The sequence below is a fragment of the Erpetoichthys calabaricus genome, chromosome 2, assembly GCF_900747795.2.
Source record: "Erpetoichthys calabaricus chromosome 2, fErpCal1.3, whole genome shotgun sequence".
NCBI classification, from domain to species: Eukaryota; Metazoa; Chordata; class Cladistia; order Polypteriformes; family Polypteridae; genus Erpetoichthys; species Erpetoichthys calabaricus.
The window spans coordinates 234,939,694-235,003,151 of NC_041395.2; the positions used below are offsets into that span (position 1 = coordinate 234,939,694).

Here is a 63,458-nt window from a genome sequence, read left to right on the forward strand (position 1 = left end):
AAGGTACATAGTACAACAGGGCTGGTGGGATCAGGTTACTGAGAGGTTAGTGACTTTATGCCCTGGTGGAAGGAGCAAGTGGAGCAAGTGGTGAGGCTCCAGGAGTGCATCCCAGAAGGCAGAAGTGAAAACAGGGCATGAGCTGGATAGCTTTTATCGGAGATGATGAATTCAGCTCTCTTCAGACATGCTGTTGAGTAGATAGCTTGAAGCCTGCATAAACCTTAGCCTTTGTGAGCATGTAGGTGGTACTGACAGACCACAGATGTCAGATCTGGACACCCAGGAATCTGAAGCCTCTAACTGTCTGGATAGGGCAGCCATTGATGTGGAGTGGAGTGGAGTGGAGTGGAGTGTTACTGCCATTGTTTTCTTCTGAAGTCACCAATGACTTCCTTGGTTTTGTAGACATACAGGGTAAAGTTATTGTCATGTCACTATAATGTCAGGTCTTTTACTTCTTTCCTGTAGGCACATTTATCATTGTCGCTGATGGGGCTAATCACAGTGGTGCCATACGCAGACATGATGATGTTGTTGCCCTCATGCTTTGCTACACAGTCATAGGTGAATAGACTATATAGCAGTGAACTGATGTTGGTGAAGAGCATGAAGGAGTTATTTTTGCCAAACCTCTCTGATACAGGCCTATTTGTCAGGAAGTCATAGATGGAGCAGCTCGGACTATGGGCTCTGAGTTTTAGCACCAGACTGGAGGACATAGTGGTGTTGAAGACAGAGCTATAATCAACAAACAGCCAATGGAATGGGTGCTTTTCCTTTCCAGATGTCTCAGTGCAGTGTGCAGGGTGAGGAAGTTGACATAATCCACAGATCAGTTGCAAACTGTAGCGCATACATAACATCAGCTTCCAGTTCAGTTCCCTGCATTAATATTAAAGGACTTAAAGAACATCTACCATCAATATAATTTATTTCTGAAAGAGGACAGCCTATTTTTTTTCTGATTCCCAAACAGTCATTATGTACATGGAGTTTGTACGTTCTTTTCACTTTCACATGCATTTTCAAAGGGTACTTAAATTTCCAACTACATCCTAAAAATATTTGTTATGTGGAAAAAAAATGAGCCATGTTAATCAGTTATCAAATAAGAGCACTTTATTATAGTACATCAGTGGATTCAAATCCTATCAAATATAAAATATGAATTCTGTGCTTTGATTTATCATAGCTAAAGGTTCTACATCCATCCTACCCCCTTACATCATACATGATTGGAGAGCTTTCAGCTGTGAAATATGTGAAATAAAAATTAGGATACAGATGTTGTTATTCTATTAACTCCATAAGTATTAATAATTAGAGAAATAAGTGATTAATGCTTCTGAGATATTTGCAGAGATCCTGTCTCAACTATGTAATACAGTGCCTTGCTTTGAACCAATATATGCTTAAAACAATCGGTAAAAATAACAAATCACAAAATAAACCCATAGTTAACAGCTTCACATCCCATAGTTAAAAACAGGAATGTGTCCGCCTACTAAGGAAATACATCTATCTTATGTGTGATATTTCTTCAATGCAAAATAGGTAAAAATCAGCTTAGAAGAGCATACAGATAGAAAACACAGTGTGAAACAAAAAATCATATAGATAGAATTAAATGACAATAAAGAAAAAATAATAAAAGATAAATATTCATATTGATAAGCATAATAAATTCTACTGTTAAATTGATAGCCAATTCTAAATTGTTCAAGTGTGGATGTCACTGTGTGATTGTGCCCTGCAATGGACTTGAATCTTGGTTTATGCTTTACACCAGCTCCCGGTGACCCCGTAATGTAAAACATATGTTCGGAAAATGGATAGGCAAGTAGAATATCATCAATTCTCTTAATTTATGTATACTTAAATCTCAAAAGATAAATTTCTCTCATTCTTTCCTTAACCCCTTTGTCCTGCAACATGTATAGAGGGCTCTCTCTACACCTTTTGTAACGCCATTATGTCCTACTTATAAAACTGGGAACAACCTATATAGAATTCTTAAAATCACACTTTCATTATAGAGTTTATGAGTAAACATTTTCACATATACAGTACCTGTATACATCCATCCATCCATCCATCCATCCATTATCCATCCCGCTAGATCCCAACTACAGGGTCACGGAGGTCTGCTGGAGCCAATCCCAGCCAACACAGAGCGCAAGGCAGGGAACAAACCCGGGGCAGGGCGCCAGCCCACCGCAGGGCGTACACACACACACACACACACACGGGACAATTTAGAATCGCCAATGCACCTAACCTGCATGGAGCACCCAGAGGAAACCCACACAGACACGGGGAGAACATGCAAACTCCACGCAGGGAGGACCCGGGAAGCGAACCCGGGTCTCCTAACTGCGAGGCAGCAGAGCTACCCACTGTGCCACCGTGCCACCTACCTGTATAGAGATATAAATTCCTCTTTATATAATTAATTTTACAGTTATTTACTTACATTACATCTCTCAGTTGATGTAGATCTTGTTTAAATACAGTCCAAGTCACTCTCTTTATGGAATTGATTTTTTTTAAGTGGGTACTCTGTTTGCCCTCTTCACCTCAAAGACCTACATGTTAGAATAACTGTGGATTGTAAATTTCTAATATATGAACTAGCTTCTCATTAAGAATTGAAGGATTGGTTCAGTCTAGGATTGACTTCAATAAAAGGTTGGACATTTTTATTTGGGAGTTATTTGTCTCAAATTATTTGGTCTAAAAATATATTCTATCTGCCAAACATTTGAAGAGAAAGTGCAAGAGTTGCAGTTTTTGAAAGATACATACACCCTGATTGAATAAACATACTGTATATGTTTGTAGCCTAACACAGATATCTTTGGGATGTGGAAGGGAAAATTAACACAGACTTAGCGATAACGTGAAATATCCACACAGACCAGAGCCGGCCTTAGGGCAAAGCGAACGAAGCGACCGCTTCGGGTCCACTGCTGGAGGGGGCCCACTGTGCCCAAGGTTTTTTTTTTCCTGTGATGTGACGCTGCTGTGGAGGGCCCAATGGAGCAACAGACTCCTTCACTCCAACCTCTATTACTAATTTTTTTATATATATAATTCACGGCAACATATTCCATCACTTAATTACTCCATGTGGACATCTCCACTCGGCACTCTAATCTTCATTACGCTTCACTCAGGCCCGCGCACCTGTTGCCGCCTCCACGGCTCATCTCTGCCTCTGTCCTCAGTAGGCGGCCACTTACGCTTCAGTCAGGGTTGCTCCGCCTCACTGCATTCTCGACAGAGCATAAAAGGGGCCCTTCTCTTCGTAAAGCCATCACTTTCCTTCATATCAATATATTTCCATTTTGTTAGAAAGAACGTCTTGTAGATAGTAGTTAGGCCTTGCCAAATTTCCACAGTTTGAAATTATTGTATTCCAAATGTCTTCAGTTCAGTAAGTTATTTTATATGGAAATCTGAATATCTCGAAAGTATGAAAACAAGCTTTAAAACCGAATAAAAATGTAAAAACAAAATAATGTTTATCTTCATAAAATAAAAAAAATATATAAAAAATATAAAAAGCAAAAAAAAAAAGTGCTTGGCCTAGTTATTTACCTCCACGTGCTGCCTGGTGGAAACAGCAAAAGCTGGCTAAAATGTAGCTTTATCTGTTAATGTATCGTCACTAAAGACATTTATGCGGGCCCACTCCGACCTCCATCACTCATACCCTTCACTCAGGGCCTTGTACGACAGTCTGCGCTGACAGCCTGCAAATTTGGCTCCTGTCAGTGTGTTAAGGTTATGGTTGTCAGTGTCAAACGGAAATCGTCAAAAAGTGATGGTTGTAGATGCCGGGAAAACGCATTTCTGCAGCTCAGAATGCAGGAAATTGCTTGGCAGCCGGAGCTCTGCCCCGGACCCCCTAGCTGCAGGGGAAGGGGCCCTCGGTATCAGTTTGCTTCTGGCCCGAAATTGTCTAGGGCCGGCTCTGCACAGACAGTGACTGTAAGCAATTCAAACCCAATTTGTCTTCAGATTAATGAGCATTTCAATTTGTATTTTTGAGATTATGGTCTGATTTGCATACTTATTATAACAAAGTCGGACAAAAACCCTATGAAGAAACCTGAAGGATCCATTACAATATACAGTATGGACACTTTTGAGCAGACTGGCGTGTAAACACAAATTGATGACTTCTGACAGATTGACTCTGCTGGTATTCTCTTTATTCTGCTACAAATATAAACTCTGGAAGCTACATGAAAGGTTTCCGGCCATATCCTAGTTTGTATATCAACACCGACATACTCCTCAAGCTCTCGAGATCAAGGTTCTGTTCGCAAAGAAATCCGACGAAAAAAATACATTTCCCGTCATGCCATAGCACCAGTCCCGGATGTTTTGATCTGCATGTCCGACTTTTCAGTGCCCCGTTTGAAATGAATTGTGGGAAAGGTGGGGGATGTTTCCATCATGGCGGCTTCCATTTCAGGCTACACTTTCAGTTCTGTGTGTTACCACAGCGCTAACAGCAGTTCCGACCACGTATGTATCCACCTGGTTTAGTATGTTTGCGAGAGTTTGTAACCTGTGGTAGATAGCAACTAGCTGTTGGTAGATATATTGTGATGAGGATAAGGTTATGTCTGCTTAAGTTTTCCCAGGACAGTTGCATCTTTCCCCGGCTATAGCCGGTGGTGTCACGCTTGTTGATTCTTGGAGATGTCTTGGTCGTTGAATGTCTGGTGTTCCTTTCTTTGCCTGTTTGAATGTGTTTGTGTGTGACGCTGAGAGTTGTCAGTTGGTGTATTATGATGACGCCTGCTTGCGTTTGATAAAGCATCATTTTGACATGTCCATCCGCCCCACCCCAGCAGCTTTCTAAAGTTGCCCTTAGGATGGGTCAGCAAGGTGGGCATCTTCCGTTGGTATAGTATGTAATGTAATGGAAAGTGCCTTGCCATTCAGTCACCGAAAAGGAGATATAGCCTTGTTTCAGTGGATAAGTGTGTTAACAAAGATCATGATGATTTTATGAAGTGTTTTCTGTGATATCTACAGATTTTGTGGCAAACCGCATTACGAGCTGTATGTACCACTATAACGAGTTTAACTGCCCTGCCACCCTTCAAATTTACGTTGTAATAAGACAGATTCTAGTTATGCTGTCAATAGTGCTGGTGAGATTGAGCCATTTAATGTTTACGTAGATTCAGGCCGTTATGTAAAATAATTAGCCATTGCTCTTAATCCCTAAAATATTTTAAATATAAAAGTGTCTTCTGTGCTTTACTTTAGATTATTTCCTCTTTCATCCCACTTCCCAAAAAACGTACAAATCAGGTGGAATGGCATGTCTTAATTTAGTGAATATAAGAGAGTGTGCCCAATGACAGAGTAGAGGTGCCTTGTGCAGGGTTTCACAAAAAGTGCTGCTTAAATAGTCTGTGGCTTTTTTTGCCACAAGGACTTGAATAACCTGGCTCAGGAAATGGACGATAGAACAGCTGCAAACCTGCCATAAAGTTTACTAATGGCTGTACCATTTAGAAAGGCACAAACCTTTATTTTCCATATCTATTTAGTTTAATGTTAATTTGTTCCTCGTATTGTAGCCAATATTATCATATTTGCATGCAAAATTGAAGCTCTTGATTAAATTAAACTGTTTGTTTAGATTTACGTAGGTTTAGTCATTATTGTCATATGTACAGAGTACAGTAAAATGCTTACTTCCATGTGTGAATACAAATTGCATGCACCATTTTACTAGTCTCCAGCACCACAATTTCTGATTTTTTTACTGCTTTCCCTTAAAACATGTTTTCCTTTTTTGAAATAACTACTTTTACATACAATGCCTGAACCAGTCTTAAGAATGCTAGATTAATTTTTCAGAATCTGGATTTTTCAAAATCTGGATTTAATGTCTTATAGTGTATGCTTGGCATCAAGATCATAAGGTGGATGTGACTGTTACAATGAAACTGTGAACCTTACGTACTTACAAATTACACTATCCCAGGCTATTTCATTCTGAGACACTGAACCAGACAAGGATACCTCCTTTATGTAGTTTTCGCTATTTCCATTGAACTGCCCTCATTCATTTTGCACAGGATATTTGGGTGGCAAAATAGGAACAAATGCTTTCTCTGTGCACAAATTGTATAACATTCTCCAATCTGCTTATACAGTATAATATTGTATATTTCAAATTCCAATTGTTCTTTTCTCTGTTTGCAACAGACAATTAATCAATACTAGAAAATTTCAAGGTTCAAGATTCATGGGAACAATTGGTCTTTTTGAAAGTTTTTTTTTTTTTAAGTCACATAAATTCACTTACTTAGAAATTATTGTTATACTTTTAAAACATTATGAAAAACTGATACAACACTCACTTAAATATTTTTTATTAATAATTGGAATAATATTTAATTGGAATTATTTTATTAATAATTGGAACTGGAATTTTTTTCAGTGCCTAAAAAATTAAATTATTTAATTTTACTACCTTGTGGCATTTTAAAACATAATTTATTTCGACCCAAGGAACTACTTTGTTCTAGGTAAAAATGTGATCCAATTCAAGGTGCTTGAAGGTATGATGTAAATAGAGTACTTAGTCACATTGACTTTATGGACTGGTTTATTATAGTCTTCTTGACTTCAGCATCATGGTTATTTTGGGCTGTACCCTTAGTTACTCTTTTAATGTAGATGTAGTTCTTTGTGGCTCCAATAATATATAAACAAGTATTACTTGCGCATTGTTAACACACTGTATATTCACCAGGGGTTGCACAGGGCATTCATCAGTTTCTTCATAATTGATCAGATGATTATGGTAGAGTTCATAAACATTGCAGAGATAAAAATAGTGCAATTTGAAAACTATAACCAAATACCAATATAGTGTGGATCTGAGGATTGCTGCACTTTTGAGACACTGCATTTCATGAAACTTAAACTGTTTTGCAGTGGAGTAACTGGATTTGTATTCACATCAGGCAGAAACACTTAAGGAGGTGGTGGTGGCCATCATCATTTCACTGAAGCCTTTCCTTTCCACTGTAACTCTGATGTAGCCCTGCATCACTTATTTCTACTGAAAACTCTTGCTGTCATAGGAAATATTTTATGAAAACAGTTAATTTCTTGTAACCTGTTTGGTAAAATTTTTTTTTTTGGTAGATGCATTCCCACCTAGGAATTTTGAATACTGTATAGAGTACTGTGTGGTTCTGGTGAAATAGATTTTTGAAATTACTAGGGGGCTTTGCCCCCTGCTCACTTCGCCTGCCAACCCCCATGCCTGCGCTATGCGATAACCTCTTTGCGCCTCTGTCGCTCGCGTATGGGGATGCGGTTGTACAATTTAAACAGATTTTTATTTTCATTGGAATTGTTACATATGCATAATAGAATTATGTTACATTACATCGAGTAATTAACCATATTAAAAAACAGTAAAATGTAATAATTTGAAAGTAAATTATGTTTCATGTTGCGTTAGTTATTTGTTGCGTAATATGATTTTGTTCTGTTTGCCTTTGAAATTAACATGCAAATACTTTTTAAACTTTTACTGTAAAACTACAGTAAAAACAATTTTTTTGAATTAAATTTTCATTAATATTGCATTGAATTTAGATTCTATGTTTGAACTTTAATTGTGACAATACAATGTATAACTGTCCATGATTGAATTTCATTTCTTTCTCTCTATTAAATAAAACTTCTTTTTCCAATGTTTGTCACTGTGATTTGTTAAATGTCTTTGCAAAAGCTATTCTAACGGGAAACTGTTACATTTTAATATGAATGGCATATCAAGATCTCCTTTGTTGTCTAATGTTATTTGTGGAAGATGTACTACATTACTTTTCTTGGATACCTCCTTCTTTCCACAGTAAATCGTGCTGTGGAAGACCGGATGGTGTTAATGGTTGTAGATATTCTACGGGATATTGTAAGTTGATGTTTTCATCTTAAGCACCATCACCACCAATTGTTTCTGCATAGTCTATTGATTCGCATTTAACCAATTTGCTTTGTAACCGATTGTCATTTTTGGCGTTAATTCTTTTGACTTAATTGTTTCTCGGTGCTAGGATTACCCATGTACTCATTTTTTCTGTTGATGACCCTTCCTGATGAAATTCTTCAATAACATTTGGACATAATATGTCATCTTTAATTGGGAACTTAAAGTGATGAAAACATTAAAATTTATAAGAGCTGAGAGAGCAGAAACTATGTCTGTCAAAAACATTCACACGAATGACAGGTGAGATTACTGTATGCAAGGTTGAAAATGGTTAAGAGGAGGGCGTGACTTGAGAAAATCTTATGGCCAAGGTCTCAACCTGTGGGACTTGAAAAAATCTTCCAAAAAATCTTGTCTCGTCACAGGATTTTTTTATATAATAGAGAGATATTTTTTAAAACATGTTTTTGACAGCATGAATGGCAGAAGTAGATTATTTGAATATAGGAATAAACTGCCTGTTGAAATGATGTGATGTAAGTTCTTAAGACGTGGCTTTTGACACTCCAGGTTTTACAATTACAATTAGATCATATTTTAGGTTGGGTGATCAAGTTGAAAAGGAGACCCAAATTCAACACATGATCATTTCAAAAAATGTGAGCATTCTTTAATAAGAATTTTTTAACTGTAATTGTGAATAGGCTCATGTTCAAACTAACAGATGGAAACCGCTAAATGTGTGATCAAAGTCAATTACCTTGTATTTTACAGCTAATCACGTATTTGTTTTTCCTCTCATGTTTTATTTTAAGTGTTTCTAATATTCACTTTTTTACACAGAACTTAATCACAATGAAGTGTTACATAACATAAGAAAATGAAACATAGCAGCATAATATTGAATGAGTAAATATAACTGAAATATTAGATAAATATAGAGCATTTATACTGATACTGATCTATGAACGTGTTATCTTTGAATATGAAAAAAATTAAATTGTTGTGGGAGCATATTGACAATTAAAAGTTAAAGTTGATTATCGGCTTCATAGATTCAAATAATGAATTACGTAAGAAAATAAGAATGGAATGGTGTATGTGAGGTGTTTGTTGTGTTAGGTGGAAATTATTACTTTTATAGCTGAATGTTAAACATGTTTTGTTCTTGGATACCACTGTATTCTAGCCAGGTGGTAATGCAGCTGAGATACACAGATAAGGACTGTACTGTGAAAGTGTTGGATACATGTCTACAGCAGTCAGTGTTGTTGCTGTGTATGGTCCAGTTCAGTTTACAGTTGTGTTGCCTTTGTGTTTTTATTTTCTTTGCTTTGGCCTGAATGTCACTTTGAACTCTTTGTTATACTTAGGATATTTGTTATGCCACTATGTCTTTTGTGGATTTAAGAGTTTTATGTGTTATAACTGCAATTAATGCAAATGATCTGCATTTGTTAAACAAGTGCTATAAATTAAACAAATATCCCCTTTTTTCAATTTAGTAAGTACATGAAAATAAATTATGGCCACTTTTATGAGGTTTTTCTAACAGAAAATGTTGCAGAAATGCTTCAGGGAGAAAGTATATGGCGTAAAGATAAATTTGAAGAAAACCATACTTAAAATTTTGTGTAGGTAAGTCAGCAAAAGGAAATGAGGACTAGATCTAAACATCACAATAGGTGGAGAGTAAACAGTAAGCAAGCAAAGTTTCAGTATAAAGTATGATGAGCCATAGGATTAATGATGGTAATTGCATGAGCAAAATAATTCAAGAAAAGTCATCATGTAGTTATGATTTAGTGTCATTTGTAAACTGTTAACCATAGCCATTCTTTTACAAAGCCTTGCAGGAGTACTAAGATTTTTGTTTGAATTTTTCTTTATTATAGAATTGATCATCTTTTTCCAAGCCTTGATTGTTAATGCAGATACAGGTACACATATTTATAAAAAGAGAAATTAATTATTCTTCAGTATATATCTTTAATTAAAAACATCTACAATGTTTAGACCTCTTTGCTTTGGTAGCTTCGAGTTTTCATATCAGTAAGAATTTGCCCTCACAAGTAACTGTGTACAGTAATCCCTTGCTACTTCATGGTTCACTTTTCACGGATTCACGACTTCGCGGGTTTTTAAATACAAGTGATTGCCCGCCTATCGCGGAAGTTATGTTCCAGACTCATCAGCAACAGGAGAAAATCCACGATATAGAAAGACCATATAAATAAACATTTTTATAGTTTAAGCCTTAAAATACCCATCCCACATGCTTTAAACACATGTAAACTTATAAAACACACTTTGTTAACACATATGATATGTGGATGTCGGGCTAAGGATATGAGTAACATCTCACTATTATAAAACATTTTAACTTCACGCAAGACAAGACAGTGAGACAGGAAAATTGGTGATGTACAGGCTTTTAAATTATTGACACGCAGAGCGACAAGCAGCACAAAGCCAGCACAAAGTCCACTTCTCCTTAGCGTTCATTCAGCTCCCCACCCCCTTGACAATGCGAAGTGGCAGGAGCTACTGCGCCTGGGGGGGGGGGTTTGAGCGAACGTGCGTTCAGCCCTCACACCCCCCCACACACACACTCCTCCTCCTCCTTCCGAACGCGCAGAGCGACAAGCAGGCATTTTGGCAGAAGCAGCACACAGTCCATTTCTGCTCTGCTCAGAGTTCAGCTGCCCCCATTCACAAAGCGAGTGCAGACACATTGACGTCTGATCGCTGCGTGCAGTGTGCAGTGTTGGTCTGCGGTGTTTAAGAATGCAGAAAGTGTTTAAGAGCATAGGAAGTGTTTATAAGAGCGTGGGAAAGGTTAACAAGAGAGTGAGAAAGGTTTATAAGAGTGTGGGAAGGGTTTATAAAGCCTTAAAATATGTATAAATAATAAAATAAATATAGGTCGCTACTTCGCGGATTTTCACCTATCGCGGGGGGCTCTGGAAGGTAACCCCCGCGATAGGTGAGGGATTACTGTATAACTGCTTTAAGCATTTTCCCCTTTTCCATGAATCATTGAAACTTCTGTCAAAAAGTCTGTTTAGGAATTGTTGGTCACATGGTGATTCTGAGGGAAACTTGTAAAAATTAAGACTAAAATGATCTTCAAAAGTTTAAACTTTTTTATATATCTATAGTTATATAAATTAATCTATTAGGGACAGATACAGATTTGTATCAAAGAGTTAGGGTCTGTTTATGTGCACTGTGGCTTAATAATTAAGGAAAGGAAGCTACATTCACACTGCATATGCTGTTTAGAAATGGAAGTTGGTTAAATTGGACCTCCACTGGGAGGCCAAACACATACAGAGTTCAGTGTCTGGAAGAGGAATAAATGCATGTAATGTGTGAACAAGTACATCACACACAGTTCCTGGAATAGTTAACATGTGATTTTCCTTTATTGAATGTATCATTGTTTCATTTTCTTTTATTTCTCCAGGAAGGATTTCTCTTGGGAGACGTTAGACAAGAAGAGACATTCAGCATCAGTGATTCACAAATTAGCAACACAGAATTTCTGCAAGTTGTAGGTGAGCCATTTCATATTATGCCTTTCAAAATAAATGATAGTAATAGTAATAAGCTTTTCTAAGCTGTCTTGTCAATGTATTTGGTATCTTGCCGACTTGCCGAATTCTCATGTATAACCTAAATACTTTCCCTTTTTTGCCTTTCATCTCCCCCTCCCTTTTTGTTTGATAAAGACCCTGACCTGTGTTTCACTTTCCAGTAAATCTTTTCCATAGTGCTAATAACAATATACCTTGACCCAATCAAAAAGTATAAAATTACTATTGTTTTAAATCAATGGTACCAAAAGTAGGGAATTTATTTGAAAAGATACTTTAAAGGTTAAGATATGTATTTGAAAAAGACTCTTATTGAAAACACTTATGTGGAAAATTAAGATGATGAAAGATAACTCTTTTAAAGTATGGACTTAGATTTGCTTCAGATTATTGCTCAGTCCGCAGAGGTCGATGCCAATTTCTTTAGTCTCTTCTTCTCCACTCTCCTTGTTTTATGTCTTATTTTATATATACAGTATATATGTGTATATATGTGTGTGTGTATATATATATATATATATATATATATATATATATGTGTGTGTGTGTGTGAAAAAAGCTGTAAACAAAGAATGCTTTCAAAAGTGGAAGTGTTAATCATTTATTTTCATCAATCAACAAAATGCAGTGAATGAACAAAAGAGAAATCTAAATCAATTCAATATTTGGTGTGACCACCCTTTGCCTTCAAAACAGCATCAATTCTTCTAGGTACACTTGCACACAGTTTTTGAAGGAACTCGGCTGGTAGGTTGTTCCAAACATCTTGGAGAACTAACCACAGATCTTCTGTGGATGTAGGCTTCCTCACGTCCTTCTGTCTCTTCAGGTAATCCCAGACACACTCGATGATGTTGAGATCAGGGCTCTGTGGGGGCCATACCATCACTTCCAGGACTTCTTGTTCTTCTTTACGCTGAAGATAGTTCTTAATGACTTTGGCTGTATGTTAGGGGTCATTGTCCTGCTGCAGAATAAATTTGGGGCCAATCATACACCTCCCTGATGGTACTACATGATGGATAAGTATCTGCCTGTATTTCTCAGCATTGAGAACACCATTAATTCTGACCAAATCTCCAACTCCATTTGCAGAAATGCAGCCCCAAACATTCAAGGAACCTCCACCATGCTTCACTGTTGCCTGCAGACACTCATTATTGTACCGCTCTCCAGCCCTTCGACGAACAAACTGCCTTCTGCTACAGCCAAATATTTCAAATTTTGACTCATCAGTCCAGAGCAGAAGCTGCCATTTTTCTGCACCCCAGTTCCTATGTTTTCGTAAATACTTGAGTCGCTTGGCCTTGTTTCCACGTCGGAGGTATGAACTCTTCCATGAAGACCACTTCTGGCCAGACTTCTCCGGACAGTAGATGGGTGTACCTGGGTCTCACTGGTTTCTGCCAGTTCTGAGCTGATGGCACTGCTGGACATCTTCCGATTTCAAAGGGTAATAAGCTTGATGTGTCTTTCATCTGCTGCACTAAGTTTCCTTGGCCGACCACTGCGTCTACGATCCTCAACGTTGCCCGTTTCTTTGTGCTTCTTCAAAAGAGCTTGAACAGCACATCTTGAAACCCCAATCTGCTTTGAAATCTTTGTCTGGGAGAGACCTTGCTGATGCAGTATAACTACCTTGTGTCTTGTTGCTGTGCTCAATCTTGCCATGACATGAAACTGTCTTCCACAACCTCACCTTGGTAGCAGAGTTTGGCTGTTCCTCACCCAGTTTTAAGCCTCCTACACAGCTGTTTCTGTTTCAGTTAATGACTGTGTTTCAACCTATGTGTGACATTGATGATCATTAGCACCTGTTTGGTATAATTGGTTGATCATACACCTGACTATAATTCTACAAAATCCCTGACTTTGTGCAAGTGTACCTATAAGAATTGATGCTGGTTTGAAGGCAAAAGGTAGTAACACCAAATATTGATTTGATTTAGATTTTTCTTTTGTTTTCGCTCACTTTGCATTTTGTAAATTGATAACAATAAACAATCATTATTTATATTTCTGAAAGAATTCTTTGTTTACAGCATTTTTTCACACCTGCCTAAAACTTTTGCACAGTACTGTATATATATGTGTATGTGTGTGTGTATATATATATATATATATATATATATATATATATAATGTGTACTAGCCATGTGCGCCCAACTACGTTCCGTGTGTTAAAGTTGTCTGTGAAGGGCTCCTTGTTTAAGTGCGGCTGCCGGTCGTGAACTGGGCCCTTCGTCGCACAGCATTATGATTTTTTATAAGGGAAACAAAATTACAAAACAAAACCCTTGGACATTGATTCGATAGGAACGGCCTACTCGGAATCACTGTCCGAATAGTAATTATGTGGTGGTGTAGGAGCATTTCTGCTTCTCTCCGTTCACAGTCCGTCTCGTTTTCACGACGCTGTCGTTTCCTCTCACGATCTCTTCTCAACCTTTCTCCAATCTTGCAGGTTGCTTTGTGGCAATCCAAAGAGTTTGGAGCAATGGTTATAAAAGGGGGTCACATAGGTATCCCGGCTCTTTAAAGCATAAATAGGGATCACTTCACTAACATGTGAGCAAACCAGGGTACAACTGTGAGACACGCAGCACTCGCCGGCTACAACGCAACAATAATAATTTCCGGAACGTGCTGTTACGTTGTCATTCATTTTACCCACTGTCTTTCTTTCATTCATATGTTACGTAGGCACGTACCTTTTTTCTTCGGCAATCTCATTCTCTAACCAGGCTTCAGGAGCTAACCAGCGTAACACTGTCCACCACCCCTTTCGTTATTCCGGCACATAGTTGACATCCGTGAGTAACAACAACGTACTAAACTGGAAGGTGGTCTACGCATGCGTGGAATTCACAGACAAACAAAGATCAAGATCCAAATGAAGATTATATATAAAGATTAGTTAATTTAAAGCACAACAATTTGTTTAGTTTGAATGTCTGTGTTTTGAGGTGTGACTGGAGTACTACAGTCTTCAGTAGTATAAGCCTGGAGGAGATTCTTAATGCAATGCCTATGTTTTAGCTGTCTCTCTACTGCCATCTAGTGCTTCTTCTTCTAATTCATTCGCGGACAAACAAAGATCAAGATGCAAATGAAGATTACAGTGATCCCTCGCTATATCGCGCTTCGCCTTTCGCGGCTTCACTCTATCGCAGATTTTATATGTAAGCATATTTAAATATATATCGCGGATTTTTTGCTGGTTCGCGGATTTCTGCGGACAATGGGTCTTTTAATTTCTGGTACATGCTTCCTCAGTTGGTTTGCCCAGTTGATTTCATACAAGGGACGCTATTGGCAGATGGCTGAGAAGCTACCCAACTTACTTTTCTCTGTGTCTCTTGCGCTGACTTTCTCTGATCCTGACGTAGGGGGTGTGAGCAGGGGGGCTGTTCGCACACCTAGACGATACGGACGCTCGTCTAAAAATGCTGAAAGATTATCTTCACGTTGGCTACCTTCTGTGCAGCTGCTTTGTGAAGCGACATGCTGCACGGTGCTTCGCATACTTAAAAGCTCGAAGGGCACGTATTGATTTTTTTTATCTGTCTCTCTCTCTCTCTCTCTCTCTCTGCTCCTGACGGAGGGGGTGTGAGCTGCCACCTTCAACAGCTTTGTGCCGCGGTGCTTCGCATAAGCCAAACAGCCCTATTGATTTGTTTGCTCCTTTGAAGAGGAAGATATGTTTGCATTCTTTTAATTGTGCGACTGTACTGTCATCTCTGTCTTGTCATGAAGCACAGTTTAAACTTTTGAAAAAGAGACAAATGTTTGTTTGCAGTGTTTGAATAATGTTCCTGTCTCTCTACAACCTCCTGTGTTTCTGCGCAAATCTGTGACCCAAGCATGACAATATAAAAATAACCATATAAACATATGGTTTCTACTTCGCGGATTTTCTTATTTCGCGGGTGGCTCTGGAACGCAACTCCCGCGATGGAGGAGGGATTACTGTATATATAGAGATGTGTGTGTGTATATATATATATATATGTACTAGCAAAATACCCGCGCTTCACAGCGGAGAAGTAGTGTGTTAAAGAGGTTATGTAAACATATATATACATATATATACATATCTACATATACACATATCTACATATACATATATATACATATATATATATATATACATATACACATCTATATATATATATATATATATATATATATATATATATATATATATATACACACACATACATAAACATACACATATACATATATACATACATAGTGCGTTGTAACACGGGCTGTGATTGTTACATGAGAGGGAGACGACAAATCACAGCTTCCCACTTTCTAATCGGGCCTGTGATTGGTGCTTTGACTGAAGCCTAGATCCCACAGTATGTCCCCTTAGGAGAGGCGTTAGGCAAGTGTAATTGAATAGCCGTGCTGCAAGTTTAGCTTTACACCTGTTTTTAAGGCTTATTGACTGAAAGGGGCTTTCATTAAAAAACTTAGGGCTTTGCTACAGGATACACCCTCCACAAGTTAAGGAAGTAAAAATAAAGGTATATATTTCTGTTTTATTTAAACCTTTTAAGTTTGTATGCGGGCGGCATGGTGGCGCAGTGAAAGGTGCCAGGTAGGAGACCCGGGTTCGCTTCCCTGCGTGGAGTTTGAATGTTCTCCCCGTGTCTGTCTGGGTTTCCTCTGGGTACTCCGGTTTCCTCCCACAGTCCAAAGAAATGCAGGTTAGGTGCATTGGCGATTCTAAATTGTCCCGTGTGTGTGGGTGTGTGCGCCCTGAGGTGGGCTGGCACCTTGCCCGGGGTTTGTTTCCTGCCTTGTGCCCTGTGTTGGCAGGGATTGGCTCCTGTATTTAGGATATAGCGGGTTGCATAATGGATGGATGGACATTTATATGCATAGCCCCATTTGCCCGTTTTCGTTTTTTTCTTTCTTCAGTAATATTTCAGCAAACCCGGAGCTTGTCAGTTCAAATCCTGGTACTGACACCACTGTGTGACCCTGAGGAAGTCACTTCACCTGCCTGTGCTGCAAAAAACAAATGTAATGTAACAAATCGTACCTCAGATGTTGCAAGTTGCTGGGATAAAGGCATAAGTAAAATAGATAAATATGTATTATACACATAGGAAGTATTCATTTATTTTCAGTTAAGTCATCTGCAGCAAACCTTTATAAATGATGGTTTCTCCTTTTTAGATAGTGCAAACTGTTTCTTCTTCATTGAGGTTTTCTCTTGGAGAGCTTTTTTCATTTCATTGAAAATTTAAGCAGCAGCTGCCAAAATATGTAGCTTTCTTATTAATTTTTCAACATTGTGTAAAATAACTTTATAAAGTAACATAAAAGGTTTAAATACTGGTTATCCTTTTACACTAAAATATTACTAAAGAGATACAAAAAAAGTAAAATGCATATGTTCTTTTTCTTTAAGGAGATTAAATATTACTGAAGAAAGAAAAAAAAAACTAAAATAGCCAAATGGGGCTATGCATACAAACTTAAAAGGTTTAAATAAAACAGAAATATATACTTTTATTTTTACTTCCTTAACTTGTGGAGGGTGTATCCTGTAGCAAAGCCCTAACTTTTTTCGTGAAAGCCCGTTTCAGTCAATAAGTCTTAAAAACAGGTGTAAAGATATTGACAATAAGCTACGCAAACCCACCAAGACATGGAATCGTTTAAATCAAGTATCATTACATCTTCCTTTCTTAAAGAGAAGTAAGGCAGTACTTATAAGCTTACATATATATATATATATATATATATATATATATATAGACATACATACATATATATATCTATCTATATCTATATCTCTATATACATCTATCTATCTATCTATCTATCTATCTATCTATCTATCTATCTATCTATATATCTATATATCTATATATCTATCTATATATATATATATATATATATATATATATATATCTAAATCCCCGCGAAGTACTGCTTTTAAATTTTTATTAAGAAGAAAACCTTTTTAAATTGAGGGAAAATATACGAATAACAATTTGTTAAGGATCTGTTTTTTTGTGAAGCAGCCTTAACACAGCTTTTCCGCTGTTGTATGGTCTTCCTTTTTCTTTGCTTCGCCAAGGAAGGAGCCTTTTTATTAAATCCAAGGGTTCTTCGCTTTTTTTTTTTTCCTTTTTTTTACTATTGTTATAGTTCTGTTTGTATACCACGTTGTCAGTTCAGCACTCCGGTTGTAATATGACCAAGCCGTGCAAGCACACTCTTGAGAATGCAACGTATAGTTGTACAGGAGAAAAGCAATCTTGCCTCAAATCAATGGCAACCTTTTGTAGGTCTATGAACTTAATTTAAACTTTAGCTTTACACGGTGCTTTGTTTCCGAAGTACTTGCAATCATGAATATGTCTGTATGCGTCAGTCGCTCAAATCCACGCGCTTCGCACCGGCGAAGTACTGCTTTTAAATTTTTATTAAGAAGAAAAGAAAACCTTTTTAAATTGAGGGAAAATATACCAATAACAATTTGTTAAGGATCTGTTTTTTTGTGAAGCTGCCTTCACTCGAGTGATCACTTCGAGCTGACTTGCTGGCTAACCATAAGCGTTACCTGGTAGGTAACCACCCATACAATCAGATTGTGAATCAGACTACGAATGCCGTGAATGTAATTACCCCGATCTACATGCTGTCAAATAAACGAACCACACGCCGTGGCGCAATTTTAGGGGCTTCGCCTCTAGCGCTGACGTCTTAGGTTCGATTCCCATAAGGGAGTGAAGTGAGCGCTTCGCACCGGCGAAGTACTGCTTTTAAATTTTTATTAAGAAGAAAAGAAAACCTTTTTAAATTGAGGGAAAATATACCAATAACAATTTGTTAAGGATCTGTTTTTTTGTGAAGCTGCCTTCACTCGAGTGATCACTTCGAGCTGACTTGCTGGCTAACCATAAGCGTTACCTGGTAGGTAACCACCCATACAATCAGATTGTGAATCAGACTACGAATGCCGTGAATGTAATTACCCCGATCTACATGCTGTCAAATAAACGAACCACACGCCGTGGCGCAATTTTAGGGGCTTCGCCTCTAGCGCTGACGTCCGAGGTTCGATTCCCGTAAGGGAGTGAAGTGAATGGGTGGTTACCTACCAGGTAACGCTTATGGTTGGCCAGCAAGTCAGCTAACATCAGCCACGGTGCCTTCATTTGTGAGAAGCAGATCATAGAATGGTTGAAAATAGTTTACTGTCAAATAATGCAAAGAGTACGCGACACGTGTTTCCCCCTTATTCTTGGCTCATCAGGCGTACACACTCACTGCACTCGCTTACGGTAATTGAACCTCGGACGTCTGCGCTAGAGGGGCTTCGCAGCGGTGAAGTATTGCTTTTAAATTTTAATTAAGAAGAAAAGAAAACCTTTTTAAATTTAAGTCTTAAAAAGAGGTGTAAAGATATTGACAATAAGCTACGCAAACCCACCAAGACATGCAATCGTTTAAATCAAGGTGCGAGTCGAAAAACACCATGCCATAATATTAGTTAACGATTAACACATTTCTATATGTATTGTTAGCATACAATACAACTGATAATATGTTGCGCTTATTTATCTGGTGTACCGACATTTTTGTATTTTTAACGGCTGAAATCTAACGTGGTTTGTGCCCTTCAGAATGAAAACAGTTTGCATTTACCTTTTTAATAAAAGGCGAGCTTTTAAGCCTGAGAAATCACCCCGTAAATGCACACGTTTAATTGCACATGTGTTAATATGTATGCTTACACAGTATTAAAAGACACTCAACAATTAACGTCATTTACCTTCATTCCCGTGTTTGACTCGTGCTGTAAATCTCTTCCTTGTTTTCAGTTCACGTGATTACGTAGGAGGCGTGATGACGCGATACGTGACTCCGCCTCCTCCATTAGAGTATATGGACAAAAAAGAGGTTCTAGTTATGACCATTACGCGTAGAATTTCGAAATGAAACCTGCCTAACTTTTGTAAGTAAGCTGTAAGGAATGAGCCTGCCAAATTTCAGCCTTCCACCTACACGGGAAGTTGGAGAACTAGTGATGAGTCAGTCAGTCAGTGAGGGCTTTGCCTTTTATTAGTATAGATATATGTGTATGTATAAAGGTCAGATATTTTCCAAAACAAAATCATCAGACACATGAAGTTACGGCTACAGTGCTACATTTTTTCTGAGGAAATAAAAAGAAAGAGGTTAGTACCCCACCGTTGACCCCTGGCACGACTTGTCGCTGTGCGCATCGGGTCCTTTAGCTGCTCCCCATGCGCTCGTATGTGATATGACCCCTGCTTCAGCCCAGACCCATTGGGTCGGGGGGCCCGAACCGAGAGATCATAAACCCATGAGAGAGCGTCAGCATTGGCTTGGAGGTTACCTCGGCAATAAGTGTTGTTGAACTTGTACGACTGCAAGTCCAAAAACCACCTGGTGACCCGAGGATTTGAGTCCCTGTGAAGGGCCATCCATTGAAGGGCGGCGTGGTCCGTCACCAGGGTGAACTCCCGGCCCAGCAGGTAGTACCGCAGGTGAGTTACCACCCACTTGATGGCCAAGGCTTCCCGTTCCACCGCAGCATACCTTGTCTCCTAGTCCAACAGTTTCCGGCTTAGGTAAATCACGGGGTGCTCGACACCATCAATGCTTTGGCTCAGCACGGCACGGTCCGAAGCATCGGTCTGGAGGATAAAAGGAAGAGAATAATCGGGAGTTCTCAAAACAGATGCCGTTGTGAGGGCTGTTTTTAAGTCGGTGAATGCCTGTTCCATCAAATGGTTCCACACCGCATGCAAAGGGGCCCTTTTCTTTGTCAAATCTGTCAAGGGAGCGGCCCTCTCTGGAAACCGAGGTAAAAACCGTCAGTAGTAATTCGCTAGTCCTAAGAAGGCTTGCACTTGCTTCTTGACTATCGGACGGGGCCATTCAAAGATGTCTTTTACTTTTTGAACTCTGTGGTTTCACCAGTCCCCCTCCTACCAGGTAGCCCAAATATTTGACTTTGTTCAGTCTGAAGTAACACTTCCGGGGATTGATACGTAGCCCAGCCTTTGCTAGCATCAGGAGGACGGTGTAAACCTGCAGTACATGCTCCTCCCAGGTGCCGGAAAAGATGACATCGATGTAGGCGGCACAGTAGGACTGGTGGGGCCTTAGCACTCTGTCTACCAGATGCTGGAAGGTTGCTGGTGCCCCGTGCAGCCCGAATGAAAGGACCTTGTATTGCCAGTGTCCACTAGGGGTACTAAATGCCGTTTTTTCTCTTGCGGATGCCGTTAAGGGAATTTGCCAGTATCCCTTCGTCATGTCAAGAGTAGTCAAGTAACGGGCCGTCCCCAGCCTCTCGAGGAGCTTGTCCACTCGGTGCATGGGGTGGGTAGGCATCAAATTTGGAGACTTGGTTAAGACATCTAAAGTCGTTACAGAATCTCCACAACCCATGTGGTTTAGATACGAGGACGATGCGACTGGACCAGAGACTGTCTTTCTTCGATAATGTCCATGTCCAACATCCATTGAACCTCTAGCACCACCTCAGCATGTTTCGCCTCCAGAATATGATAGGGACATTCCCTGACTACCACCCCTGGGTCCGTCACTATGTCATGCTGAATCAGAGAAGTCCGGCCCGGTGCTTCACTGACCACTTCCGGGACAGACAGGATCGCACTCTCGAGTTCCTGTCGCTGGTGGGGAATCAAATTGTGGCCGAGGTTAAGTTTGGCATTTTCTGAGAAAAGGGAGAGGGTAGGGCCGGGAAAATAGATAGATAGATACTTTATAAATCCCAAGGGAAAATTCAGATACTCCAGCAGCAGCATACTGATACAAAAAAACAATATTAAATTAAATAGTACAGTAATCCCTCCTCCATCGCGGGGGTTGCGTTCCAGAGCCACCCGCGAAATAAGAAAATCCGCGAAGTAGAAACCATATGTTTATATGGTTATTTTTATATTGTCATGCTTGGGTCACAGATTTGCGCAGAAACACAGGAGGTTGTAGAGAGACAGGAACGTTATTCAAACACTGCAAACAAACATATGTCTCTTTTTCAAAAGTTTAAACTGTGCTCCATGACAAGACAGAGATGACAGTTCCGTCTCACAATTAAAAGAATGCAAACATATCTTCCTCTTCAAAGGAGTGCGCGTCAGGAGCACAGACTGTCAGAGAGATAGAGAAAAGCAAACAAATCAATACGGCTGTTTGGCTTTTAAGTATGCGAAGCACCGCCGGTACAAAGCTGTTGAAGGCGGCAGCTCACACCCCCTCTGTCAGGAACAGAGAGAGAGACAGACAGACAGACAGACAGACAGAGATAAACAAACAGTCAAAAATCAATACGTGCCCTTCAAGATTTTAAGTATACGAAGCACCGTGCAGCATGTCGCTTCAGGAAGCAGCTGCACAGAAGATAGCAACGTGAAGATAATCTTTCAGCATTTTTAGACAAGCGTCCGTATCGTCTAGGTGTGCGAACAGCCCCCCCTGCTCACACCCCCTACGTCAGGATCAGAGAAAGTCAGCGCAAGAGAGAGAGAGAAAGAAAAGTAAGTTGGGTAGCTTCTCAGCCATCTGCCAATAGCGTCCCTTGTATGAAATCAACTGGGCAAACCAACTGAGGAAGCATGTACCAGAAATTAAAAGACCCATTGTCCGCAGAAATCCGCGAAGCAGCGAAAAATCTGCGATATATATTTTAATATGCTTACATATAAAATCCGCGATGGAGTGAAGCCGCGAAAGGCGAAGCGCGATATAGCGAGGGATCACTGTAATACAAATGCAGGTAAAAACAGACAATAACTTTGAATAATGTTAACGTTTACCCCGCACGGGTGGAATAGAAGAGTCGCATAGATAGGGGGAGGAACGATCTTCTCAGTCTGTCAGTGGAGCAGGACAGTGACAGCAGTCTGTCGCTGAAGCTGCTTTTCTGTCTGGAGATGACACTATTTAGTGGATGCAGTGGATTCTCCATAATTGATAGGAGCTTGCTGAGCGCCCGTCGCTCTGCCACAGATGTCAAGCTGTCCAGCTCCATGCCAACAATAGAGCCTGCCTTCCTCACCAGTTTGTCCAGGCGTGAGGCGTCCTTCTTAATGCTGCCTCTCCAGCATACCACCGCGTAGAAGAGGGTGCTCGCCACAACCATCTGATAGAACATCTGCAGCATCTTATTGCAGATGTTGAAGGATGCCAGCCTTCTAAGGAAGTATAGTCGGCACTGTCCTTTCTTACACAGAGCGTCAGTATTGGCAGTCCACTCTAATTTATCGTTCAGCTGCACTCCCAGGTATTTATAGGTCTGCACAATCTGCACACAGTCACCTCTGATGATCACGGGGTCCATGAGGGGTCTGGGCCTCCTAAAATCCACCACCAGCTCCTTGGTTTTTACTGGTATTCAGGTGTAGGTGGTTTGAGTCTCACCATTTAACAAAGTCCTTGATTAGGTCCCTATACTCCTCCTCCTGCCCACTCCTGGTGCAGCCCATGATAGCAGTGTCGTCAGCGAACTTTTGCACGTGGCAGGACTCCGAGTTGTATTGGAAGTCCGATGTATATAGGCTGAACAGGACCGTAGAAAGTACGATCCCCCGTGGCGCTCCTGTGTTGCTGACCACAATGTCAGACGTGCAGTACCCGAGACGCACATACTGAGGTCTGTCTTTAAGATAGTCCACGATCCATGCCACCAGGTATGAATCTACTCCCATCGCTGTCAGCTTGTCCCTAAGGAGCAGAGGGTGGATTGTGTTGAAGGCGCTAGAGAAGTCTAGAAACATAATTCTTACAGCACCACTGCCTCTGTCCAAGTGGGAGAGGGATCGGTGTAGCATATAGATGATGGCATCCTCCGCTCCCACCTTCTCCTGATATGCAAACTGCAGAGGGTCTAGGGCGTGTTGAACCTGTGTCCTCAGGAGGTAAAGCAGCAGCCGCTTCATGGTTTTCATCACATGTGACGTCAGAGCGACAGTCCAGAAGTCATTCAGCTCACTAGGACGTGATACCTTTGGGACTGGGGTGATGCAAGTTGTCTTCCAAACCCTCAGGACTCTCCCCTGTTCCAGGCTCAGGTTGAAGATGCGCTGTAGAGGACACCCCAGCTCCGATGCACAGACCTTCAGCAGTCGTGGCGATACTCCATCTGGACCCACTGCTTTGCTGGCACGAAGTCTCATCAGCTCTCTGCTCACCTGCGCTGTTGTAATTGTGGGTGGGGAGGTCTCTCCTATGCTGGTATCAGCAGAAGGATGGGTGGAGGGTGCAGTACTCCGAGGTGGGAGTGAGAGTTGGTTAGGGTGGTCAAACCTATTAAAGAAGTTGTTCATTTGGTTTGCTCTCTTCACGTCTCTCTCGATGGTGGCACCCCGCTTCGAGCTGCAGCCAGTGATGATCTTCATCCCATCCCACACTTCCTTCATGCTGTTATTCTGCAACTTCTGCTCCAGCTTCCCTGTCCCCTCCACGGCTTCAGTATTTAATATGATATACCCGCTTGCTCGGCCAACGATTTGGTTGACTCACCAAATAGTCAACGAGCCCTTTTCTCTTTTTAACCTTGTACGGACCTTGCCAATTGGCCAGCAATTTCAAGTGGGAAGTGGACACAAGCACCATTACACAGTCTCCCGGCTGAAATTCGCGCAGTGAGGTGTTTCTGTTGTAGTTCCGGGCCTGCACTGCTTGAGCCCTGGACATGTGTTCTTTAAGTAGGGGTTGAATTTTTTCTAATCTATTGTGTAACTGCGCAATATACTCTAGGATGTTGGTGGAGGGAAGTGCCTCCCCTTCCCAACCTTCTTTTAGCACGTCGAAAATGCCCTGGAGTTGGTGTCCGTACAGAAGTTCAAAAGGGGAAACCTTGTGGAGGCTTGTGGCATCTCCCGGTAAGCAAAAAGTACCAGGGGTAAAAGTAGATCCCAGTTCCTACCGTCCACGTTGACTACCTTGCGGAGCATCTGTTTGAGGGTCTGGTTGAATCTTTCCACCAACCCATCCATCTGAGGATGATAGACCGACATTTTGAGATGCTTAATGCGGAGGGCTGGAAAGCCCTACTAATTCCGGTGCAATATTTTTTGCATTAGCAGCTCACAGGGGATCCGCTTCTGGATATTGAGTTGCGTTATCGGCCATAACTAATATGTACTTATGGCCTCGCACCGAAGGTTCCAGGAGTCCTACTAGATCGATACCAATCCTCTCAAAGGGAATGTCTATAAGAGGAATCGGGACCAGAGGAGTACGATCCCTCCTGGGTATCTGACGTAGCTGGCAAACTGGGCAAGACTGACAGAAACGTCGGACCTCCTCATTGATCCCGGGCCAATAGAACCGGAGCCTCACTCGCTCCAAAGTTTTCTTGGCCCCAAGGTGGGCGCCTAATAGGTGGGCGTGAGCTAGTTTGCAGACCTAACAACGACTTCCGTACCTCACCTTCGTGTTCCGCAACTCGATATAGCAGATCATTTTCCAAGACAAAGTAGGGTCCTGGTGGTGGGGAATCTACCGACGATATGTCGTCTACGGACACGATGGCATTCCGAGCAAACTTCAGGGAATCATCATTCCACTGTTGTCTATTAAAGGATGCCGGCGTAGACCGACACTGATATCTGGTCCGGGGAAGCACCCATCCGACCCTGAACTTCATCCAGTTGTACTTCAGGGTCGAGGTCCGTCGCTAAAGAGGGCTCCCCCTGACCATCCGCGTCATCTATAGTTGCCAAAGAGCATGGCATGGGAGCAGCTGGGAGGGACCCTTGACCATCCATAATCAGACCCAGCCTAGGCTTAGGAGTGGTCCCTGCTCTACCACATTTACTTTCTGAACATGGAACATGTTTGCCAAAGTGGTTAGAACTGCATTCAGGTCTTGCCCTTCCAACATTTTCTTGGGCTTCTATTCTGCCGACTATGCCACTGTAAGAAATCAAAGAAACAGTCATAAAGATTTGGGGTTTTTAGCCCTGTATACTGTAAATAAAGGTCTGATATTTTCCAAAACAAAATCATCAGACACAAGAAGGTTGGCAGACGGACAACTTATAGGGTCGGACCGGAAATGAAAACGTAATGTTGGGAAAAATCATGCTGGTGGATGGGTAATTGACGTCATCTAGCAGGGACCAGAGTGTAGAAAGGGACCCGAAAGTGGTGCGTTTCTTTAGGTGTCTGGCTGAAGTTACGGTGGTGACGCTTCGTTTTTTTCTGAGGAAATAAAAAGAGAGAGGTTAGTACCCCGCCGTTGTCCCCTGGCACGAGGGATTACTGTATATATATATATATATATATATACAGGTGCTGGTCATAAAATTGGAATATCATGACAAAGTTGATTTATTTCAGTAATTCCATTCAAAAAGTGAAACTTCTATATTAGATTCATTCATTACACACAGACTGATGTATTTCAAATGTTTATTTCTTTTAATGTTGATGATTATAACTGACAACTAATGAAAGTCCCAAATTCAGTATCTCGGAAAATTAGAATATTGTGAAAAGGTTCAATATTGAAGACACCTGGTGCCACACTCTAATCAGCTAATTAACTCAAAACACCTGCAAAAGCCTTTAAATGGTCTCTCAGTCTAGTTCTGTAAGCTACACAAACATGGGGAAGACTGCTGACTTGACAGTTGTCCAAAAGACGACCACTGACACCTTGCACAAGGAGGGCAAGACACAAAAGGTCATTGCTAAAGAGGCTGGCTGTTCACAGAGCTCTGTGTCCAAGCACGTTAATAGAGAGGCGAAGGGAAGGACAAGATGTGGTAGAAAAAAGTGTACAAGCAATAGAGATAACCGCACCCCGGAGAGGATTGTGAAACAAAACCCATTCAAAAATGTGGGGGAGATTCACAAAGAGTGGACTGCAGCTGGAGTCAGTGCTTCAAGAACCACCACGCACAGACGTATGCAAGACATGGGTTTCAGCTGTCGCATTCCTTATGTCAAGCCACTCTTGAACAAGAGACCGCGTCAGAAGCGTCTCGCCTGGAATAAAGACAAAAAGGATTGGACTGCTGCTGAGTGGTCCAAAGTTATGTTCTCTGATTAAAGTAAATTTTGCATTTCCTTTGGAAATCAAGGTCCCAGAGTCTGGAGGAAGAGAGGAGAGGCACAGAATCCACGTTGCGTGAGGTCCAGTGTAAAGTTTCCACAGTCAGTGATGGTTTGGGGTGCCATGTCATCTGCTGGTGTTGGTCCATTGTGTTTTCTCTGAGGTCCAAGGTCAACACAGCCGTCTACTAGGAAGTTTTAGAGCACTTCATGCTTCCTGCTGCTGACGAACTTTATGGAGATGCAGATTTCATTTTCCAACAGGACCTGGCACCTGCACACAGTGCCAAAGCTACCAGTACCTGGTTTAAGGACCATGGTATCCCTGTTCTTGATTGGCCAGCAAACTCGCCTGACCTTAACCCCATAGAAAATCTATGGGGTATTGTGAAGAGGAAGATGCAATACGCCAGACCCAACAATTCAGAAGAGCTGAAGGCCACTATCAGAGCAACATGGGCTCTCATAACACCTGAGCAGTGCCACAGACTGATCGACTCCATGCCACGCCGCATTGCTGCAGTAATCCAGGCCAAAGGAGCCCCAACTAAATATTGAGTACTGTACATGCTCATACTTTTCATGTTCATACCTTTCAGTTGGCCAACATTTCTAAAAATCCTTTTTTTGCATTGGTCTTAATTGATATTCTAATTTTCCGAGATACTGAATTTGGGACTTTCATTAGTTGTCAATTATAATCATCAACATTAAAAGCAATAAACATTTGAAATACATCAGTCTGTGTGTAATGAATGAATCTAATATACAAGTTTCACTTTTTGAATGGAATTACTGAAATAAATCAACTTTGTCATGATATTCTAATTTTATGACCAGCACCTGTATATATACACACACACAGGTAAAATTCCGTTACAATGAAAATGTTTACAACGAAATTTTCATTACAACAAAGTATTTTTATGGTCCCGACAGTTTCCCCACATGACACGAGTCTATAGAAATCATGTTACTATGAAATACATTCAGCAGATACTTTCATTACAAAAGACCTTGAAATGCCTGAATCATCCACAGAGCAGTTTGTGGTCACAGCTCAGTTGTGCACAATGATCCCCAAACAGAAACATAATTTTTTTTTTTTTCTTTCTTCGAACTTTTGTTTTTTTTGTTTTTTTTTTGCTGTTTTTGTTTTTAGTGGTTTTCAGTGATACCTTTTGCTTATTGCTCGTCAACATTTGAAAAATATCCATTGGAAATTAACTTATTGTCATCCTCCTATAGAAATGGCAGACATGAAAAAACGATAACAGTTCATATTAGAAGAAAAAAAAACTTTCAGAAATTTGGAATTTTGCCATCAACACTGTCAACTTTCTTGAAAGGCCGAGCAAAAAAAGAAGAAAAATCTCGGGTTGCAAACATATGCAAACTGCTGCATTTGAAGACGTTGAAAAAGCAGTTTTTATGTGGTTCAGTGATGCTCGTTCAAGAAACATTTCTATTAATACGGCACTAATTCAAGAAAATGTGAGGTTTCTAAACTGTCTTGGGACCTCCCCCAACAGGACAACACGCCGAAGATAGTCCCTGTGGAAAACTGTTTATCCATTGCCAGGGCAACAGCAGGCTCACAGCTCTGGGGCGGCTTACTGCCAAACCAAACAGAAAAGATCTCAGTGGGTGATGCAAGGAACATTGTAAATGCAGGGTACAGTATAACCTGGCCACGACCCTGCCTGACTGCTGTGTCTGTGTATAGGAGAGTGGCAGATCACGCTACAATAAATAATGTGCTGTTCCTGTTTCAAGCTGAATAAAGCTGGTTTTGCTAAAGTACTGAGACTCACCCTCGTGTTTTGGGGTGCAAGACAGGCACTTATAGCGCGACCACGATCTTTTAGGATTTGCTTCTGTGACGCTTCACTGCATCACTGTGAGCCAGCAGTTGCCGTGCCCTGGAGACGGACAAACAATCTTCCACAGACGCGGCAATCACGCTTCTGGACCCACTTCAGCGTGTCGTTCCCATTGGGTGGGGGGATCCCAAAAGAGTTCAGAAACCTCACAATATGAAGAAGAAGAAAAAGATGATTTGGGTTCTCATTCATAACTGTGCTGCACACAACATGCTTCCACATTTAGATAATGTTCGTGTTGAATTCCTCCCTCCCAATTACACGGTAGCACTTAAGCCATTGGATTTGGCATCATTCGCACCCTGAAAGTGTATTATCGCAAAGGAAATGCTGAGAAAAATTCTCTTCAGCATAACTTGTAGACGGGAGGAGATTAAAATTAACGCGAAAGAAGCTATTGAAATGATTGCAAACGCCAGGACGCAAGTTAAAGAAAGCACTAGTGACAAATACAGAATCTCATTACTATGAAATTTTCATTACAACGAAATATTTTTTAGGTCCCTGGCAGTTTGTTTTAACAGAATTTTACCTGTATATATACAGTGCATCCAGAAAGTATTCACAGCGCATCACTTTTTCCACATTTTGTTATGTTACAGCCTTATTCCAAAATGGATTAAATTCATTTTTTTCCTCAGAATTCTACACACAACACCCCATAATGACAACGTGAAACAAGTTTACTTGAGGTTTTTGCAAATTTATTAAAAATAAAAAAATTGAGAATGCACATGTACATAAGTATTCACAGCCTTTGCCATGAAGCTCAAATTTGAGCTCAGGTGCATCCTGTTTACCCTGATCATCCTTGAGATGTTTCTGCAGCTTAATTGGAGTCCATCTGTGGTAAATTCAGTTGATTGGACATGATTTGTAAAGGCACACACCTGTCTATATAAGGTCCCACAGTTGACAGTTCATGTCAGAGCACAAACCAAGCATGAAGTCAGAGGAATTGTCTGTAGACATCCGAGACAGGGTAGTCTTGAGGCACAAGTCTGGGGAAGGTTACAGAAAAATTTCTGCTGCTTTGAAGGTCCCAGTGAGCACAGTGGCCTCCATCATCCGTAAGTGGAAGAAGTTCGAAACCACCAGGACTCTTCCTAGAGCTGGCCGGCCATCTAAACTGAGTGATTGGGGGAGAAGGGCCTTAGTCAGGGAGGTGACCAAGAACCCGATGGTCACTCTGTCAGAGATCCAGAGATCCTCTGTGGAGAGAGGAGAACCTTCCAGAAGGACAACCATCTCTGCAGCAATCCACCAATCAGGCCTGTATGGTAGAGTGGCCAGACAGAAGCCACTCCTTAGTAAAAGGCACATGGCAGCCCGCCTGGAGTTTGCCAAAAGGCACCTGAAGGACTCTCAGACCATGGGAAAGAAAATTCTCTGGTCTGATGAGACAAAGATTGAACTCTTTGGTGTGAATGCCAGGCGTCACGTTTGGAGGAAACCAGGCACCGCTCATCACCAGGCCAGTACCATCCCTAAAGTGAAGCATGGTGGCGGCAGCATCATGCTGTGGGGATGTTTTTCAGAGGCAGGGACTGGGAGGCAGTCAGGATAAAGGGAAAGATGACTGCAGCAATGTACAGAGACATCCTGGATGAAAACTGGCTCCAGAGCACTCTTGACCTCAGACTGGGGCGACGGTTCATCTTTCAGCAGGACAATGACCCTAAGCACACAGCCAAGATATCAAAGGAGTGGCTTCAGGACAACTCTGTGAATGTCCTTGAGTGGCCCAGCCGGAGCCCAGACTTGAATCCGATTGAACATCTCTGGAGAAATCTTAAAATGGCTGTGCACCGACGCTTCCCATCCAACCTGATGGAGCTTGAGAGGTGCTGCAAAGAGGAATGGGCGAAACTGGCCAAGGATAGGTGTGCCAAGCTTGTGGCATCATATTCAAAAAGACTTGAGGCTGTAATTGCTGCGAAAGGTGCATCGACAAAGTATTGAGCAAAGGCTGCGAATACTTATGTACATGTGATTTCTCAGTTTTTTTATTTTTAATAAATTTGCAAAAACCTCAAGTAAACTTTTTTCACGTTGTCATTATGGGGTGTTGTGTGTAGAATTCTGAGGAAAAAAATGAATTTAATCCATTTTGGAATAAGTCTGTAACATAACAAAATGTGGAAAAAGTGATGCGCTGTGAATACTTTCCCGACGCACTGTAATGTTGTCACAAACTCGACAAAAGCCACAGAAAGGTTTGGGGCAGCCACCCATATATTATTTCCTGGCTGCAATATAGGATGAATTATTGTACTAATGTGTACAGATTGGAGTCCGGAACAGAACTGTTTAGACATGGTCAAAATGGCGGTTTTAAAGGCAAACAGAGGAAATGACGTCATCAATGTGACTTTATTAATGGGCCTGAAACTGGAAGTAGTGTCATCAGAGGCGTGACCGGAAAGTGATGTTATCAATGGCCCTGGAAATGGAGGTGACATCATTAGGGCAGGAACTGGAAGTGATGTCATCAGGGCCAGGCAGAATTATGTGTATATACTATATATATATATATATATATATATATATATATATATATATATATATATATATATATATATATATATATATATATATATATATATATATGTAACAGAGCTCTGAATTTTATACAACCTAAGAAAGCTTGAATATATGTCCATCTGTTATCTAACTTCTTTATCCAGTTTAGGGTTGAAGGAAACTGGAAGCTATATTGGTCAAAGTGGAAACTGGGTAGACTATTTTAGAGCACACTCATGCATACTTCAATATTCTCTTATACTGAGCCAGTGGAGAGTCACCAGTTAACCTAACATGAATATCTTTGGAGTCTAGGAGGAAACCCCTAAACCCTAGTTTTATTAATTATTCAGTTAGATTAAGCTTAAAATACATTTTTATTTGATGGGGTCTTATTTAGTACATAGTCTTGGTTACTTTTATCTTTGCTATGTCTCTGGACAAGCAGTATCAAAGTTTTGATATTCTTTTGTCTTGTATCACTTCCTGTAATGAATCTTGATTTAAATCATGTTTGTATTAATTTGCTAAAGGTAAACTAAACCATATTAAATATTTATGGTGTTTGTTCAGTTTTCAACTTTGTGCATTGTAAGTACAGGGTTAGTAATTTGGATTAATGCAAACACCTGTTAAAAATAATCAAATGAAAACAAAATGTTTGCTTTTCTCTCTACAGAAGTCCAAAATCATGAACCATGTTCACAGCTTTTTAGGTAAGACAACAATCTCTCTTTTTATATCTTTTTGTAGCTCTTTATTTTAAAAATGTCACTATTGATTCATGAGTAAATGTACTTAAGGTGTTACACAGTATCTAATTGCTTTTGTATTTTACTTTATGTGGATGGTTATTGATTGTGCATTAAAAAAACCTCTGCATCACTTTGACAGTTACTGGAGTTACGTTTAATTAGCATGATTACGTATAATTATTAATTATATGACCTCATGCCATTTAGTTTTGTACTTTAAAGTCAGTATATTTGCAAATGAGAATCGTAAAATAGATACAAAACTTTTACATTATATATCATCTGGGTTTGTAATATTTCTTTAAACATAAAATTTTCTTTTCTTCAAAATAGAACATTTTCTGTAGATATTTAACTGAAGAAGAAAACCTCAAGGTAGTGTTTGCGTAAGCATTTAAACCACTGTGCTTTGGAAGCTCCAGGGTTACACAAATAATAAATGAATCACAAATGACACAAAGGTGACAGTTATTTGACCATAATTAAATATAATTAAGTACTACTTGTTGAGTCCTTTGTATCTCTCTGGATTTAAAAAGCACCCTTTGTAAGGCCCATAGTCTTTGCTGGACAGCCACTGCAAAAATGAAGACAAAGGAGTATTCTGCTGATGTGATAAACAGTCATTGAAATGCACAAGGCAAGAAGTGGCAACAAAAATATCAAAGAGTTTGAATGTCCCATTAAGCACTGTTAGAGCCATCATCAGATAAGTGGAAGGTTCAGCACAACACCCAGACTATTACTGGAACAGGCTGTCTCTCAAAACTAAACACAAGTCATCAACTGGTGAGAGAGACTACTAAATATCCAACAGTCAGTCTCAGAAGTCTGCAGTTTTCTTTGGCCAAAACTGGAGTGAAGGTACATGGTTCCACAATTTCAAGAGCTCCTTGTAAAACAGCCCTCTACAGGAAGGTACCAAGAAACAAGCCATACCTTAAGAAGGTCCACATAAAAGCATCTATGGCATTTGCTAATAAGCATAAGAAAGACCCAGTCAAGTTGTGGGAGGAGGTTGAATGTTCAGATGAGACCAAAACAGAAGTTTCTGGGCAGACCTCAAACAGGTATGTGTGGCCTAAAAGTAACTTTGTCCATGCCTCAAGAAACGCCATACCTACAGTGAAATATACTATGGGAATGTTTTCCATGTGCCGGACTGGGAATCTTGTCAGAATTGAAAGGACAATGGATGGACAAAAATACTGTCCAATATTGCAGGAGTTGTTCCAGTCAGCTATGAACCTACAACTCGGGGAAAATATTAATCTTTCAACATGACAGTGACCCTAAGCATAAGGCCAAAGCAACACTGGAGTGGATCAAAAACAGAAAAGTGAATGTTTTGGAATAGCCAAGTCAAAACCCTAATCTTGGCCCTTTTGAAAATCTGTGGCACTATTTGAATATTGTTGTCCGGTGGTGCCATCCCACCAACCTAGAAAATCTCAATAAATTCTGCCAAGAAGAATGGGGAAGAATCACTCCTGAACAATGTGCCAAACTGGTATGTACTTATGCCAAAACAGTTAAGGCTGTTATTGCAGAAAAACAGCTCACTACAAAGTATTAATGTGTTGGGCTTGAACACTAACTTTTTGAGTTTTTCTTCTTCAGTGAATTATCTGCAGGAAATGGTTTATTTTAACTTTGGAAATGTGTTGTTACAGCATAAGAGTTCACATTAAAATACTGAATGGATTAAATATCTTTTGCCATGCGGAAAATTATGTCTTTCAAAGAGATTGAATACTTTTGCACACTGTTGTAATTAGCCCTGCCTATAAACTGTGAATTTATCACTTTTTTCTTGCTGAAAATGTTACATTTCACATCCTAAATACTGTATGTAGGCAAAATATAGTTATTTCAAAACTATATTGCCAGATGTGATATTAATGCTAATGAACAAAGTGTGACATTTTTTCTTTAATATTCTGTGTTTGCAAGTTTACCTTTTAATTTATATGTACATCTTTATTTTCCCTTTTAAGTTTTTATGACTACGCAGGAAAAATCAATGAGGAGAACCTCAAAAGAATTCTCAAGGAAAGGAGACAAGTAAGTTATTTGTCAAAAAGCAAATGGCTTGTCTACATTTTAGTATTCAGTCATATTCACATAATCTATTCCTAAATGGCACCAGTTACATGTAATATTACAGAAATATTGAACAATATGGGAATTTTAGAGAACAAAGAGCAACTAAGACTAAAAGTGTCTAATCAGGGTAACATTTACTAACATGTTCTTAGAGAACCTAATGATTAGGTTCACAAGCTCTTTATACATATTTTTCAGAAATAAGTACACAGTGAGAAAATTCCTTAAGACTACAGGCTATCAATAATGGTACCCTTATATAAGGGTGGTGGTTAGACATAATCTTACAACTATAGGCAAATCTGTTAGCAGACAGTCATGGGTTGACTGAGCATGGGAGTTGTGTGCTTCAAACGATGCATTAGATTGTATCATATTATATATCTTGACTTTCAAAAAAACTTAAACTGAAAGAAACATTCTAATGATCTCTGCAACTAAAGATGCCATGCCTTGGCCTACTATATAATTACTAGTCATTTAGCCCGTTATAATAACAGGCGCTAGAACAGTAGTGCATAAACATTAGTAGGAACAGTCTATATTAAATGGCAAGGGACTTTGACCTCATTCTTTTTGTTGGTCGTATTTTTCTTTCTTTCAGCCTTTCTTTTGTTGATGTTTATTTGCTGAGCTGACCGTTCTTCGTGGGCTGCCGCCGTGTATTGTGTGTCTTTAATTTTCTGTGACAGTGATACTGTCTTGCACGGCTGTATTCAATAAGGGCGCGCACAAAAAGGCAAGCTTCAAAAAGGTGACCTCAATTGAGCGCGCCTTTATTCGCTGCGCCCAATTGAGGTCGCCCTTTTGAGGCTCGTCTTTTTGTGCGCACCCTTATTGAAGGATACCGTCTTGTACGTCCGCTGGCTTGTACGTCCGTAATATACCTTTAATTTTCTCTGGCGATAATACAGGCGTGCGCGTCGGTAATATGCCTGTAATCTCCTCTGACAGTAATACTGGCTTGTATGTGGCTGTAATATGCGTCACTGTATTGTGTACCTTTAATTTCCTCTCGCAGTGATACTGTTTGTATTTCCGTAAAACGCCTCTAACTTTCTCTGACAGTAATATCGCACCGTGCCCCGCGCATGCGCACTTCATCAGAAGACACCCACACACGGACACCTGGACGCACATAGGGATTTTATATATATAGATTATTTATGGAACACCATTGGCATGATTAGATTCAAGGATGTCACATTAACAATCTGTCAGCTAGGATCTTAAAATTACCATGTATTGTATGTAATCCATGGAATGCTTTAAGTCACCTTGTTTTCTTGGCTTTCCATTCTGGTTTTAAATTCTTCATACAGTACATTGACTGATTATAATTTATAAAGACAAATTATAAAGACAGTCCTACTCAGGTTAGCTTGAACCAGGACAAAAGAGTTTATCTACCAGTTAAACTGATATCAACCAACCCCCTCCACTATAATCCTTTTATTTGCCTTTCCAAACTTCCAAACAAAGAGTTAGGTCTTGCTATTCTCCTGACAAGGGGTATGAGTGTAAGCTTCAAGGTGATATGGTATGAGTAGTCCATGGATTGTATATTAGTTGTCTGCTGCATGTAAAAATTCTTCAGAAAGTGATTTTCATTCAGTAAATCATGAACCAAGGTAAATGCTTGGTTCAGCATTTTCTACATAAAAGCATGGAAATTTTACTTTTATTAATGAACCTAATAGTCAATGTTTGTGCCATGGTATTTAATGAAACAACTAGGATATTCTCTGGCATCCTGCATACCTTGAATTGGATTAAAGAGATTTAGGAAAGTTGTATTACTAATCTTAGTCTTGTAATATGAATCATGTTACAAGTTTGTTTGCATACAGTAAAATTACTCTCCTTTCTGTTTCTGCAGAATGTTATTGGATGGTATAAGTTCAGAAGAAACACACAGCAGCAGATGTCCTTTCGAGAGCAGATCATCCATAAGCAGCTGACACAAATTCTTGGAGTGCCTGACTTAGTCTTCCTTCTCTTTAGCTTCATCTCCACTGCAAACAATTCCACACATGCCCTAGAATATGTACTATTTAGGCCAAACAGAAGGTGAGTAATGTGTTTTTGGCAACATCTCATGCCCATTTAGGTATCACATATGGTGTATGTATGACCAATTATTTTTATCTTAAATTAAAAATATGCTAAATGCATATGGATTTTGAGCTGTAGTCCTTTATCAGTGAAATTGTGCCTACACAGTATAATATTTTACAATGTTACTTTTTGGCTGTAATGTATGGATTTGTAGAACAGTTTTCATTAGTGTCATTAAAGATGTTCTCTATTCATGCCAGATTTCAGTTGTTTAGACCATTTTGACAATGAATGCACAGACATTATTATTTGGTAACTCTTTAAATCTGTGCATTTTCAATATTATTCAATTTTGCTGTCCTGTATCTTTATTCCCCAGCCTGTAAAATCAGGTCATTATCACGTTTCAGATAGAAGCAACAAAAACAAATATATCTTTGGAAAAAAGTAAATCAGAACAACTCTAAAAAATTTTATTTCTTTTTCTTCTCGGGTTCTGTACCTGCAGAGGGAAGAATATAATTCTGTCTGATGTATTGTTTTCATCACATTTCATCATCTGAAACCACTTTTCCTGGTGAGAGCCATGGTGGCAGCAGGCCAAGCAAGTCAGCTATAATCCTTCCATCATGTCTTCTCTGCCATAGGGTGTTCAACTAGTAGGACATGCCTGGAAGCAGCTCCAGGGCAAACTACATCAGTTCAATTGTCTCCTCTTGGTCTGGAGTAACAATGTCTTTACTTGGAGGCTCTCCTAAATTGCTGACTGACAAATAGTCCAGCGGTCTGTGTTTCACCACCACAGACCATTATGGAGCTCGAAGAACAACTGCTGCCGCTCTAGTACATTTGTTGTATCAGTTATTTCTCCCTTACCTGGAGAGAGCAATCCTCTCTTTTCCAGGAAAGAACTGTGACCTCTGACTTGGAGGTTCTGATCCTCATCCGTGCTGCTTCACTTTGTCAGCGAATTGCTCGGGTGCATGCGGAAGGTCTAAATCAGATGAGGGAAAGAGTAAAATATAACCTGGATAAAGCAGTGATGCTACATCTACCCTCCCTAATGGGACACCCTCGCATCCTTGGCTGCGCCTTGATAATACTGTCCATGAAAACCACAAACAGCAGCACTGGCAAGTCACAGCCTTGATGGTGTCCCAACATCCCCAGTGAAAGAATTTAGCTTAAAAGCAGATATTTGGACACACTTCTCACTGCATTCATGTTAGGAACAAATGCCACAAAAGACTGGTCCTATTACCCCTTATTCCTGCAGCACCTTCCACAATACGTGCCAAGGGACACAGCCGTGTGTTTTTTCTAAATGTGAAAACACATGTAGACTGGGTTATCATACTCCCATGGACACTCCAGCAGCTGTGTCGAGGAGAAGAGCTGGCCTACTGTTCCATGGCCAGGACAGAATCCACATTGTTCCACTTGTATCTTGGGCACAACCATTGAATGGCGTTTCCCCTCCAGTACACTGACATAGGCCTTACCTGGAAGGCTCAGGAGTCTGATCCCTCAGGGTGATGTGCTGAATATTTTGTTGTAGCGAACTATCATCTTAGCATTGCTACTATGCAACACTTTTTGACATTTAATAAATTACTAAGTTTATCACAATAAAAGGCTTGCTTTTAGATTGAGTTGCAACTTTAAATTAGCCCTTCATGTGTGGGTAAGTTAGAATATGTGACTTTGCTGTGTGATAACAGTCTGTCTTGGATTGGCAGCTGCTGCTCTCTTATTATTACCTGTGTAGGCTTCTGTTTGTTGTAAACCTGTAATGGAAAAGCAAGTTTAGCAAACTGATGACAGGATAAAGTAAAACCTGTTTTATTGAATATACTGTTTTTTTGAGTGGTGGTAAATGTTACTATTATGTTAAAGTAAATCAATAAATTATTAATTTTTAAGACATTTTATAATGAAGAACATTAACACATTCCCTTTACTCATCAAGCTCTTTGCTTTTCAGTGAAATACACTAACACCTTTTAATTTACCAAAATCATTTTTCTATCCATTGGTTGTCTTTTATTAACTAAACCTTTTCTAATCTACCAATGTAATAAAATATATTCTCTAACCACATGAAATCATTGATTCCTAAAATCCGAGCTTGATTGCTTGAAGGCTATTCCTAATACAGTATTGCTGTAATCATATGTAATTTTGTAAAGTTCCATGAAATTACTCTTTCTATGAATAAAAATATAAGGGATTGAACAAAGTGAGTCAACTAGGCCCTCATTCTGAACCACTGTTGAACAAGCAGATGTATTTCACTAAATTTCAGATATAGAGAGTCAGTTCCAAGACCAGCAGTCCTTTGGACAAACAATGACAAATTTCTATCAGTTTGTGACCAGTTCCACTCAAGGAAATAACAAGATGTTAAAGATTCCTTTAACACTAGAATCCCTGAAGCCTATGAAAATATTTGTAATGCTGGGCCACCTTAAATTCCCTTGCACCTCCTCATCAGTGTCTTTATTTTGTAGATGGGTCAGTCAGCACAAGCAAGCAGCCTGCTATCCCATCACCCACCGAGGCAGCTGAATTCAAGTCAGACACAAAATTCTCAGAGCTGAAGTCTCTTTAACTGGGAGTTAGGTGTCTGGAATTGTATAGTGTAAACAATATATCGTTATTTGGAATACTTACATTTCATGTGTGATCTGTGTAAATGTAGGATGGCAAGAAATGTTGAACACATAACTAAACAAACGTTTTTCATGTTATAGTAATAATGACAAAATGCTGATGTGAAGTGTATAATGTGTGAAGACTGAAGCCCAAATATCAAATAAACACTTTCACAAAAGGTAAAACAAAACAAGTACGATTTTATTCACGAATATAACCAAAGAAAAAGAAATTATTCAGTTTAAGTGTTGCTGTCAAAGTGTAAAAAGCAAAGCCCAAATATCAGTTGATATGAAGTAGACATGTTGTCTTGCTGTCTCATAATCAAAAGGTTGCAGGTTCGATCCTGGGTCCTCCCTGCATTCATCTGTAAATAATTCAGGTTCCTCCACAGTCTAAGGAGTTTGGAGAGGTGTGCGTCGTTTGGTTGAAAAGCAGCATCGTACAAGTCATATAGTATTTGCTTTATCCCTAAGCATTTAATTACCAGTATTACATTTTATGTTTGTAAACCTACTGGTGGTGGTTGTTCTGTTAATGATTACTTGTGTATTGTTCATGGTAGTGTCTCATATTTAACTGTGGCTGCCATGAATAGTAGTAATTAGAAATTCTTGTTAATTTATTAAAAAATTTCATATGTAGTTTTAAATAACAGTATGTTCTCATTTGTTTGCTTAAAGATCTAGTACATAACAGAATATGTGAAAGTTTAATTTGTTAGATGGAGTGCAAAGTGTTTTTTGTATACATGCTAATCCAGGGAACCTTTTTTCTTAATCATACTCTTTTCTTAAAAGAGGGAAGAGTTCAAAAATAAGTGAATAAGCCTATAGCATGGCATTATCTAAATGTATTACAGTTAATTGGTGTGCATTATTTTTAGTACATTTTCTTACAGAAACTGGTTTATCACTCTGTTTCTCTGTGTACATTAAATTTATGTAATCAATTTTGTTTTTTATTTATAATACTGTAATGTTTTTAGTTTTGTTTGCTCATTGTTTAACAAAATAAATCACTTTTTCAGACCTGTGTAATATAGACTCACTGGAACAAAAGATATTACAAAGTTAATTTGCACAGTTAACTTTGCAGACACTGTTGAGCAATTTGCTAACAAAAAAATAAACATACAACACCTATTCTGGCCAATCCACCCATTGATTATACAGTAGGTGAGCTGCTTTAGCAGGCTGCATGCACTTAACTTAACTCAGGGCCACATTCCATTTTTGTTTTGTACATAAAAGGAAAAGGTAAGGCCTAAAATAGCATAACTGGTCTTTCAAGACAATACTATATAAATAACAAAAGCTAGAAAGCCACAGTCTATTTAGCATACTGAAAAAAACAAGCCCTTTATTTTGTTAGTGCTCTTATCATTTAATATTATTAAGACAAGAGTTTTTTTAATATATTTTTTGCACATTTATTTACTGCCAAACAGTTAAGTGAACCTCTTTGCATAGTTTCACTCTACATTAAATCTATGCAAATCTGAGGGGAAAAAACTTAAGCTCTGTAATTTTTACTTTTGTTGCATTTTAAGGTACTTTAAGAATTACAAAGTTATACTATATAACAATTACATTATGAAAGTAAGCTCTTTAATGTATTGATAAAAATCTAACTTGTTTGGTATTGTTTCAACAGGTATAATCAGCGAATATCTCTTACAATTCCCAATTTAGGGAATACTAGTCAGCAGGAATACAAGATTTCATCTGTACCAAACACATCTCAGAACTATGCCAAGGTGATACAGGAGCATGGGTGAGTAAAATGTTAAAGAAGAGTAAAATGTAGTGTGCCCCTTCTCACTTGTATTGCATTGAGAATTCTGGTGTTGCAGTGAATTCCTGCAGCGTCAGACATCATGCTGTAACCTTGGCTAGGATATGCTTGTTAAAATTGTGGACATAGAATCTATGCTTAAGATTTTCTTTTTGTTATCCTTTAACATATACTAACTTATTAAAATACACCAGCATGCCAAAACAAGGGTTCAAACATGGTAATAATGTTACAGCTAGCTAGATAATATCTGAAATAGGATCTTTGATGTTTTATGTGTAAAGAGTTTTTACTTGATTTTAAGTCTTGCATGGTACTTTACATTTTACTTAAATTACCAGATCATTTACCTGTAATGGATGGGTAACATTGAGTCTAGGAATACTGGAAATGTACAGAATGTTGTTTTTTGAAAACAATGCATTATGTGACAAAAACAAATCCACAAAATTATTTTTATGTAAGGTTTTCATTATTAAACATAAAATATTTGTGAACACCCAATAAAAAGCATGTATTTAATTTTGCTTACGTTTTGGTAAATGCCAAAGATTTAATTAATATTTTTGAACATTTCTGACAGCCACCATTTTTAAAGAAGCTCTGTATTTTGCTTCTGGTTATTAGTAGTTAGATTTATTCAGCTTTGACTCTGTTTGGTAATCTTTAAGGATTTTGTATCTCCTTTCAATTGGCACAGCACTATCAAAAATTGTAAGATCTTTGGGGTGATCCTTTGTCCTCCACCCAACACCCAAAGCCAAATGTCTGGGCGAAATGAGAGGTGGATTACTTGGATGCCTGATTTTTTTTTTTTTTAAATTTTTTTTTTTTTTATTGGTTTCTGTTATAATTTTCAATAAAAAGAAGCTGTTGTATTTGTATAGCATGGCTTTGTGCTAAATACAAAATTATTCATTACTGGGAAATAAATTACTTTTTCAAAAATAAAAATCTTAATTGGTATGGCAAAAAATGCAAATTTGAGGAAACAAGCGTTTTTATTATTTGTGTTTCTGTGCAACTCTCTAGGTTTCTCTATTATTACCATCACACAGTGTCCATTATTGCATTGTTGAAAAGTTTATTTTTAGCTGCTCTTATATTTGTTGTATAGTATGCAAGTAGGTTTGGGTGTATAGATAGCACTGTGTCCATAAATAACAGCATTGTTATTTGACCTGACTGAAAATGTTTATCTGTAGCACTGAATTTTAGGCGTTTTACATTTTTATGTTTTACATTATGCAACAGGGTTTTGAGTAAGGGGTTGTTAAGTGACAAGTATAATATATAGTTTTCTGGACTCTGATTTTTATGCTTAGCATTATATCCAAGGCTCTAACAAACATGTATTTTTCCAAAAAATAACAAACACTTCTACTAAATGTTACATTTGTGCATTCTGTTGTTTGCAGGGCTGAATTCTTTGATAAAGATGGTGTAATGAAGGACATAAGGACAATCTTTCAGGTGTACAGTGCTCTGCAAGACAAAGTACAGGTGAGATATCATTGTAGTCAAGTAGTAAAAACAATGTTTTCAAATAAACATCATTTTTAAAAAATATTTGTTTATGCAAAATCCATATGTATCTGGAAATGCCGCTTTGTTGCATTAGAAATGATAGATAGATAGATAGATAGATAGATAGATAGATAGATAGATACTTTATTAATCCCCAAGGGGAAATTCACATACTCCAGCAGCAGCATACTGATAAAAAACAATTTTAACTTAAAGAGTGATAAAAATGCAGGTATAACAGACAGTAACTTTGTATAATGTTAACGTTTACCCCCTCGGGTGGAATTGAAGAGTCGCATAGTGTGGGGGAGGAACGATCTCCTCAGTCTGTCAGTGGAGCAGGAAAGTGACAGCAGTCTGTCGCTGAAGCTGCTCCTCTGTCTGGAGATAACACTGTGTAGTGGATGCAGTGGATTCTCCATGATTGACAGGAGTCTGCTCAGCGCCCGTCGCTCGGCCACAGATGTCAAACTGTCCAGCTCCGTGCCTACAATAGAGCCTGCCTTCCTCACCAGTTTGTCCAGGCGTGAGGCGTCCCTGTTCTTAATGCTGCCTCCCCAGCACACCACCGTGTAGAAGAGGGCGCTCACTACAACCGTTTGATAGAACATCTGCAGCATCTTATTGCAGATGTTGAAAGATGCCAGCCTTCTAAGGAAGTATAGTCAGCTCTGTCCTCTCTTGCACAGAGCATCAGTATTGGCAGTCCAGTCCAATTTATCATCCAGCTGTACTCCCAGGTACTTATAGGTCTGCACCCTCTGCAGGGGAGCATGCACTAATACAGTGAAATAAAAGCAGGTGATTAATGTGTGTGCTTGTGAATAATGGAAACCCCATTAATAAACATAGATGCACATATTTACTTTATATTCTTCAATGTTAAAGCAGTAAATTAACTTAATGAAAATATATAGAGGATGTAAAAACCTGATTAATGGTCCATAATATTAACATCAGTGTCATTTAAGTCAGAGTGAGTCTCAATTGTATTCACTCTTTCATGGATCTGCATGTTATAACCATGTTCGGACATAATTTTGCACTTGCATTCTTCATAATCTTGGCCAGCGGTTTCCAAAAACCTGGCCATACAGCTATTGCAGTACATGCCATTAGAATGTGAATTGAAAAAAAACAAATTCTTACATCCTGCACAACTGCCAGACACTTTCGTGAAGATCAAATACATTTATTTCTTTTATTGTCGTGACCATCATTGGATGGACATTTTTATGTTCTTGCTGATGTGATATATATATTTTTTTGGATCAGTATGCTTTATACTGTTTATATATAAACAGAAACAGCATAATTTAAACATCTTTACTATTGGGGAAAATTGCCAGCAAATGTAAAGAAAGACAGAGATCCAAGAAGAAAAATAATGGTAATAGAGAATATAATGGTTTCCAAATAAAGTGCGTCTTTTTTAGTAACCAGTGATTTGCTTGCTATAGTTGATTTGTGTAGTCTGCAGGAAAACATTAGAAGATTAAGGAAATGAAGCTGTCATATTTTTTATAGCAATTGGGGTCTAAGCACCCACCTTTTAACAAAAATATTCTATAAGAGGATACAAACATGAGCAAGATGGGCAAAGTATCCTCTGAAATTTACCACATAAGTAAATGTAACGTTTAAGGGGGTATGATCATGATGTTACTATAGCCAAAAGAACTAACTGATGAGGTAGTAGTAGAAAATGAAATTATCAAATTTTGTAAAAGCAACTAGATGTTCATGATAACCTTTCTGTGTTTTCCATTTATGATGTAAATGTGTAATGACTACAATCATGAGAAACCTGAAGGTTCAACTTGTTTGTAGAAACATATCAGGAAGGGTGCTGTGCTACATAACATTACGCCTCTGTGACTGATGTCTTTTTGAGAAGGCATTGTGCCCATTGGGTCCTTTGTGTGTGTTTGTGTTTTTTTTTTTTATTGACAAAATACATTTGAATATGATTCTTTATATTCATTGGAAAATTTTTATATTTTGCAATTATCTGTATAGTTTATAGCTATCAATGCTGGAGTCTGGACATATAATGACTTACAAAAGCTATTCAGCTGAAAATAGCCTGATAATAGTCTCAAAACCTCTTTCTCTATATTGAAAGCATTATGTGGGATTTCAGAGAATGAAAATTGACTACATAATTATTTTTTGCTTGGGATTTTCTTGTTGTATTATTTTTTTTAATTGCAAAAGCAATCATCTTACAACTACATCTGCATCAAAGAACATTATGATTTGTTTTACACAAACATAATTATAATAGTAGACTACACAGTTATTCTAATACAGAGTCTTTTTAACAGAGGAAGAAGATGGATTCTGTTTGCTATAGAATGTGTATCATATTTTCACGCCCTAGCATTAAAATGGGTGTTTGGCGTGACTTCTGGACAGAGGAAGGAGGAAAAGGAAACCTGATGGTGGAATGGGAAAGTATAGGAGAGTATACAGAGAAAGAGGTTGGGTGAAGAAGAAGTGGGATAGTCAGAGAGATGAAGAAAGTAGACAAGAGTACAAGGAGATAAGGCGTAAGGTGATAAGAGCGGTTGTGAAGGCTAAAGAAAAAGCGTATAATGAGTTGTATGAGAGGTTGGACACTAAGGAGTTAGAAAAGGACCTGTACTGATTGGCTAGACAGAGGGACCAAGCTGGGAATGATGTGCAGCAGGTTATGGTGATAAAGGATAAAGATGGAAACGTACTCACAAGCGAGGAGAGGGTGTTGAGCAGATGGAAAGCATACTTTAAGAGGTTGATGAATGAAGAGAATGTGAGAGAAGGTTGGATGATGTGGCGTTAGTGAATCAGGAATTGCAACAGATTAGCAAGGAGGAAGTAAGGATAGCTATGATGCGGATGAAGAATGGAAAGGCCCATTGATCTAGATGACATACCTGTGGAAGCATGGAGGTGTTTAGGAGAGATGGCAGTGAAGTTTTTAATCAGGTTGTTTAATGGAATCTTGGAAAGTGAGAGGACACATGAGGAGTGGAGAAGGTGTACTGGTACAGATTTTTAAGAATAAGGGGGATGTGCAGAGCTGTAGTAACTACAGGGGGATAAAATTGATGAGCCACAGCATGAAGTTATGAGAAAGAGTAGTGGAAGCTAGGCTGAGAAGGGAGGTGATGATTAGTGAGCAGCAGTATGGTTTCATGCCAAAAAAGAGCACTGCAGATGAGATGTTTGCTTTGAGGGTAGTGATGGAGAAGTTTAGAGAAGGCCAGAAGGAGTTGTATTGCGTCTTTGTGGACCTGGAGAAAGCATATGACAGGGTGCCACAAGAGGAGTTGTGGTATTGTATGAAGAAGTCGGGAGTGGCAGAGAAATATGTAAGACTGGTACAAGATATGTACAAGGGAAGTGTAACAGTGGTGAGGTCTGCGGTAGGAATGATAGATGCATTCAAAGTGGAGGTGGGATTACATCAGGAATCAGTTCTGAACCCATTCTTATTTGCAATGGTGATGGACAGGTTGACAGACAAGATTAGACAGGAGTTCCTGCGGACTATGATGTTTGCTGATAACATGATCTGTAGCTAGAATAGGGAGCAGGTTGAGGAGACCCTGGAGGGGTGGAGATATGCTTTAGAGAGAAGAGGAGCGAAGGTCATTAGGAACAAGACAGAATACATGAGTGTAAATGAGAGGGAGGTCAGTAGATTGGTGAGGATGTAGGGAGTAGAGTTGGTGAAGGTGGATGAGTTTAAATATTTGGGATCAACAATACAGAGTAACGGGGATTGTTTAAAAGAGGTGAAAAAGAGAGTGCAGGCAGGGTGAAATGGGTGGAGAAGAGTTAGGAGTGAAAGGGAAGGTCTACAGGACGGTAGTGAGACCAACTATGTTATATGGTATGGAGACGGCGGCACTGACCAGAAAACAGGAGACTGAGCTGAAGGTGGCAGAGTTAGAGAGCTAAGATTTGCATTGGGTGTGAGAATGGATAGGATTAGGAATGACTACATTAGAGGGTCAGCTCAGGTTGGACGGTTTGGAGACAAAGTCAGAGAGGCGAGATTGCGTTGGTTTGGACATGTGCAGAAAAGAGGTGCTGGGTATATTGCCAAAAGGATACCAAGGATAGAGCTACCAGGCAAGAGGAAAAGGAGTAGGCCTAAGAGAAGGTTTATGGATGTGGTGAGAGAGGACATGCAAGTGATGGGTGTAACAGAGCAAGATGCAAGGGTCTGCTGTGGCAACCCCTAACGGGAGCAGCCAAAAGAAGAAGAAGAAGCAGTTTTGAACCAAGCCATGTCGATTGTTATATAGATCACAGCACATTATGTCATGTGTATTGTTAATGTGATAATCCTAGTAGAATGTAATTGCAGTGGAGTGCTTATGTCTGCTGTTTCAGTTTAAGATTTTTTTGTATGTACAGGTAAATTGCTCAGAAATAAGTTTTCATCAGTTCTGACTTTTAGTTAGGCTTTTTAGTTTGTGTATGCTAATTGTGTTTTTACCTTATTGAAGCTATTATCCAACAAGTTCCTTTCTTGGCTTTAGTGGAGTAAAAACTCTAATAAAATCCTCAGGATATGAGATTAGACACTAGTGCAAGTGACAGACTGCACAGTCATAATACCTTTTCCTGCTTCTTTTAAGAATGTGTGTTTACCTTGTAAACGGCAGCCATGACGCAGACAAACGTAGGACATGGGTTCAAAGCACACTAGCATTTATTTTTTCCTTTTACCTTGTGGACAACGCCTTCCTCGTGCCCACAAGCTCAACACAGTCCCAAACCACACAACACATAATTCTCTTCTTTCTTTTGTCTTTCCTGCACATCCACTCTCCCTCCGGTAAGTGTTGTTGTTGTTATTGTCGTCATCATCGTCCTCCTCCTCCTCCTCCTCTCAACTCTGGCTCCCGGAGTAACGACTGCTGGCTCCTTTTATAAACGCCCCCGGAAGTGCTCCAGGTGTTCGTTGACCTACTTCTGGCAGCACTTCTGGGTGTGGCTGAAGAACTGCCCAAGAGGGCTCAGCAGCTGTTGCAGCACTGCCTGGCAGCACCCACAGATCCCAACAGGACTGTAATCAACTCCAACTCCCATGAAGCCCTGCGGGAGTCAGAGGCACCGCTGCAACCCAGGAGGGCTGCCATCTAGCGGTCTGGGAAAGGCAACATTCTGGATTGGTTGGCTCCCCCAGTCCTTCACCGTGGAGGTGACCCAGCCGGGCAAGGGTCCCAGCCATCCGTCAAATATTCCACCAAGTCTTTCATATTTATTTTATTTATGCTACTAATAATTGTTCTTCACACTATCCACACCTTACATTAATTAATCCAGTGGCTGTTGCCATTAATAAAAGGTTGTATTGTTAACAATAATTAAGATCTCTTTCCAATTTTTTTATCTACTCAATTGTTAGAGTAATAAAAAGTAATACTAAAAGGTGATTTTCTTACTTTGTTTTGTTAACTTTTATGTCCTGTCTTTTGGTATAATTTAAAATAACATCACATATTGTTCTGCAAGCTTTGTAATTAAGCACTGTTTTATTAGTGCAAATTTGTAAATTACCAGTGGAATATACTGCCAAAACTGATGCTCTGTGCAAGAGAGGACAGAGCAGACTATACTTCCATAGAAGACTGGCGTCCTTCAACATCTGCAATAAGATGCTGCAGATGTTCTATCAGACGGTTGTGGCAAGCGCCCTCTTCTACGCGGTGGTGTGCTGGGGAGGCAGCATAAAAAAGAGGGACACCTCACGCCTGGACAAACTGGTGAGGAAGGCAGGCTCTATTGTAGGCACAGAGCTGGACAGTTTGACATCTGTGGCAGAATGATGGGCGCTGAGCAGGCTCCTGTCAATCATGGAGAATCCACTGCATCCACTAAACAGTATCATCTCCAGACAGAGGAGCAGCTTCAGCGACAGACTGCTGTCACCGTCCTGCTCCACTGACAGACTGAGAAGATCGTTCCTCCCCCAAACTATGCGACTCTTCAATTCCACCTGGGGGGGTAAACGTTAACATTATTCAAAGTTACTGTCTGTTATACCTGCATTTTTATTACTCTTTAATATTGTTTTTTATCAGTATGCTGCGGCGGCACGGTGGCGCAGTGGGTAGCGCTGCTGCCTCGCAGTTGGGAGACCTGGGGACCTGGGTTCGCTTCCCGGGTCCTCCCTGCGTGGAGTTTGCATGTTCTCCCCGTGTCTGTGTGGGTTTCCTCCGGGTGCTCCAGTTTCCTCCCACAGTCCAAAGACATGCAGGTTAGGTGGATTGGCGATTCTAAATTGGCCCTAGTGTGTGCTTGGTGTGTGGGTGTGTTTGTGTGTGTCCTGTGGTGGGTTGGTACCCTGCCCGGGATTGGTTCCTGCCTTGTGCCCTGTGTTGGCTGGGATTGGCTCCAGCAGACCCCCGTGACCCTGTGTTCGGATTCAGCGGGTTGGAAAATGGATGGATGGATCAGTATGCTGCTGCTGGAGTATGTGAATTTCCCCTTGGGGATTATCTATCTATCTATCTATCGATCTATCTATCGATCGATCGACAAAATTTTGGTTTGCTCAACAAAACGCTATTTATATTCGGTTAAGTAAATTAAATCTTCAGAGTGAATCAAAATCAAAAAAACATATGGGTTTGAAAACTAAAGTTGTATTCCAAGGTTTCCTTGGGTGTAGTTTTATGTCACTTATGATAAATTGTGTTTTTTGCTTTCACAGGCAGTGTGTAGAGAAGTGGAGCACAGTGAACAGATGAAAGAAGTCATTCAAGAAGAAGTAAATAAGCTTAAAAAGAAAATTGCTCTCAGGAAAAATGAAAAAGAGGCAGAAAGAAGTAAGCTTACGAAATGGATTTTTTGCTTTTACTTGATGTGCAGTGATGCAAAGCCAGTCTATTTGGGTTTGCTGAGAAGCAGATGCAAAACTAGTTTTAAATTACATTTTAGATGCTACAATATATACAGGTTGTCTGTTACATTTCAATAAATAAACAATATATTAACTTAATAGACGGTCTCTTTAATCTTCTGAGTAGGTGAAAAAGATGTATTGCTCCATGTAGTATATCCAATGGCTATAGATTTCAGCACTAAGTGGGAACATATTGTCACTAATGTGAACTTAAAGCACATGTTGTATTTATATGATTTAGTTGTACAAGCTTTACTTGACATTGAAAATAATCATAAATTTGTAAATTCAGTAATATATTCAGCTCAAAATATAAGATGTGTCTAAACCCAATATTCTTTGTGGTGATTATTAAAGAAATATATTTTTCTATGTTACTTACCCCAAGTGGTTTGTAGTGATCGCCAAAACAGTTTTTTTAATTCAAGGTTTTGTGGAAAACAGAGATAACAATGTTTCTAAGAAGATGGGAGTCTAAGGGGACCAACAGCAAACATTATCAGAAACATCTAAGAGAAAATCTCATGTCAAGTCATATGCTCACAACTTGCAAAAGGCGTGCATTTTTTAAAAAATATTGTTAACATTAAAGCGGTACACAAGCTGGAATCCTGTTTACATGCTTTTGAGTTAAAGACCCACCTCTTCCCTATCATTCATTTGTAAAGAATTCAGAAACAAGATATTTGACTACAAGTTAATACTGCCCGGAAGTTTACAAAGTTATTGAAAGAGACTTGTATACATAATAAAAAACTAAGCTCCTCAGTGAGAACACTGACAGCAACAACCTGTGAAAAAGTATTTTCCCCCTTTCTGATTTCTAATTTTTTTTGCATGTTTGTCACACTTAAATATTTCAGATCATCAAACAAATATTCGACAAGGATAACCCAAGTAAACACAAGACACAGATTTTAAGTGATGATTTTATGTATAAAGGAAAAAAAACTATCCAAACCTACATGGCCCTATGTGGAAAAAGTAATTGCCCCCTAAACCTAATAACTGGTTGTGCCACACTTAGCAGCAACAACTGAAATCAAGTATTTGCGATAACTGGCAATGAGTCTTTCACATTGCTGTGGAACTAGGGTGTTGTACCGTGTTAGCCATTATGAATGTAGAGAAAAGCCAAGCAAAATGACACCTTTTATTGGCTAACTAGAAAGATTACAATATGCAAGCTTTCGAGGCAACTCAGGCCCCTTCTTCAGGCAAGATGTAATGTGATTCAGGTGACCAGGTGACCAGCCTACTATAATGTAGAAGTTTTAGAGAACTTTGAGTCTCCTCAGTCGTACAGTTAAATAATGTGCATGCAAAAGAGTAAATTAAAAATTGCAAATTTTATGCTGGTAAACTTTATTTCTAAAGGGCACCATTTGTTCTTCTTTCGATACAACCAATTTCTATATATATTTTAATTTAACTGAACACTTGTTGCATCGATAAGATGCTATTTACAGTTTTTAAGGTTGTTTATTTCTTTGCTTTTAATTTTGATGTAGGTACGATTCTGAATTAACCTAGTTGACTAAACTAATTTTCTCAAAGAACATTTTGTGAATACACTTATTTGAGCTTTTAGAAAATTGCATCTGACATCAATATGTTAAATGTTAGTCATAGATGATATGTTAATAGGTTTAGAAGGTCATTATTGTCACTTATACAAAATACAGTGAGTTTCTTACTTGCATTGTGCTGAATGACATGCACCATGTCACAACTCTGCGGTGCCAGGATTAGTTAGAAGAATTATCTCAAAAGCTCCATCTTCCTTACCTGAAAAAATTTGGAGGATTAAAATTAAAACTTTTTGGTATGATTAATACTTCAAAAGCTGTTGTTGCTCAGAGGATGTGAATATCATTTTTCCTCCACAAGTTCAGTTACAGATGCTGAGCAGATGTTTCCTCAACTTACACTTAAGGCATAATACACCTAATTTGTTTGGACCATTTTTTTGTTTTTTCTCCCAACTCTGGTGGGATTTCTCTAAAAGTCCAGTTCATTTAGGTAGATGTGAACACTCTGCTGCAGACCAAAACAGCTGTACCGAGAAAGGGTGGTCTCGATGCATTATCAAGTGAACCCTGGACTGGTTTGCATGAGGTCTGAATGTGGTCCAATAGGTGGACCAAATTAAATTACAATGCTGTGCATCATGCATGACATTTTGAGTGCTGTGGTAGTCACGCTGAAGGTCTACTGTCGGTAATTGGGCAGTTTCATGCGTAACATTACGAGTTAAGGAGTAACATGGAGCTTTAAAAACAATAAAAAGGTTTATAAAAAAAACCACAGACAAAAATGCATACAGGTACAAATATAACACAATTTGCAATAAACAACACAACAATGCTTAGTCAGAGACAGTCAGACAGCAGTTGACCTTGTTTAAAAAAAAGAAAAGATTGTTGTAAGTTTACTTGTGATCAGGTCAATCTGAACACATACAGAGATGTCAAGAAACAAACAGCAGTGCCAGTAAGACCGCCGATCATGTGTGCAGGCGGGGCATTCTCTCAATGTGTAACATTGACAGGTTAGGCAATGTTATTCAGGTATTGGAAAATAAATAGTAGTAACAAATATTTACTAGACTTTGGACAGTAGACATGTGGTTTGACAAAAACTAAGTTGGCGTTAACATTCATATTGTGGCTATGAGAGTAAATGTGCAACATTATGCAGTTAAATGAAACACACTGTACAGTTAAATATATCTACTGTCATATAACTTAATTGATGTATGCCATCAACAGAACTTGTCTTCTGTTGTACACTCAGCTATTTGAAACTTGTTCAGCACGTAAACTTGGCGCATACTTTTCAAGTAATTTTCCAGTTAATAATTATGGACTGTGCAGTGGCACACAAAGACCCACCGTGAAAAGGGAGAAAATTATTCTGCCCAATGGAAAAAAAAAAAAGCCTACGACATGCCTATGGTATTGTATGTTTTTTTGGTATGTTTGGTTTGCCTGAAAGTTTACAATGTGAAACTGTAAAAGGACTGTAAGAGTGCAAACTCAAGCCTGGCATTAATTAACTAGATTGCTTTAGTGTGAATTCATAGTCTCAAACACATGGCACTGAGTCAGCAATACTTACAGTGTTCTTTACTTTACACAAAATAAACAGAGTTACTAATTGCAGTTGAACTATAAAAGGGAAAATGCTGTCCAACTGAAGCAGTAAGAGTGTGTTACTACCTTAGCATTTGCCATGGCCCTTTGGCACGTTTTACATTTACTAAGGTTTGTAAAGTCCGAGCCGTATTTCTACTACAGAAACTGAGCAATGCCTTTAAGGCCTGACCTCCTTTTCTACTTGTGAGCTAATAGCTCCGCTGCCGTACATCTTGTAACCCATTTCCCTTATTCTCTTCATCGGCAGTGCTTTGTACTAGTTTAATTTTCAGCAATAGACAATGAGGATCTTGATTCATCTTCAAAGGATCCCATTCCATTTATCTTTTTTGCAAAAGTGCACATTCTATTGTATATGGCAGAAGATCAGAATTGGGTCGGTATAAATATAGTTTTTGGAATTTTTTTAATCATATTAAAATTTCAGTACACTTGATTAGACACTAGTTATATTCTACTTGAATCTTATTTACATCCTAATGACTGTTTATTTAAACAGCAGTTTTTAACAATTCAAAAATAAATGCTATTTATTTGATGGAAAAGAAAAACTTGCAGCAGTGTCCAGAGCAGCCATAAAAAGTATCTCTTATGGTTTTTTTTTTCCATAGGACGAAAGGAAGAAAAAGAAGAAAGACAAACAGAAGAGAAAACAGAAGAGATCTGCTACACCCAGATGGTGTCAGTTGATGGCACAGCTGAAGAGCAAAACCATAAAATACCCGATACCTCAGAGACACCACCTCTCTATTCTGATGTCATTGTACAGGACAGGGATTTAGTTAGCCAGGAAGACAGCGCCGCTTATTTACCGCGGCCTCAGGCGGTAGGCTCTTCAAGTCAAGCCCCATCAGTTCCAGGGGTGGCCAAATATTTAGGAAACGGAGATGGTTCAAGTGCTGATTCTGTACAGTTGACCTCTTCTAGCCAGCTATTGGGAAATTTAGCACCAGAGGAGGAGGAGGAGAATGATGAAGATGAAGATGGTAGCAGTGAGTACGAGAACCTTCCAAATGAGCCCTCAGAATCTTCAGATAGCGACTTCTCACAACTTGCGGAGGGACGTCCAGCTGCACTAAGACCTGAAGGAGATGCCAGGAACTCTCAGGCTTCTGATGCCATCTAGACAAAACAAAAGCACTGAAAATCAAATTCTTCAGTAAAACAATCTAAAGACTAAATGAGGTGAAAATTAAATAAAAAAAAAACATGCATTTCAGATTCTGAAATTGAAATGGGTGCACTGACAATTTTTTAAAAATCATTCTGCTGTTTTTTGTTTTCTGCTTTATTTTGGCCCTGTGGAAAATTTTGTAATAGGCATAGGAAGAATCAGAAAAATGGAGTCCTTTCTGTGCCAGGGCATCTTAATCTTTTTTTTTACAATTCTGAAAATACAAATTACCATTGGTGCCACATTTTAGTGACTTCTGGTTGTGTCATTAAAATTATTTTAGGTTGCACAGACTGGTCCTGCCTTGTGCAGGTTACTCAGTGTTAGCCATTTAGAATTACAGTGCATCCGGAAAGTATTCACAGCGCATCACTTTTTCCACATTTTGTTATGTTACAGCCGTATTCCAAAATGGATTAAATTCATTTTTTTCCTCAGAATTCTACACACAACACCCCATAATGACAACATGAAAAAAGTTTACTTGAGGTTTTTGCAAATTTATTAAAAATAAAAAAAATTGAGAAAGCACATGTATGTAAGTATTCACAGCCTTTGCCATGAAGCTCGAAATTGAGCTCAGGTGCATCCTGTTTCCCCTGATCATCCTTGAGATGTTTCTGCAGCTTAATTGGAGTCCACCTGTGGTAAATTCAGTTGATTGGACATTTTTTGGAAAGGCACACACCTGTCTATATAAGGTCCCACAGTTGACAGTTCATGTCAGAGCACAAACCAAGCATGAAGTCAAAGGAATTGTCTGTAGACCTCCAAGACAGGATTGTCTCGAGGCACAAATCTGGGGAAGGTTACAGAAAAATTTCTGCTGCTTTGAAGGTCCCAATGAGCACAGTGGCCTCCATCATCCGTAAGTGGAAGAAGTTCGAAACCACCAGGACACTTCCTAGAGCTGGCTGGCCATCTAAACTGAGCGATCAGGGGAGAAAGGCCTTAGTCAGGGAGGTGACCAAGAACCCGATGGTCACTCTGTCAGAGCTCCAGAGGTCCTTTGTGGAGAGAGGAGAACCTTCCAGAAGGACAACCATCTCTGCAGCAATCCACCAATCAGGCCTGTATGGTAGAGTGGCCAGACGGAAGCCACTCCTTAATAAAAGGCACATGGCAGCCCGCCTGGAGTTTGCCAAAAGGCACCTGAAGGAAGAAAGAAAATTCTCTGGTCTGATGAGTCAAAGATTGAACTCTTTGGTGTAAATGCCAGGCATTTGGGGGAAACCTGGCACCATCCCTACAGTGAAGCATGGTGGTGGCAGCATCATGCTGTGGGGATGTTTTTCAGCGGCAGGGACTGGGAGACTAGTCAGGATAAAGGGAAAGATAACTGCAGCAATGTACAGAGACATCCTGGATGAAAACCTGATCCAGAGCGCTCTTGACCTCAGACTGGGATGTGTTGTGTGTAGAATTCTGAGGAAAAAAATGAATTTAATCCATTTTGGAGTAAGGCTGTAACATAACAAAATGTGGAAAAAGTGATGCGCCGTGAATACTTTCAGGATGCACTGTACATAGAGAATCAAATCATGCCATTACCTCTTGCACTATTTTGCCTTGTTTTTATGTTTATTTAAAATGAAAGAAGGGAAAAGAACTAGCCAGAGGCCTTCAGAGTTTCACTTTTATGAGCCAAATTGGTGGATATTATAAATGATGTTTTACAGGAGTTATAAAATGCCTAATCGGAACAAAAAGTATATATATCATAGTTTCTCCAGCTTGCACGTTTTTTCTTTTGGAGATTATTTATGAGAGTGGGAATTCATTTTGGGGTGTGGAAATACTTTTTAATTTGTCTTTTTATCAATAATACTGCATATTTCTTACTAGGAAAAAATATTAAAAGATAAATCACCATGTCCTCCCATGGGGGTATGTAGGATTGATTTAATTTTATTAGGACTTTTTTTTTTTTTTTTTTAAATTTGGTGGCACAAAATCCATCTGTCATTATTAAAAAAAAACTGCTGTTTTTTCCGTGGAATTTAAATTGCTTATTTCATTCTGCTACAGCCATCAAAACTGTAGTGTTGCCACAGAAACATACGACCAACATTGTGCCACATTTCAGACGTAACACAGAAATAAATCCATTAATCTTCCGGGCCAACACACTTCCAAAGTTGATCCTCAAGCAGCAGATGGTCGGCGTATTCTTTGCTGTTTATACCATTTCCTGTTTACAGTAGTGCGTTTTGGCAATACACAAAAAGGAAACTGAATACAGACGTCTCAGATTTAGGGACTGTTTACTTTGCACCATTTAGAAATCATAGAACTTTGAGGTTTGAAAGGAGAAGGCTCTTTACCACGCAGCTATTATAGACTACTGTTGATGTAAGATGGGGAGGGAGACAACATTCACTCGTTGAATTTGAACATAAAATAGCTGAGCACATTGGGTTTTCCTACATGTTCAAACTGTCTAGTAGGCATTTTCACAGTTGAGGATCCTGCGTAACAAGGTCATAGTATTTGCAGTTCCCCACTGCAGGTCAACATTGGAAACTTTGTTTTCTCTGAAATTTTCATTCAGCTGAAGTTTGATTTGTATGAGGTAATAAATGTGTTTATTTGGTTTGCACAGTCTGGTCTGTCTTTATTTTCATGCGATTCTTTGTAAAACAACATGCTGTACTTCACCAAAGGTTCAGATAGAATTGCTCCCACGTTCAACAGCAGCATGAGCAGGCAGGCTGGGTGAAGTAACTGGGAGCTCAAGGCTCATGCAGCCTGCGACGTGTCTGCAACTTTCCACACAGCAGTGGCAACTCGGACTGCTGCGATACAAGCAATGTAAACATTTGGTGAGGGTGTTAAAATGATTGATCGACTTCTGATGCATGTAGTAACTGTTTGGAGTATTTTAGGGTCTATCACACAGGTGTACTGTCATTTTCTAAAATGCTACAACAGTTTTGAAACTGATAGTTTTTACTGTGTGTAATGTGTGAAATCGATTGTGAACAACATTGAATGAATCAGGAGTGAATCATCTTTATAGGATTATCGAATACCGCCACTGGTCCTGTCTCTTGTGAGAATAGGGAGCCATGTCTGCAGTGATCTCTGTGAACCCCAGTCTCTACGGCTTTCTGTAGTCCATGGATTTAATTATTGAAAAAAACAATTCAGTTTACTAATGTAGGAATCAACATCTATTTGTGAAACATTGCTAAACTAGGAAATACAAGGATATAGTGTTCAGGATTTACTGCAGGTATGGAATTCAATCATAAACCAAAAGAACAAATTCACGACTCCTGAGACCAGAGGCATTGGTAGAGAGAATTAGTGTAGAAGACAGAAGGCCACTAACATTTCAGCCAACAATGGCAAAAGTGTCAACATTTAATAAACACAAATTATTCAAATATAACCTGACAATGGTGGGTATTTTGCCTTGTTTATATGTGTGAGGGTGTGTGTGTGTATCGATCTACCATAGCTAATATATAATACAACACTAAGGTCTGTGTGTCCAATCCCACAGAGTAGTCTGATTGGTCAGTTTGGCTTTGCTGATGCAATGTAAAGTGGAAGTGCGACTATGAGACGTACAAGAAGGAAAGGCGTAGGTATATATATATATATATATATATACACAGTATAAAGGAGAGTTGGGATCCGAGAGACAGTGTTTGTGGAGGGATGGAGAGTTAAGGCGGGTGTTGGAGTCACGTGATCATCTCCCCTCCCATTCACTTCATTTCGCTCCGCAGCTGACGCGGTCTTGCCATTCTTTTCCCATAGTGTTTAGTCATTTCTCCTTTACTGATTTACTGTTTAGTAGACGCGGTGCTTACTAAATAGTATTTTTTCCTTTAGTGTTTCTACTTAGTGTTTCTTAGTGTTTAGTAGACGAGGTGTGTGAAAGGAGAGTTGGGATCCGAGAGACTGTCTTTGTGTGTTTGTGGAGGGATGGAGAGTTAAGGCAGGTGGGGGAGTCACATGATCATCTCCCCTTCCATTCACCTTATTTCATTCACTTCATTTCGCTCCGCAGCTGACGCGGTCTTGCCGTTCTTTTCCCATAGTGTTTAGTCATTTCTCCTTTACTGTTTTACTGTTTAGTAGACGCAGTGCTTACTAAATAGTATTTTTTCCTTTAGTGTTTCTACTTAGTGTTTCTTAGTGTTTAGTAGACGCGGTGTGCCGGTGTTCCCGGCGGTGTTGCGGTTTACTGTTACTTTCTACTTCGTTTCTGTACTTTAGTGTTTAGTAGACTTTTACTTTATCTCATTTAGTGTTGTTCCCGGCGGTGTTGCCGTTTTTTACTGTTAGTGTCTACTTAGTGTTTGTGTTTAGTGTTATGGAAGGAGTGATCTTACCACTGTCAGATTTTGCAATGAATGAGTTGGTTAATAATGATTATTTATCAACAGATCACATGAGCAAATTCAACAAAATTTTAGCTGCGCATACAATTTTCCAACCTCAAGAGGTTTTGCTAATGTGGACTCCTGACATACCTATAATGCCCATTCCACAAAATGAAAAGCATATTCAAATATTACCTTCTGCAGCTACTGAACGAGTGACTCACTGGGTGTGTACCTATTATGATGGCGCTGTAATTCATGTCTATGACAGTTTAAACGCTGATAAAAAATTCAACCTCACCGAAGAGCAGCTTCGTTTCCTTCATGCTTTGTTTCCTTACAAATCTCCCATAGTTTATGAAGATGCACAGCAACAATTAAATCATACAGATTCTGGTGGATTCTCAATTGCATTTGCTGTGTATATTTCTTTAGGTATTGACCCAAGTGATCAAGTTTTTACTATTTCTTCAATGCGAAATCACTTACAAATAATTTTTGTTACTCGACAATTGCTTCCATTCCCTGTTGAAAGTAGCCGACGGGCGACACCAGTTACAAGTATTCAGTGCGTTCAAAGACCTGTACGAAGTACGGCCACTAACACAGTCACTCATAAAAGGGGAGATGACTCGGTGCAGGAAATGGGTATTGAAACTACCTTGGAAGACATGCAATCGACGAGGCGATTAAATGGATCTCAAGAGACGTCTTCTAGGTTGGAAAAAAAGCGCTTGGCTGCCAAAACCATATATATATATATATATATATATATATATATATATATATATATATATATATATATATATATAATATACACACACACACACACACACATATACACATACACATCTATACTAATAAAAGACAAAACCCTCACTGACTCACTCATCACTAATTCTCCAACTTCCCGTGTAGGTAGAAGGCTGAAATTTGGCAGGCTCATTCCTTACAGCTTACTTACAAAAGTTAAGCAGGTTTCATTTCGAAATTCTACACGTAACGGTCATAACAGTCGACAATGTCCACCATGTTAAACTTTCTTATTTATGGCCCCATCTTCACGAAATTTGGTAGGCGGCTTCCCTGCGCTAACCGAAACCGATGTACGTACTTATTTTGGTGGTATGACACCACTGTCGGCCGCCATATTGAACTTTCCAACGGTGTTTGTTACTTAATGGGCCCATCTTCAAGAAATTTGGTACGCGGGTTCCCAACACTAACTGAATCCTACTTACGTACATATATACGTCCATAGCCTGCAGCTCAGTCCACACTCTGAATCCTCCAGGCACTCCTGAGTATAATCTAATTTTGAAGGTTAGGGCACCAATAATGTTACTGAGAAACTTACAGCCACCGAAACTTTGTAACGGCACGAGACTTCAGGTCACATGCTTGCAAAAGAACCTAACTGAGGCAACTATTTTTACTGGTGGTGGCTCAGGGGAGAGAGTTTTTGTTCCTCGCATCCCCATTATACCCTCTGATCTCCCATTTCAATTCAAACGCCTCCAATTTCCAGTAAGGCTCTGCTTCGCAATGACAATTAACAAGTCTCAGGGACAGACCCTACAAAAGCTTGGCATTGATTTGAGGCAAGATTGCTTTTCACATGGCCAACTGTACGTTGCATGCTCAAGAGTAAGCTTAGCACACAGCTTGGTCATATTACAACCGGAGGGCCGAACTGACAACATGGTATACAAAGAGATCCTTAACAAATAATTATTGGTACATTTTCCCTCAGTTTATTATTTAAAATTTTAAAGCAGTACTTCGCCACTGCGAAGAGCGGGTATTTTGCTAGTTTAGTATAAAACTGGACAGGACGCGAGAAGGACGCCTTGAAAATGATAAGAGAGTCAGAGAAGCAGGCTTTATGAGAACACACTCGAGTGAGGCAGTGCCAGTCAAGACAGGTTCAGACACATGCGGGCACTAAGGACAGGCTCTGAAGGTACATGTAGGGTAAGAGATTGCAAATATTTTTGGATTGTTCTGTTACATGTCCTCAGCAGGTACTGTGGCTAGTATATCATTTAAAAAGACTTACTATATACTACAGTACTCTCCGTTCATCAAAACAGCAATGGTGGTATTTGAAACAAAAGTGAAAGCCATCAAATACTATATGACATGTGAGAACATATGTTGACATAGTAAAAAATGAGGCTAATACAGGAAATAAACATGAAAACAGCCTTAATGTCACTCAATTTTTAAAAAAAAATCCATTACAATACATGTTACTGTAGAGACCTGAAACTGTCTGGCACAGTAATGTGACAGATGAAATCAAATAACCACTACATGGACAACAGTATACAGTGTGTAATAATGTAAAGCAATATAAATGGAGACCCTCATGCAGCTTCCACTCCCCCTCCTGCTTCAGGCCAGATATCTGGATCTACTGTATATCACACCTTAAGTTTTCCCTCTAAAGACACAGGGGTAAAAATCTTTTTGCTTGCCGTCCATAGCCACCCACAGTAAGCATCAGGTGTCATGTCTTCAAAGTCCAGCACTCATTGCTTCCAGCAATGACATCCAATCATGCATCCAGCACTCATACACCCTCCACCTCCACACTGAAAAATACTTCTTCGTTGGGATGAGGACAGTGGCAGGAACATCCTTGGATGGGTGTTAAACCAATCTTTAACACATTTAGAGTGGTGAAGGCAGACATCGGTCTCAGACCACCACTAAATTTGGCTTGTCTAGTCTGACCACTCCTCTCTCATTCTCAAGAATGATGGCATTGACTAAACTATCTAAGAATAGCAGGGTCCAATGGATGGGATACTGTGGAGCACACTTATTCAGACAAACTGTAGCAACACACATGAAGATGTTGCCACCAGGCTGTGCAGGCCCTTTCCCCAGTGATGTTCCTGCCATGTTGTTGCCTCATCTACATACACAAAAGAGCGTGTGACATCACTGCCGTCCAGTTCCAACACCCTCTGAAAAAATATATAAAGTAACAGTTCCATGTACCGTAAATCACCAAACATTGTGAATGTTGAAGCACCACATCTGAAATGATAGTACAATGTATTCTAAGCACAAAATTGTTTTCAAATGCATGCCATAGTGTTCAGTCAAAAGACGTGGTGGCATAAAGGGATGTGTTAAGACAACAGCACAGTACGGTCGTACTCTTACCTGCACATAGAGATGTCTCGGCTCTTTTACTCTGTCACTGTTCTGTTTGAGTGGAACCTTATCAAGTCGTTTCATTGATACTGCAGTCTTTCACAATGCCACGTCTATAGCTGACAGGCTCAGAGAGATGATCATCTCAAAAATTGTGTTGCCCTCCATAACAGTATGCTGGACCTCCTGCAGTATGATGGCATTATTTGTCCTCACTGGGTTTTTAGTACCTCCATTTCTTGATCAGCTAGAAATACTGGGCCTCTGCCACCCCTTCGGGGTAGTGGTTCAACTCTGGCAATAAAGAATGTCGCTAATCATATACATTGTAATAAGGGCACTATATATGCGCCTGACCTGACACAGATTCACACTGGAGGCACACATATAAAATAAATAAACTTTTTATTTTCTTCACCTGTGGGGCAGGTCTTCCCCGTAATCCTCACAGGCACAACACAGTCCCCGGTACAAATAAACACTCAAGCATTCTTCTCCTTTGCACCACCACTCCTCCCAGGAAACCTTGTCCTCCTCCACTCGACTCTGGCTGCTGAGTGGTGGTTGCTGGCTCCTTTTATGGCCCACCCGGAATTGCTCCAGGCGTTTGATCACCTGTTTCCGGTTGCACTCCCAGGTGGGGCTGAAGATTCATCCAGCTGGGCTCAGGGATCCATGCAGCGCCACCTGGTGGCCAACCCAGATCCCAACAGGGCTGTGGAGAACTCCATCTCCCATGGAGCCCTGCGGGAGGCTGAGGCACCACCGTCAGCCAGGGAGGTTGCCACCCAGTGTCCCGGGGAGGTATTGAGCAGCCCATGGTTGCTCTCCCGGAACATATGTCGAAGGGGCGTCCTGGCCGGCCACCACAACATATAAAGAAAAAAAAGCAGACTGCTCGTATATTGTTCAGTACCATTTCAGATGTCAGTGAAGATGACAATACCTCACTATTGTGAATATAATTGGCAATTTACAGTATTCAAAAGCAGCGTTGCAAAGGTGCAATATTTCTTTAGCATTGTACCTGGATTTATAGTATTTATAGCACCTGCTCTCACTTCAACATTATGGGTGCCACTGGCATACCAGAGTCTGCAACTGTCTATGTGCCCATGCCATACTTAGACCAGGGCTGATTACATGGTCAACAATGGTAGCTCGTATGTCAGGAAGCACTCTGGGAGTCCTTTGAATTCTTATCTCTGTGTCTCTGCCTCTTACTCATGTCCCACTTCCCCGGTGCGTTTGTGCACTCCTTCCTCTCAAAAAGCCTTGTTCTTCTCTTCAAACAGAAAACTCCCACTCCTTGTTAGAACTACACACTACAACAGGCAGCTTATAATTACTTAGGAATAAGTAGTTTGATGATTTGCACGTCTATGATGAGACTGAAAGTAGGTGCTTACAACTGTTACAAAGGAGGAAACATTACAGTACTGCGAACATTGTTCACACCAGCTAGGCCTGTGAAAAATAAGTTAGAGCATGCAAATGGCACATGGATGAAGTGTTTTGCATGCTTTCATTATACGCAATGAAGTACTTCACCATACAATAGCAAACGTGTTTCAAGTTATGCAGTATGTGTGAAAACAACTGTCCCTGAGCTGTAGCCAAATACGGTGGTACTCTGGTGATTTCACAAACCGTTGTGAGAATGGTGTTTGTTGTGACAAATATAAAAACTGTAAAATCATACCACTGTATTTGCATCAAAGCCTAAAATTATGGCTGCCTCTTCATAAAATAAACTTAAATTAATGCCTACTATCAATAAGCAATAAAAGCCACTAACGACGCCCTCAGTCATTCTCTTTCTACCACATTCTGAACTTTGATTTTGCAAGCGCTAAAAAAAACTACATTTCATTTTGTTTCATTGTGGCTTATCTCTTATTGTTCTCAGTAACGACATACAGATGTACAATTGCATTGGCTTTTTCAAAAATGCTTTAGTTTAATAAGTAGTGTCTTCAGTTTATTTCCGAGTTATTGTCACATAAACACAGTGCAATGAAATTCCTATCTGCACGATTGACCATTATGGAGCAGGCCACCTTTGTCCATGTCCAGCGATGTAAATTTTGCTCCTTTGGTTATATACAGTATAACTAGCTGATTACCCAGTGGCTTCACTCACTGAGTGTAAGGGAAAAAAACTAAAATGTAGTATTTATAAAGTTTGTAAGTTTGTTAATTACCAGTGTTGTTTTTGAACAAACAAAGAGCATTCACAATAACATAGAAATTATATAAATATTAATTATTAAATAGTAAAACATTTTGATAAAAGAATTTGAAGAAGATATAAGCAGCGTATAAATTATTAAACAGTCAAACATTAACATTTAAGAAGTAAAGATACATTGAGTACTACTGCAGTGGTTTCGGGCAAACTACCTGCTTGACCACCTTGCACGATGTGCCTGTGATTTAAGAGAAAAATTATTCTGAGAAATGTGGACGCTGCCTTTCTGTGCTTAACGGGCAGAAGGTCCAAACAATTCCCAAGTCCAATACTTAACATGAAGAGGTCGGTACATCTTTTTAGATGTAAACCCTCCATCTTATTAAAAGAATTCATCACAAAAGCAACCTTGAATGTTGCGGGGTTTTAGTGACCCGAATTCATCTTAAGGGACAGTTTACCAAGAGAGTCCCACTTCGATAGCGCCGATTACACTTATTCGCAAAGATTTCTACTGTCCCAGGAGCCGACGGGGCACTTGAA

General features: G+C 39.5%; 1 protein-coding gene across 1 annotated transcript; it reads left to right on the plus strand.

Moving 5' to 3' along the window:
- Positions 1 to 4,433: 4,433 nt before the first annotated feature.
- Positions 4,434 to 55,818, plus strand: abraxas2 (abraxas 2, BRISC complex subunit). Its single transcript, XM_028795267.2, has 9 exons — positions 4,434 to 4,539; positions 11,457 to 11,547; positions 31,762 to 31,798; positions 33,835 to 33,901; positions 35,823 to 36,013; positions 40,313 to 40,432; positions 41,872 to 41,956; positions 48,696 to 48,810; positions 52,657 to 55,818. The coding sequence occupies exons 1-9, from the start codon at positions 4,468 to 4,470 to the stop codon at positions 53,169 to 53,171; spliced, it is 1,293 nt and encodes a 430-aa protein (XP_028651100.2). The 5' UTR covers positions 4,434 to 4,467; the 3' UTR covers positions 53,172 to 55,818.
- The last annotated feature ends 7,640 nt before the right edge of the window (positions 55,819 to 63,458 follow it).

What these genes read in the sequence shown, in the direction of transcription:
- abraxas2 (XM_028795267.2), top strand. Translation starts at nt 4,468, where the DNA reads ATGGCGGCTTCCATTTCAGGCTACACTTTCAGTTCTGTGTGTTACCAC. An exon ending in AAGGTGATACAGGAGCATGG is followed by an intron (nt 40,433 to 41,871) that starts GTGAGTAAAATG and finishes TGTTGTTTGCAG; the next exon opens with GGCTGAATTCTTTGATAAAG. An exon ending in TGAAAAAGAGGCAGAAAGAA is followed by an intron (nt 48,811 to 52,656) that starts GTAAGCTTACGA and finishes TTTTTTCCATAG; the next exon opens with GACGAAAGGAAGAAAAAGAA.